The 72,089-nt window shown below is 35.9% G+C and overlaps 1 protein-coding gene across 1 annotated transcript; it reads right to left on the bottom strand.

Annotated features, from left to right (window-relative positions):
- Positions 1–22,652: 22,652 nt before the first annotated feature.
- LOC138334838 (leucine-rich repeat and fibronectin type-III domain-containing protein 2-like) lies at positions 22,653–31,427 on the bottom strand. The gene has a single exon (XM_069283604.1). The coding sequence runs from the start codon at positions 31,202–31,204 to the stop codon at positions 29,663–29,665; it is 1,542 nt and encodes a 513-aa protein (XP_069139705.1). The 5' UTR covers positions 31,205–31,427; the 3' UTR covers positions 22,653–29,662.
- Between the last annotated feature and the right edge of the window lie 40,662 nt (positions 31,428–72,089).

Below are 72,089 nucleotides of genomic sequence, written 5' to 3' on the forward strand. Positions count from 1 at the left end.
GCTCTTTATCGATAACATATTGCATGATATAACGGTAGGTCATGTGAACAAAACAAAACGCATACAGTAACACTGCTTGTGAACCATGTATGCTGACCCACGACCTTAACACAGATTTGATGGCCTATTTTTATCATGTTTTCTAGCTCATGTCGCTGATCGTGGTCTCCTCTCAAAATGCAGCCCAATTTATCTGCTTTATCATTTTAAATAATGCAGCTGAGAGGAATTGATGTATATTCTTATAATTTGACGATTATCTTAATCAAATAGTTTGGATTTTCTATGAATTCAAGTTAACTTTGCCAAGGTACAAATGTATGTTATAGTGAACAGTGGAAATATTTGACTAAATGGTAGCTCATGTTTATGTGATGAAAGAAGGAAGTAGACAACATTTTGTTATGAAATGGATGAACAATTTATAGAAGTTGAATATCTATGATTGCGTTCGAAGAGTGATATTGTAATAATTAACAATGACATTTAATTTTACTTAAGTCATGAAAAATTGTTTGTTTCCATTTTTTTTTCATTATAGGGATGTAAAAAATTAGTTGGGAACAATTGCCTTTGAGATTAACTGGTAGATAGACGTTGCGAAAAAGTGTTACTTCACGGAAGTTTGGTAAAGCCATCCAGGACATGTTCCTCATTCTTAGCGTTGAGACCAGTGATTGAAGTTTACCTCGGCCACGATAACCCGGGGATTAGTTTCACAGTTAGTAACAGAATACTTCCCTCGCTGACGAGCTAATATTGGTGTTTAGAATCCTATTAACCTCACTCATAATAACATCTGCTAATTTAGGACACAAACGTATGCAGTTTTATCCGACATGACTTCTGATGTATACCGCGCCTGTATAAGGACTCGATCTGTCAACTGTTTATAACGGAGTGGCTAAGGCAGTTTTATCCGACATGACTTCTGATGTATACCGCGCCTGTATTAGGACTCGATCTGTCAACTGTTTATAACGGAGGGCTAGGCATTTCCGCTGTCTAGACCGCGCCTGTATAGACTCGCTGTCACTGTTTATAACGGAGTGGCTAGCAGTTTTATCCGACATGACTTCTGATGTATACCGCGCCTGTATTAAGGACTCGATCTGTCAACTGTTTATAACGGAGTGGCTAAGGCAGTTTTATCCGACATGACTTCTGATGTATACCGCGCCTGTATAAGGACTCGATCTGTCAACTGTTTATAACGGAGTGGCTAAGGCAGTTTTATCCGACATGACTTCTGATGTATACCGCGCCTGTATTAGGACTCGATCTGTCAACTGTTTATAACGGAGTGGCTAAGGCGAAATTGAAAAGCGTAATGTATAGCTATTATAGCACGACCAAAATGCCATAATGCCATTTTAAACATGTTTTAGCGCAATTGTTCCATCTGGGCAAAACACATCGTGCACTTATGCACAAACCTCACGTTCTCTCATCAGCTATATGCTTTAAAGTGCAGGACAGCTACACGTACGAGATAAAGAACATCCGCGGGACCCATCATATTGTAACTCTTGACATGAATGAACCTGGAAGCACGTCTTGTTATAAGTCGGTAAGATATGCATGCCACTGGAGGATGGTAAAATGATCATATAGAGTCAGATAGTCGAGCAATGCACGCGCAAAGCCGACAATCTTGTTGGTATCTCCTGATTGGACAGATGTAACACCTCGCGCACCTGCCACAAAGGTACGGGGAACCAGATCAGTGTCATAATCTCTACATCGCCGGAATAGTCCAGCCCCTCTCGAATAGCCTGAACAGCACATCAATGAGATCTCCATCGACGCTGCTAATTAATCCAGGACCGCTTAGTCCTTTATCACAACCAGTATACCGATTTACAAATTGTTTGTAAGTAAAAACTCAAGAGATCGGATTAAAACATAGAGGTGATTTCAGCCATAACTGTTATCCTTGAGGTGAGAGCATAACTGTACAGTGTGTGAGAGTGCAAACTGCTCAGGCAATATATAATAGCAGACAAGAAACACTAGGGCCAGCGCTGGTGATATAAAATGACTGATGGTCCGATAATCCTTAAGAAAACGTCTAAAGTTTGGCGAAATTCCATTTGTTTTCTTTCATCCCGCGTTACTGCTGTTTTGAAGGTTCGTATGGGGATTTGTTAGTGCTGTATATTTTCCAACTGATGGCGTTTAGCTGAATGAGAGCGGTTAAAACATACATTCTTAGGACAAATAAATAAAAAGTTCAGTATTTTTCTTCTCCAGAAATCTCGTTACATTAAAATGATAAAAGTTAAGGTATCGATGGCGTTCCCTTTTTATTGCAACGAAAAATAACTTCGTCTTATGAAAATAAATGTTGCTACATTTTCTTTAAACAATTGCCATAATTCAATATTACTTATCATTACCTATTCAGCACCGATCATCAGCCAGCCTAGAAGTAACAGGATATATTTATTCCAATAACGATCCTATTGGGGAAGTATGTACATTTATACTGCGATGAATGCAGTCTAAATATAGAAGGATTCAAAACTAATCATGCTATATTCTGATATATCCAAGAATTTTGCTCTCGTGTTTAGTAATTGAGTAGTAATTATTGGCATTCAAAAAGGATGACCGATCCTAAGAATATATGTGTGATATATTAACTTGTCTGTGCAATAGAACACCTGTGTTTAACAGCCAATAGGGCTCACTGAGGAGATTTACTAACATCTTCTATGATTGCTGGAAAATCTACTGTACCAGAAGTCTGATTGCTGTGCTGTAGAACGAGCCCACAAAATAGCTTCCCAGCCCATGATGGGAGACATAGCTTTGTGTAATTGAATAAATAGTCCATTTCGTACGGATCTCGCCTGAATAAATCGCCCAATTTAGACATAATACGAAAATTGGTCTACCGAAAAAACTTTCCCATAGTTATAAGTCAGGGGTAATGTGTATATAGTGTGATGTCGACTGGTCGTGCGCGGAGACTCAATGTTACAAGGATGTGTCATTAGCACAGCGACACTAGCACACCCTATATCCGGTCTGGGACCTGTCCATCATGCAGCGCGGTGTAACCATCTTCCGGTCATCCGTCCAATCTTCCGGTAATTTGAAGAACTACAACCGTTTTATAGAATTCCGAAGAGGAAACTTCATTTCGGTGTGCGTTCAGTGGATTCATAAATCGCACATTTATGGTGTCAACTGTTTGGTAGTTAAGTGTAGTGCAATTAGTACTGGTAATATTAACAGTCTGTGTGTCTAGCTATCTACTATCCACGAAGTGTTTAATTCAAGCATTCATGTATTCTGTATTTGTGAATAGGTACTGCTTTAATTATTTCGTTTTATGAGTGTAACTTCATATTGTTTTGAGAAAACAACATAATTTTTGCTCACAAAGTGATCACGTCTAAATCGATACCTTCCCGTAAGGGAAATAACCCTATACTAAACAAAGTCAGAACATAAACTGCGATATAGTAATAAACAACGTACGGTTTATAGTATATTATTGTTCTATCAATTACTTTTCAACTGATGTATTGCGGTTAACGTTTTAAACGAATAAGATAAGCAATAACAACCATGAATTTAACGTATAGATATTTACTTCGGTATATTGGGTATATTGCCCATTCTTTGTGCTGGTTATATTAAGTATAGTGCCTATTCTTTGTGCTGGTTAGACTGAGTATATTGCCCATTCTTTGTGCTGGTTAGACTGAGTATAGTTCCTATTCTTTGTGCTGGTTATACTGAGTATAGTTCCTATTCTTTGTGCTGGTTATACTGAGTAAAGTGCCTATTCTTTATACTGGTTATACGTAGTATAGGGCCTATTCTTTGTGCTAGTTAGACTGAGTATAGGACCTATTCTTTATGCTGGTTAGACTGAGTATAGTGCCTATTCTTTGTGCTGGTTAGACTGAGTATAGTGTCTATACTTTGTGCTGGTTAGACTGAGTATAGTGTCTATTCTTTGTGCTGGTTAGAATGAGTATAGTATCTATTCTTTATGCTAGTTAGAATGAGTATAGGACCTATTCTTTATGCTGGTTAGACTGAGTATAGTGCCTATCTTTGTGCTGGTTAGACTGAGTATATTGCCCATTCTTTGTGCTGGTTATACTGAGTATAGTGCCTATTCTTTCACTGGTTTACAGTATTGCCTATTCTTTGTGCTAGTTAGACTGAGTATAGTGACCTATTCTTTGTGCTAGTTAGACTGAGTATAGTGACCTATTCTTTTTGCTGGTTAGACTGAGTATAGTGCCTATTCTTTGTGCTGGTTAGACTGAGTATAGTGCCTATTCTTTGTGCTAGTTAGACTGAGTATAGTGCCTATTCTTTGTGCTGGTTAGACTGAGTATAGTGCCTATTCTTGTGTGCTGTTAAGAGTATAGTCTATTCTTTGTGCTGGTTAGATGAGTATAGTGCCTATTCTTTGTGCTGGTTAGACTGAGTATAGTGCCTATTCTTTGTGCTGGTTAGACTGAGTATAGTGCTATTCTTTGTGCTGGTTAGACTGAGTATTGCCTATTCTTTGTGCTAGTTAGACTGAGTATAGTGCCTATTCTTTGTGCTGGTTAGACTGAGTATAGTGCCTATTCTTTGTGCTGGTTAGACTGAGTATAGTGCCTATTCTTTGTGCTGGTTAGACTGAGTATAGTGTCTATTCTTTGTGCTGGTTAGACTGAGTATAGTGCCTATTCTTTGTGCTGGTTAGACTGAGTATAGTGTCTATTCTTTGTGCTGGTTAGACTGAGTATAGTGCCTATTCTTTGTGCTGGTTAGACTGAGTATAGTGCCTATTCTTTGTGCTGGTTAGACTGAGTATAGTGCCTATTCTTTGTGCTGGTTAGACTGAGTATAGTGCCTATTCTTTGTGCTGGTTAGACTGAGTATAGTGCCTATTCTTTGTGCTGGTTAGACTGAGTATAGTGTCTATTCTTTGTGCTGGTTAGACTGAGTAAGTGCTATTTTTTGCTGTTAGACTGAGTATAGTGCCTATTCTTTGTGCTGGTTAGACTGAGTATAGTGCCTATTCTTTGTGCTGGTTAGACTGAGTATAGTGCCTATTCTTTGTGCTGGTTAACTGAGTATAGTGCCTATTCTTTGTGCTGGTTAGACTGAGTATAGTGCCTATCTTTGTGCTGTTAACTATAGTGCTTGTGCTGGTTGACTAGTTAGTGCTATTCTTTGTGCTGTTAGACTGAGTATAGTGTCTATTCTTTGTGCTGTTAACTGAGTTGTGCTATTCTTTGTGCTGGTTAGACTGAGTATAGTGTCTATTCTTTGTGCTGGTTAGACTGAGTATAGTGTCTATTCTTTTGCTGCTAGTTAGACTGTAGTACTGAGTGTCCTATTCTTTTGCTGTACTGTATGTGTATCTTTGTGGTTAGACTGAGTATAGTGTCTATTCTTTGTGCTGGTAGACTGAGTTAGGCTATCTGGTTAACTGAGTATAGTGCCTATTCTTTGTGCTAGTTAGACTGAGTATAGTGCCTATTTCTTTGTGCTGGTTAGACTGAGTATAGTGTCTATTCTTTGTGCTGGTTAGACTGAGTATAGTGCCTATTCTTTGTGCTGGTTAGACTGAGTATAGTGCCTATTCTTTGTGCTGGTTAACTGAGTATAGTAGTGCCTATTTTTTGTGCTAGTTAACTGAGTATAGTGTCTATTCTTGTGCTGGTTATACTGAGTATAGTGTCTATCTTTGTGCTGGTTAACTGAGTATAGTGTCTATTCTTTGTGCTGGTTAGTACTGAGTATAGTGCCTATTCTTTGTGCTGGTTAGACTGAGTATAGTGCCTATTCTTTGTGCTGTTAGACTGAGTATAGTGCTATTCTTTGTGCTGGTTATACTGAGTATAGTGTCTATTCTTTGTGCTGGTTAGACTGAGTATAGTGCCTATTCTTTGTGCTGGTTAGACTGAGTATAGTGTCTATTCTTTGTGCTGGTTATACTGAGTATAGTGCCTATTCTTGTGCTGGTTGACTGAGTATAGTGCTATTCTTGTGCTGTTAGACTGAGTATAGTGCCTATTCTTTGTGCTGGTTAACTGAGTATAGTGTCTATTCTTTGTGCTAGTTAGACTGAGTATAGTGTCTATTCTTTGTGCTGGTTAGACTGAGTATAGTGCCTATTCTTTGTGCTGGTTAGACTGAGTATAGTGTCTATTCTTTGTGCTGGTTAGACTGAGTATAGTGCTTACTGAGTATATGCTACTTTGTTTGGTATATAGTTGTCTGTGTCTATTCTTTGTGCTAGTTAGACTGAGTAAGTGCTATTCTTTGTGCTGTGACTGAGTATAGTGTCTATTCTTTGTGCTGTTAGACTGAGTATAGTGTCTATTCTTTGTGCTGGTTAGACTGAGTATAGTGTCTTATTCTTTGTGTAGTTACTGAGTTAGACTGAGTAAGTGTCTATTCTTTGTGCTAGTTAGACTGAGTAAAGTGTCTATTCTTTGTGCTAGTTAGACTGAGTAAAGTGTCTATTCTTTGTGCTGGTTAGACTGAGTATAGTTCTATTCTTTGTGCTGGTTAGACTAGTATAGTGTCTATTCTTTGTGCTGGTTAGACTAAGTATAGTGTATTCTTTGTGCTGTTAGACTGAGTATAGTGCCTATTCTTTGTGCTGGTTATACTGAGTATAGTGCCTATTCTTTGTGCTGGTTATACTGAGTAAAGTGCCTATTTTTGTGCTGGTTATACTGAGTAAAGTGCCTATTTTTTGTGCTGGTTAGACTGAGTAAAGTGCCTATTTTTGTGCTGTTGACTGAGTAAGTGCTATTTTTGTGCTGGTTAGACTGAGTATAGTGCCCATTCATTGTGCTGGTTAGACTAAGCCCATTCTTTTGCTGGTTGGAGCTTCAAATGCAACTCCAGTGTATGATAATTTCACTGCTTTGCTATTATTTCTGTTCAGCTACAGCGATAACAGTTTACAAGACGGATCCCCAGCGATCTGATGAACTCATGAACTCATTATGAACTTCATCTATATTTGTTTCAATGTGTAATTATAGATATGTTTTAACAACCCTTGATTACATATACAATTACCACGTCCTGTGACGAAGGTCGATAATCGCCTAGTGGTATGTACATGATGTACGTTATTTCCTACGAAATATGATTATATGATACCCAGTCCATGATATCACAACATCAACACAATGTACACGCTCTCTCTCCACATATATATCTGGTGGTGTGGTGTGATGCTTATCCTCTTCTCTTTCGAAATTGGATTTCGAACATAAAGATATATTTGGCGTCATCATTGAAGCAGACATTCTCAATCTTTCGAAGACGTTTTGAAATGATGCACACTTCATATCAATTCATTTTTTATTTATTTTGCTCGTATCTGATCAATTTTGTAGTTTTGGCAAGGTTTAAGTTAATGTTGTCCAGTTATTAACCATTTGCAAAACCTAAAGTTTCAGTTCAACTATATAATTGAACCCTGTATAACTATAATGTCATATATAACGTAGGTCAAATATATATCTGAAGTCACAGCATTAATAACACTCCATTTTAATGCCACTGTTTGGGGATAAACTGCTGATAAATACCGCGGATTAAATGTTGGCAAGCCTTTAAAGTTGCTAAACAACATGCGTACATTACAATCTCGTGCAGGAAGAATTCAAATACCAAAATAATACCGGCACATATTTGCTGGATTGTTCATATGACTATGTTAACGGACGGGGAACTCCCTTCACCGGTTCTCGCTCATTAATAACTTTCATTGCAACCCAAAATGCGGCCTGGTAAAGCCTGAATTTGTGTACTTCCAGAAATATTTTAACATTCTATCGTTTAATTTGATTGAAATCCTCATGTATTACAAACGTAATCTCCCTTTGGATCAAAACCGCATTTAGTGCTTTCATTAAATGTCATATTTCCATTATGAATTCCGATCTAGAAACTACATTTTTTTTGAATTACTAAAATTATTTTCTATTTTCTATTAGGAGGATTATTCGAATGGCGGAAATGGTGATGTGCAGCGGCGTCCCCTAGAGATTTTTACTAAGGGGAGATAATATCGTAATATTTTACTATAGACTCCCAGAGTGAGCTTCGTCATGATCGTGTGAAACGGATCACATAAGACAGTATGTAGTAGGTCTTATAGTTATATCTGTACTTAAAGAAGGAATGATATCATTTGAATAGAAAACCTAGCTTTTTTGATACTTTGATATTGATTCTCGCATTTAAGATATTAACAGAATATTAATATTTAATATTATCATTAAGTGTATTTAACATTATATATATTTAACCATAATTTGTAGTAGTAACTTCTTCAAAATATATTTTCATGTTTTCTCATGAACTAAAAAGAACGAAAAGATATGAAATTTCTTATTGATAACCAGTTTGACAAGTAATACTTTTTATACTCTACGATTTATCAAACATTTATTCGAGCAAGTCTAAAACTAAATGTCTGCTTAATACTGATAATTGGTGATATAACAAGTGGCATAGTCGAACGTTTTGAATATTTGATTTTCAAAATAATGCTCTGATTATTAAACCGTTAATTGCCCTATACATTCTGCTTTCGTTTTGAAGTTGAAACCATAAAATTGAAGAAAAAATACCATAGACGAGATAACAAAATAGAATGCCAAAGATAGGTGGAGTCTTAGACATCGTCCTTCGTGAACCATTCGTTCATTTCAGCTGATTTTATTGAGCAAAATTCAGAAAAATGTTTTACGAGGAAAAGTACAAATCGTATGATCTCTGATGAATGTTACTGTGTGTTCGCTTGATTACACAACTACCAGGCAGTCCAACTAACAGCAGGGAGCTAATGGGTATTGGTATAGCCATCTCCACATCTTATAAAACTACAGTAAAATACATTCGTTAAATACACATTTCTCTAATAAGATGTGCGGGGCAGGATGTCGTATATTGGAGATATCTAGATCTACTGACATTAAAATTCGTCCTAAATGACGCCAGCTAAGATTTATAAATACATTTCACTCGATAACAGAAATTGTTCATTGTCTAGTTTGGCCTGGTCTGAGCTTTTTTCTGACTCCTACTTAAATTTAATTCCGAGACGTAACAGGCAATGGTATCACTTTATTTGATGTTTCTGACTAAGGATTTGTGTGTGATGTACTGTACAACGATTCACAGTACGTATATAAGGCAGGGGTATGCAATAGTAATACCAGTAAAATTATACCACGTAAGTTAAAGCTTAGATCTAACCCTGATAAGATGATTTTAAATTCGTGTTCTTTATAATTATATTATATAAAAATGTGTCGCTAATGGTCACATCATGTTTAAGTGTTTTGGAATAACTCTAAATAGCTTAAGGATATGTATTCTCCTATCTTCATTATGAGAAAATCGTAAGATCCTGATGAGGCTTTGGTTTTGGTTTATCAAGCTTATCAACAGCCATGGTCATTTGAGGACGGGCTCCCCTATGTGCAATGTGTTTCCTTTGTGAATGACTGACCGTATGTTGGGAGGCTGCGGTATATTTTTGTGGTGTCTCCTTGTAATAGTGTGTTTCGGGAGACTGTGGTATATTTGTGTAATGCCTCCATGTAATAGTGTGTTTCGGGAGAATGCGGTATATTTGTGTTGTGTCTCCTTGTGACAATGTGCTTTGGGAGACTGCGGTTTATTTATTTGGTGTCTCCTTGTAATAGTGTGTTTTGGGAGACTGCGATACATTTTTGTAGTGTCTCTTTTTGATAGTGTCTTTCGGTAGGCTGCGGTATATTTGTGCGGTGTCTCCTTGTGATAGTGTGTTTCAGGAGACAGCGGTACATTAGTGTGGTGTCTCTTTTTTGTTAGTGTGTTTTGGGAGACTGCGGTATATTTGTGTGGTGTTTCCTTGTGATACTGTGTTTCGGGAGACTGCAGTATATTTGTGTGGTGTCTCTTTTTTGATAGTGTCTTTCGGTAGGCTGCGGTATATTTGTGCGGTGTCTCCTTTTGATAGTGTGTTTCGGGAGACTGCGGTATATTTGAGTGGTGTCTATTTGTAATAGTGTGTTTTGGCAGACTGCGGTATATTTGTGTGGTGTCTTCTTGTTAATGGTGTATTTCGGGAGACTGTGGTATGCTACTGTTGTGTCTCCTTGTGATAGTGTTTTTTAAGAGATTGTGGTATGTTGCTCATTGTGATAGTGTGTTTTGGAAGGCTGTGGTATGGTATGGTGTTGTGTCTCCTTGTGATAGTGTGTTTTTGTGAGGCTGCCATATGTTAGTGTTGTACCTCCTTGTGTCTCCTTGTGACAATGGAATTCTTCTCTTTTGATAGTGCTATTTCGCTGAATCATTGGGCCGAAATATATCATGACGTCGTCACGAGTGGTCATGTCACGATCTATACTGCGCGACTCGAGACCAAAACTAATAAAAATAGTTCCAATGCTAAATGATCAATTACATACATTTTCGCTTCGCTTCGAAAATGTGGTTCGATATTTACTGAGCATTTCTCGATCCTAATAGTCTTTTTCAAAGTCTTTCAATCACAGTTTTTCTTCCTCATGCACTATAGACTCTATAGAGCTGAAAATAATGATAGCGTTGTAAGCCCTCATCAATAAAATATTGACGTTTCAAAAAATCAACAACCTACCGCAGACTCCATTGTCATCCAAGATATCAACACAGATAACTTCCAAACATGGCTTCATCTATTAATATTTTACATCCGTTTACTTAGTAAATACATGTTAATGTTTCAAGGACGCTCACGGCACTGAAAACCATACTAAAAACATCCCACGGTTCTATAACCTATAATTTATCTTGAATCTAGCTTTCAAAAAGGAATATATTGAAATACAATATACCAACATAGAATAAGTGTATTAATTTCACGCCTGATTGAGTGGATGTACACAGCTAATTTATCTCAATATCATAATTATGTGTGAATGCTAGAAGGTGCGATATTTTGTGTACATTTCATTTAAGGAAAAACCGATGTGCACATATCACATGATACTTATTATCATGTGATTCTTGTTTTTTATGTTTAAAGTAGCAACCTGCAAATAAATGATTCATATTGTTTGAAATAGGTTTTAAAGGTCAGACGCCACATGTACAGTTCATGCAAGCGATCAACCCAGACTGGTATTAAGTCTTATTTTCTATACAGTATATCAAAGAAAACGATGGTGTTCTAAATTACATAGGTCTGTAAACTGTATATAAGGCTAATCTCATAGACAAGATTCCGTGTGTTACTATCCTGCAGACATCGTTTACGATATACATATATTATGCATTTAGTCTGGCTACCAACAGTACATATCCGGGTTAAAGCGCGCATGAAATATGACTTTTGAGCTCCTAGTTTATTGAATCACTTTAGATAACAATGACGACAAAATAACAACAAACGATTAATTCCAACTCTGTCATGTTTTTGAAGAAATCAATTACGTCTGTTTACAATGCAATAAGTGCGCACAAAGAGGAGTTTGTTTGGCTGTAGTACGGGTGCAATTGCGGACGGACACGAGATCTTAAATCTGTCGATGTCTTGGCGAGAGTGATAATATATTGGTAGTACGGGTCGTAAGACAGGAAGCCAAACAAGGAGAGCTTTGTTGCCAGTTAAATTGTTATATTGTTGTTGGTAATTGTCAATTAATCAGTGTCAAAGAGAAAAAATTAGTTTAAAGTACACACGTCTTCTTTTTGCGTTCGTCAAACTTGACGTCATAAGGAGTCCAATCGGGTACATGTTACTTCAAATCAGGATAATACAACTGTCTATTCTGGTTTGAAATGCAATTTGTTCTAGTTAATATAACAAATAAATATGGTTAATGTTTACGTCTAATTAAAATCACAATCATTAGTGATTTTTGTTACATATTGCAAGCTTTACTGGTCTCAGGTGTTTTAGCGCAGTCTTCCAATATCATTAATTACGATTTTACAACATCTTCACTAGTTGTACGTGCTACACATGTTAACATATAGACTGTTGTAACAAACGAAGAGAAATTATCTCTAAATACCATTAGGAATGCTTTGATAAGTAGTTCACTGGGTAACCTCTAGAATAATTTTATTTAAGTCACGTTATATTTCTTACATTCACAAAACTTTTTCATTTCCTGAACTATTCAGTAAAGATTAGCTAGATGGAAAAAAACAAGCTGACAGAATGTAAATATAAACCTAAACAATGTTTACGCCTTCATTCAGTAAGGATGCTCGACAGAACGGTTACTTAATAAGTTCCTCTGCACATCCTTAACACTGTTAACTAATTTATCTAATTTCCAAAAGAATGTGTAAATACAAAATCTACAATGTAGAAGTTGTGGTTGGGTTTTCATTGCCTGGATGCAAAAGAGAAATTTGTTTGATTTGTTGTATAACATTTTGGTTAATGCTGAAGATACATATTTCTACATAAAACGTGAAAATCAAACTACCCTTTGATGTGCACTGAAGATTGTAAACGCTTCTATTAACTTGACTAATTTAAATACCTCTCTATTCTGTACCAACCTCAGACTTAATATGTTTAATTCTTTATCTGCATTAAAGCTTCTTTTGAATATGACTGGCATGCAAACCTATTAACTTTCTGTTTTTGCTTCTAATATATTTGAGAAGAACAAATTAAGAAATAATTAACGCATGTGTTATTTTGAATGAACACGTGTTTCATATAGATATTTATGGTATGATGAAAAATCGTATGATCCTGATGTTACAATGTTGCATAGTCCATAAAAGATTTTTCTTGATTACGTTTCACAATTAATTGGAAAATATAAGTATACGCTTATTCTTTTATTTGTATCCATATTACTGAAGTAAACTAGCAGACATATATTCAACTCGTTAGTAGCATGCCAGCTCATAAATGCTTCCAGTATTCGCCAATCAAACGCATTTAGCAGCTTATTTCATGGATAATATAATATATATTGCAATAGTATACGATTCGTGAAAGACCTTCAAAATAATGCTTATCTTAATTAAACTACAGAAATAGTTCTTGGTGATAGCCATGTGTTGTTGCATATACAGATGGCAAAAAGCAATGCAAAATGTTTAAAGAGCTGAAAGAAAGGTTTTATGTACTTTTTAAGTAAATGATAGTATGCAATGCCCTCACTAGTTTCCTAAAATTGATAACACAAATATGGTAGCTTATTGAGAAATGTAAAAAAGTTTCCATTGTATTATTCTTCAAGCTCTGTATATTTTTCCAATATCAGCACAAACGAATATTAACCAGATGGTGTATAGTTTTCGGTTTTTCTAACAAAAACAAATAAAAAATTATAAAGGATCTAGAGACAAGTGGAAAGAAATAACATATGCCACTCAATATCTTTCCTGAAATTAATGAAAAGGGGAAAGAATAATATAGCTCTTCTACGAATTCCATTTTCACAGTTTATGATTTTCATTTCATTGTAACTTCATTGATAAACATCCTGTAGCAGTTGAATATCCTCGCAATCGAATACGCAAAATTAACCTTGTGGTTAACCCTCAACGGAAGGTTACGTTATTGTAGATGTCTTTGAATAGCTTTCTAATATTGACTTCCTGAGTTACCATCTTTATAGGACTATTTAGACTGGTTAGGAGCAGATTATATACTTTCCGCATTGGACATATATGTATTCGGAGGCAGCCATTTAACGTCATGTACATCTATTGATCATTTGTTAAGTTTGTTATCTTCATAGTTTTCTAGGGAAAAATAGTTTGCAGGGAAATAACTTTGCGGTGATCCCTTGTTGGCTCGGAGGAAAATAATTATATTCTTAATGTGGTTGAATGACATTGTATTAAGTTTTAACAAGATTACGTTCTGAGTTCAGCTCCCAAGGGAAGAATTTGTAATTGCTTTCTTTTGATTCATTGGACGAAATAAAAGACAATTTGATGCTTTGTTGTACAAGTTTATCTTCGCAATGCAAATAAGAACAAAATAGATTTATTTCCTCTTGTCGAGATTCTATATTATCAGTTCCATGACATGGTGTACCCAAAGGAGATCTTACCAGTTGTGACTGAGGAGGTGGTCCTGAGCAGCAATGATGATATCTACATTCTCTCCAGCAAAGGACAAGGCAAGGCGCGTGGATCCCTGCTGTTGCCTAGCAACCTGCGACGAAGCCATTCTTTGTTTTCTCTTTTTACATTGGTGCCTTGGAAACTCTATCCTTTATGATGAAATTAACTACCAATATTATGGAATGATGAACCTACAAGGTACCAGAACTCAATTATATTTTGAAAATGATCTTTCCGCGTTGGCTCGTGTATTGATTGGGATCGGTAACCTACACTGATAGCGCCCGCCATTTCGACAATATTTACGTTCATGCCATTCCAATAGACGTCTAATATAACACAAAACACGGACGATACCGACAAGCCACACACAAAACAAATGTACATCCGTCCACTACAGCAAATTAAACATTAGGCAATGGTGGTTTAATAAGATTGAATTGCAAAATGCTGAAATAAAACATATATTTTAATGGACCTGATTCGGAGTTATTCGATTCAGATTTAATTACTAAGTTGATAATGGAGTTGGTTTTTATCTTAGAGTCCTCTCTAGGATTTTAATCCCGTGTTTAGTTTAAAGTTATATGTGCTGCCAAAAATAATTTATTTACATCAATAGTGAAGTGAAAAGAGTATATACGGTGAGACCACGAAGCCAAATTTTGGTCTACAATTTCATTATATATTTTTACAATGTTTTTAGTCATTATAAAGTAACTTCTGCAGGTATGTTTTCATTTAAATTTATTTAAGGCATAAAAACAACAATTTTTCAGTACAAATTTCTGTGTTATAACTAAAGTTTAAAAGTCATCTGAAGCCATTTGAATGGTTTTTACAGCTTTATTCATTAAACCTTATGGTTTTTAATAAATCAATGATGAAACAATAGCATGTCAAAATTATCGCCCAGTTACGGCGCATATAACTTTAAAACTCTATTACATTGCGATGCATTTTGGCCATGGTATTGGCAAAATTCGAGAGAAGTATTAAATAGCGATGAACAAAGTAAGTCATTAACTATTTGTGTTATGTGAAACTATGGAAATACTGTTATTTCTGTGCTGTGTTAATTTCTGTTTATTGGCCTTTTTAGACCAATGAAACATAAATGATAACACAGCACATATATATAAAAAGAATCAGTAACAAAGAAGGTGAAGGCCGTTTTTGAAACTTCCTAATTATGGCGTCAATATTCTGTTTTTATCGAGTATTTGTTTACTTGTCAGACCAACCCTTACCAATTCCGACCATGTTTATGTTGGTCTATGAAATAAACAAATAAAGATATGTTTATTCAATACAGATGCCCATTTTTCCAATAACTACGTAATACGATATGTCACGTTAGTATTCAAACTCTGTCAATAATTCTAAAATACAAAATACAATCATTCAATGTGTTCATTTGCGTGCCATGGATCGTCCATTCAAACGTTACATCAGCGTGTCAGCTTTTACTTTCGTGAGGTGCACACTTAATAACTCGGAGTATATCACACACAGAATGTCAACTGACACAAAGACAGTCTTACCAAGGATTTACGGTCACGCCGTGGAGACACAAAGACGAACTGCAAGTATGTATGTATTTAGTCCGTCGAGTGGAAACACCTAATTCAACTGTCAATCTGTGGTCGGTAATGGAACATGTAATGATATGAAGTGGTTTTGTATAAAAACACATACAAACCAGTGTGTTAGACCACAGCCGTCCCTCCTCTCGCTCCCCCGTGAACATGTACCATTCATAAGCCAGTGTAATAATGTATGTGGTTTAGGGAACGACATCAAAGAGAGCTGGAATTTTATGTCTCTCAAGTCTTCATAAAACTTCATCATTGGGTATTAGAAGTGGAATCAAGCGATACACAGGATAGACATCTGAATAGGGATTTCTTTGGATGTTTTATTTAATCCTCGTGTATCCATGTGATGACTGATCTAATATATACAAATCAGTGTGTCTATCTACGTCATGAACGTAATCTGGGAGATAAGCAGGAGTAGAATATATATTCAGATATACCACTGGGGTTATGGGAACAGGTCAGCCCGCCCCCTCCCCCGGAGTTACTCAAAATCACATTTGTATACACAGAAAATAAATATATATTTAATGAGCTTTAAAGACCTTGTCTATGATATCATCGAACTAGTTTTTATGTCAGGCTCCATATGGTAAGACTAAATGGCTCTTTGATGACAGTACATAGCTATATAGTTCGCCTTCAAGTCTGTTTTTCTGCCATTTACTCTGCAATAAAATATTAACAATTGTCGAACATGACATGAGGTCTTTCGGCAAAATCATATGTAATGTGCTAGCATGCTAACCATTGAATAATAATGTCATTTTTACTAAAACGCAGGAGGAATTTGATCTTCAAGAACAAATAGTGCAATGTTGCAGGATCCACTATATTTACATGTCAGAGATTATATCAATCCGCTAAACCGCTAAGTAATCTCTGACCAAGTGTTTTGACTTCTTGTGAAGTTGTCGTTATCGATAATGAGAAATAGATTTCCTTTAACATGAACACTGGTTTATTTCTTTATCATTGAATACAAGTGGAGCATTGTATATAGTATGATACCGGCCATTATGGAGAACTAACATGAAAGCCTGCCAATTCAAATCCAAAACAATGAGCGGAAATCCAGTCATTCATGTAAAAAAGAAACCGATTGGTGGTGTGGTGATGCGGAAATGCTTCGAAGCTATCAAGTATTCCGGCATCTGGCGAGGTATGGTCTGGTCCATTCTTCCTGTGGGTCAATGAAAAAGTCCCTGAGGGTCGCTAACAATCCCCACAGGGTGTCATATCGGTACAAAACATGCAAGGTTCAGTGCACGGTCGAGAGACCAGTACGGACTATCTCGTTAATACCGCGCTATTGCTTGGATTAACTCCCTTGTCAGTTAATGAGCACCACCATTTTAAGTGTCGGGATATATTGATAACGAAATGATTAAAAATAGTCATTCAGTAGAGTAATCTGACAGTGATTACCTTTGATTCATTCGTATGATAACGTTATTTTGTTGTGCTATATCGCCTTATTGTAAAATATATATTTAAAATTTGATGATTGTGCAATTATGTTTTAGGATACTTGTGGTTTTTTTCCTCTGTCACACATTTGTTAGAAAATAAAAATATAAAATCGCACGTGTTCACAATATTAACAATAGACTGTTCTATAAGAGAATGGCCAGTTGTTCCTTCGCGTGTCCACATGAAGTGATATTGGTCATTGGTGTTCTCCGGTCGAGTGAACAAGTTCCCTCCTTTGTAGACTCGCCCAAGTAGACAGATTTCTATAATAACGATGTATATTAACGGTCCTTCGTACCACACACATCGCTTCTGTTGCTATGCTTACATGGTCTGGTCGATTAAAGTTTATTCGATACAATTGGTGCAATAATGATATGTTATGGAAAAGACGGGTATAAAAAGGACAGCGGGCCTTGTTTGTATATCCACGCTCCATAAATTACTTAATGTCGTTTAATAATCCGATGATACTGTTGATGTGAAATAATCAGGTATAATAGTACCTGGAGGCTTTACCTGTAGTACCTGGGGACTGTAAAACAACAGTACATACAGTTAGACTCATCGATGACAGTAAACTCATATTGATTAAACTATCACATCAAAATTACTTTATTGAAGGAGCTATTCACTCACAAGATCCCTTAATGTTTGTTTGTTCTGAGTTCATCACTTGATTAGATATCTTTAAAAATAGATCTAATGCAAATTGGTCCCCCTAAATGTTGACATGTTCGTCGTTCAACACGACAGAAGTTGGATCCCGTTGTCAGTTAACCTTTTGACAGCACAGTTCCGGAAAATCACGTATAGAATATGCATTCGATAACATCTGTCCTAGCCAGCTTATATTTTATATCATTATAAATTATTTATAAATCAATAATGATGTAGTGTTTCCACGAATTGATTGGCATCAATAACTGTTCGGTACATACATGTGTGTGTGTGTTCCTGTTCAAGTGACGAAGGCCTCAATCATAAACATGAGTACAATAGTACTTACTACCAATTATTCTGAAACCATACAACTCTGTCATAAAATGAAGCCAGGCAAGGTTAGGGAATACTTAAGCCATTTCCTTAATACGGAGTATAATTAATAAAATTTATAAACCACAGTAAAAACATTGGCAATACATATATATGCAATATATAATATGTACTTATCCGACTTTTTTCAGTTTAGGCCAACCGGTACCAGTAGATAAAGATATATATGCGCTAAAGAACGATTGTGCGTCTAACACATGCACACTTATTAAAAAAAACATTAATGGAAACGCGAAGCGTAACGTCAAGTGGGTGAACCCATTCAAGAGCACAAACATCTCGAGTAGCAACATCTATGTAAATGAAATACGGTTTTAAAATGTGTCTCTACAAAATTAATGGCTCCATTGGCATAAAGGTTCTCTTTTTGGTCTAAGAGAGCATTATCGGATACCTTCGTGCAGAACTCAACAATACCATTGTTTCAGGTTGCACTTAATCCCGTTGACTTGTAGCTATTTTTGCTATCTGAAATATGTTTCTTGCCTATTATAAGTACAGCGTTTTAACATTAGATAGAACTGGGAGATGTTGTTTTGAGTGACAACCGTACAGAACTTCACAGAATCGGAATGATTCATTTACAATAAATAGCTTTAGACATATCTCTGAGCCGAGACTTTAAGTCGCCTTGACGTTTGTTCTCATACATCAAATATGGGGAAAACCTCGAGGAAAAGACGGCCAACGAATAAGCTTCAAAGAAGCAATTACTGTAAGTGTTTTCACTTTTAATAAGGGATAAGAGAAGGAATTACAAGGAATTAAAATGTGTAATTACTATGACAACTCTATCAATTATGTCGAATGCTGTATAACGCAATGGATTTATAATTAGCTTGTTGGAGTTATCGGACGTCAACACTTCAAATATGTTTGTAGATGCACTGAGGCCATGGGACACGTGCAAGGCTTAGAGTAGTTATTGTTTGACAATGGAGAGGTACAATGTACTTCAGATCAGAAATCGTATATTGCAAACCATTTTATTTTTCGTGAGATAAAACATTTCGCGTGATATCTCGAAAGCGAATAAAAATGTTAGGCGAATAATTGTACATATGAATGCAGTACTGAAAAGTCCTTGGTCGCGAATTCTTGTTTCGCGAACACGCCAGTTAAACACATCGAAGACATGCAAAATGTAGCGGTTTGTAGTGGTATCTGCTTTCGATGTTTAGCTCCAATGTGTATTTGCTGATCACCGTGTATTATTTATGTTGGCACAAGTTTTGAGGACGGCCCAAAACATGTTTGTACATCAATGTACCTTGTAAACATATAATTAGCTTAGAAACCTCCATCCTCTTATTTATATATGGTTCTCTGTTCATGATGGTCAATACTGCTGATTAGGATATCTGGTATACTAGATAGTAAAGCGATGAAGATAAGGCCATATGCATATTAAAATCAAATTTCCCTGAATCATCTTACAAAATTAATCATTATGTAATAAAGCAGCTGTGTCCTACACATAATGTATCTGTCTGACTATTGTTATATATCTATCCATCAATTTTGATACATGGTCATATTTAACATTAATGATCGAGTGAAAACTAAAAACCTGTAGTTTGACGATCACTGACCCATGTAATTTGTTATTAATTTAACAAAATAACACTCGCCTTATACAGTTTCTGTTGTTGACTTGGGTCGAGGGCAACAGATGATTTGTTGGACCCGAAAGACGATCTTCGCGAGTTATTATTATTTACTTACTATACTATACTATTGAAAGTTTTTGTAAATTCAGTATTTGAATTCGCCAAAAGACATTCTTCGCGAACTTGATTTGATACTTAAATTAATAGCCACGAAAGACCATTGGTTTGCTGTAACCTTAGACGAAACTCTTACCGAGAAAGTGTTATGTATTTATATATAATCAAAATAACTGTAAAATATTTCTCCAACAAGCTATGGATTAGTCATTTCTAATTTCTATACCTGTACCAATCGTGTGGGCTGTATTAGGCTCATTAATTAGGCGTAGCTATCTCTAAAGCTACGGTAGGCATAGCACAACAACCAATGATGACGAAACATTGAGGGGATATCTCACACGATTAACGTTCCCTCTCGTGTGGGAATAGTTTGTTCTTTTCGAAATGCGTTTTTTGCCTAATCACAACAAACACCGAAGCCTCGGTTAAAGAGAATCCTATAAATTGACCTAGATTTACATAGAAATACATTATCTTAGGCACTGCCAGCGATATACGAACATAATTGATTAGAGAACGTACGCTTTATGTAGCGATATACTGTTACTAAACCGAAGCACTTTGCATCAATTCAAGCAGCTTTTTATCCGTTTTTATGTAATGACGAGCACATGTAGCCTGGTACGATATCGGCAACAGATGGAATTACGATGAAATCGTGTATATATACATACTGAATTAAGGTTTACGGCAGAAAATGTCTCGATGAAGCCGCAGCGCAATATCTCAAAGGACCTCCACGCAGATATTCGCGTTTCCTCTGGGTTTGTTCGGAGGCGAAAAGCAAAAAATGTAAACATCACAAGGGGTTTTGATAGCTGCTTTACAAATGGAGCGTTATTAATTTACTGCAATTTAAATAAACACTATGCATATTGTTAAACCATCTGTTGATAATAGAGATAAACTAAGGCAGAGCCCGTCTCTGTTCACTCATGCGGATGTATCAAAACACCAGGATTCCGAGGATTTCTGAGTCTATGGAGACGTGTGTACGTAACATTGCGCCTGACCCACAGCGCAGTTGCAGTGATTGAGATGTATTTTCTATCCTCTGGTTGATGTGTAGGGGATGGGAGAGTTCGATTGATGATTAATATGTACGCAGTGAGGTGAATTATACAGGTAATAGGGTACATCTAGTATATCTTCTGATTGATCATAACGTTTATATCTCAATGTACTGTATCTTCTTTAATGTGTGAGGAGCTTTCGCCAGCTATAGACGTCATAAGGAGGTGTCAATAATTCTCAATCTCTCAGAATATAATCCAAACATTTTATCACATTTATAATAACATGGGAGTTTCGAGATTGCAAAATGACTTGATTTTAGTACGATTAATACCACCTACCAGATGACGTCATAATTTTGAGAAATTATATTATATCACAAACGTACAAATGTCGGATTAATTCAATCTCTCAGATCTGTTCATTGCAGTTCCATGAATTGAATGAGGAGCGAATTGAACACGGTGAGAGATTGGGAGTAATCCTACTCAAAACACATCACTTCACTACCTGGGAACTGTCATATTGGGACTTTGTAGCTTAGAGTCGTTAATTTACGACTTACCTGTCGGTTTACAGGTGAAATGAGATATGAATGTGTGCGGTCAGTACTATATAAGGATATAGTGCCCTAGCTGTCCAAATGGTCAGTATGGGTGAATAGCGACCTAAATGTGTGGGGTCATAACTGTACAAGTGAAGAACCACTAAACTAATCATTTCACTTTACTCCGCGTCTGTCAGTTTACTGCCCATAAATGACACTCAACTACTCACCATCTGTATTGTAGGTACATTGACTGATACACCGGGCTGTTTCATATAAGCCGCATCGACATGCAAGCTTTTCACTATCACGTTCAAAATGTGTAAGATTACTTAGGTGAGAAAATTAAAACGAGAATCACCCCGCTTTCAGAAAATGAGAAGACGCCATTGAAAACTACTTTTTGAATAAAAATTAGCATATATGCGATTAATCATAGAATTTGGGGTAAAATAATTTGAAATAAGTGTGTTGTCCCGAAACCACTTTTTCACAGTTTTCATTCAGAACACATTTTTGCACAAATCATATATATATATAACACTAACTTATCACAGATGGAAACACCTTACTCATTCAGTTGGGTCGAACCCTCTAGTACTTTTAATTAATACCTGTGGTGGCAGTTTAAAGTCAGGTCGGTCCGAGATAAGTGAAGTCCATTGTGTAAACATTTATATATATATAATATAGATATAAAAAAAAACATGTGGACATTAATCACATCAGGCGGAGAGGTCAGTTAAAAAGACATGTACATATTCTTACACATAAATGTCATCTCTATCTGTATTCTATCTTTACGTGTGTCAGCACTAATATCTTTTCTACTTTTTTTGCCAAAATAATTGTCATGTTTTTATCACATCAATCAGTAACATGGTAACATTTCCCCTATTTTACTGATTCCATTAATTTAGATGGCCTATCCGACTAGTTCTCATGAATAAACATCTACTATTTAAGTTTTTTTATGACTTTGAATGCTATATCATGGTCGTCTTTTCCATTTAAAATTGCCGATAAATGTATATTCCTTAATATTTTGATATCAGTACTGAAATTTGCTTTGTAACTAAAATCATAAAAAGAGGAAATGTTGCAAATTAACAGTGTCCTTTGATAATGTGGATATAAAGCCTAGTGATATGTTACAGATCGCCGGTAAGTGACAGATATAGCCTGTAGATCGAAGAAGATGGATGACAGAGGGTTCGCAGCCTACTTATTATGCCAGTGCATATTGTGTATTCACAATTGTTTTGTTATCCCGCGTCTGGTCCATGCTTTAGATACTCTGTGGGTCTGTTCGGCATACTGTGGTCAGACCGTAGTCCCTAAGGAGACCATGACGATAGACCCGGCCGGCGTCAGGTGGTATCGACTGTTGCTGTATAACTTTGTAGTTGAACTCTTTCCAAGATGGAGATGGAATTACGGAGAAGACTCAAACTCTCTAAGGCTTCGTGCTACTTCAGGGCGGCCCATCAATCATATCATTGTTTATGTATGTGATATAAAAATACTTCCCAGACGGGTCCATAAATTTGATTCTTTCTACAAACATCACGGCATCGTATCATTTTTACCTCAATATATCACGACGTCTCTCGGACAAACATGTCTGCAGGTTTTTAATGTTGCGTCATACAAATACCATTTTATTACAATTGATCCTATCTGAAAAAGCGTGCATTAATGATGCAGTTTTATGGAGGTGTGTAGGAATATTGTGTAATAAACAGTAAAGCCTCTGTACAGAGGGACAACACCTGGTGAATGGTATTTAAATCTATTGAATAGAGAATGACATTGTTAACAAAATAGCTTGAGTGAGACAAAAATCAAAAAGGAAATGTCGTGATATAAGCATATGAAGAAATTTGTGTGATAGATTGATGAATGGTATAATCGATACTGGATAAAACAATTAATATGACTGTGCTACCTGTACTCCCAGAGGAGCATTAAACATGGGCGATAACTCAAGGACATGTGAGATGATAGTGGCCATGAAAGACAGTATTTTTGATTATTTATTCAAGAAACAACATTAAATAATGTAATTTCCAAATTTTGACATATTGAAAAATGTAAAAATATAGAGATGTATAGATGTATAATTTGCTCTCATTCATTATTTAAAATAAAACAAAGAATAATCTGAAAGTTTTTTCATACTTTATTTACTTTTGTCATTGCCAACTCTTCCATCTTAACGTCTCAATTTCACATGACATTGGTATAAACACAAAAATAAATTACAACTGTATATATATTTATATTTATGTAATAAAGTGTGATCCTCTCTCTCACTGGCAGTATAACAATGCTTTCTCACACCACCGTACCCCCTCTCTCTCCCATTCACACACTCCTGGTACACACAGCAGCCTAGGTGATTGCCCTTGATGACATCTCTGACATTTACCGCCATTTAGGTTTGCTGCTATCAATTACAAGTACTCAATTTCATATTTTCTATCTTTGTGAGCGGAATTTGTTGGGTGTGAGATCCTATCATGGAGACTTCATCTTAAATTGTTTTATTATCATATGAAATTCCCTTTGAAGTCTGCCATGATAATGGGAAAGTACTTGAAAAAGATGCGTTTCAAATACAGTATCATACGACACATCTTTAAACCGATAGGTACTAAATCTTCTAAACGAAATTGAAATTTATCTGTAAAAAATATGTTCTTTCAGTTGGATATGTAGTACTAGTTAAACATCTATTTCGATACTCCAGTCATTCCAACTGATCACATTAGGTAAACGTTTGGTTATCTAAATAAAGGAACTCATGGTTTGTCGCAACTGTATGACATGTTCATTTGTGTTGTAATAAAAAAAAAGCTAGGAAATAAGTCTATAACCCGAAGTTGATCATGTTCACGATGACAACATTGTGTATTTCAGCTTATATGTTTATATATGGAAATGCACATTTTGAAGACATTTGTAAAAAATATTTTTGCTTTAATGCAAATGCATTAATTGTATCTAGAAAGTCAGATACTTTTAAAATTTCTGCTTCAAACTGTCAAAATTTTGTATGTTTTCAATCTAAAACCACATTATGATAATCAACAGAAAACTATATGAAAGGTTGTGAAAAGTCCATGTACTTTGTTCGTTAGGTGTCACTGAGATTGACAGGCTTTGAAAGTGAGAAGTTGACATTTCAATACAATTATATCCTGTGTTATCACTGGGCCAGTTTAGCCATAGTCACGAGGACAGGTTTGATCGATAAAGTTAATTTTTATGGAGAAAACCCGACACGCTATGGCTCTCGGATAACTTGCCACCTACGGCTTACCCAGGGGATTTGTGTTAAATAGGCTTTATAAGTATCATGCGAAGTATTGATGGATGAGCAAATCCAACTCATAACTTAGTTTTGCTTCTGTAAGCCATAAACACCTAGCCGAGGTTTGTTACCAGCTTAGCATGATTGAATATACACACATTAGTACAAAGTAGGTAGGGACGTAGATATTTTCCACCATAAATATACCATTGATTGAACGAGGAATGTAACCTCTAACGTAAATACACATGGATGCACTTCTCAAACACGACAAATGTTGGAGAACATTCACGCTTCGATGGTTTATGTGTTTATTAAAATACGAATACACGACGCGAAATTCAATTTTTGTCCTATTATCTTGATATTAAAATGTGCAAAAAGCAAAAAGTATTGGTTACTTCCGAATATTAAATCAGTTCTCGAAGTCGATGTATTAACCATCATAAAATAATTATAGATGCAAATTAAAACCTGGACTGTATCACGGCTTGTGAATCAATAATGCACCTCTCCTGTATCTTGAGGGTATGCTTTACTAGTGCTAGATTGCATCGGAAATAATGGGAATGAAATTGATTGCATAAAAGATAAAACAAAATATGGAGTGTCGGTTTTATCCACATTTAAAAGTGTGTCATACTAATAATGATCTATTTTTCATCCCTAAAACCTTATACATCTGCAGCTGTTTCGCCTGTTATCAATTCCTGAGTTTGAAAAGTAATAAAAGTTAATGTAGTTATTAATTATTTAATTAAAACTTATAAGATTTTTATGGAGAAAAACAATTTTAAATAAAATTTTAATTTTCCCGAAAGAGGTAATGGATTTCATTGTGATAAATAACATTGAAATATTAAAATCGATTTTATGATAAGATTTGTTCTTAATTTCATACAGACTTTGTCGATTCAAGGTATTGTAAACGTCATTTTATCCAATTTTAATGTTACTATCTAGATGCTGGACCATAATAAATATATTACATGTAGCGCCACAGAAAGAGATAAAATACTGCATAAAAAACATACAAATATCTCTTATATAAACATGTTAATAATGTATGATATAATCTTATGATTAAAGATAAAACTACACATTATCATATTCTATTTTTGTTAAATCCTGAACCGCTGGAAACTACTCAGAAATGTAAATATTTAGGAAGAACTTGTCAGAGATAGTGACCACAATCCAAAGCTGTGGATTAACAATAGCAATACCCATCGCCTCGCATATCCATTAACTTTCTACGTCGAAACATCCCCGTCGAAAACTGTCAGATTTTACTTTTATCATTTGAAACAGGAATAAGGGATGATGTAAGCGATTTTCACGGTATTCTTTGACAGTTTGTAGCTACTTATGATAACCATCGGACCAGTATTGTGGAGCATGTGCCACAAACACAGGCGCCATTTTTTGTGATTATTGTATCTACCATTCCCATCTTGATCACAGATAATTCTATAATAACTATGACTATCGCCTGATACAGTGTAAGATGGTTTCCTTGGTAATCAGGTGAATCTAGTGTCCGGTACCCGCGGCATATTGATATAAGATTGACATACGGACGGTATACCATCATGTGTATACGACATCATTCGCACTGAGGCGATCAAGATGTCTGAAGAAGCCATTTCCGGTAATTCATTATCTGTCATTAATAATTAGCGAATTGACGGGTTTATACTCCGGACATTAACCTCTTATGATGTTATCATATCAAATCTGATTACTTAAATACACTACCTAATATTCACTTTTGTAGCAGACAATATCAGTGTTATAATCATATTGAAGTAGGTACATTCCTAAATGCGGATCTAAAGTTGTTGGTAGAAATGACATGACATAGACTGTAAAATAATTTTCCATTGCATTATCAGATCGAGAGTTTTCTTCTATTAAGACCCTGCAGTATTATCCCACTAAAATGCCCGTCAGTGAAGAATAAATCCACAGATGACCATAGAATCACTAAGTTGCATGTAAGTTTTATTATATCACAGACCCGTCCGTACTATCCCAATAACAAAACTAGGAACAGTAGCCATTTTATATGAAGTAGCCGCCATGAATAAGAAATCAGCTGATTGATATAAAATGACGCGCGGTAGATGTTGGTAAGTGGATTAAACAACCGACCGGGACGTTATATCTCGTGTTAATTAAACATCAGTATGTTTACCTCACGTTCTAATACCGCCGACTATTTATACGATCACACGTTTACAGTCAATATGGTGTTTTTCAGTGTTAAATACCACGGCTTTAGGTCCGGGGTTACAAGTATAATGTACAAACATCACAGGCCCGTAAAACCACCTGTGAGTAGTACTAACTATTGAGATAAACAAACTTCCACCTCAGTATACTGTGTATCCTTCTAGCGGATTGCCATTGTCAAAATACATTAGCATTTTATAACTTGATGGTTACAAAATAAAAAAAAGAAATACCAGGTATATTAACAAATAACATGGAAATACCAGATAAGCATTGAAATACCGGTGAATATGCGATTTTGCTGATGTCTTTTTTTTTTATAAAATCGTAATGTATTCAAACCGAAATTGCACGGCTTTGAGGCCATTATTGTTTACTATCAGTTTGAAAATAAATATTCATGAAACATTTTCTTTTCTTAATGTGTCTTTACATTCTTATGGTACTGTGCCAGTTGTGATACAAATGAAAATAGTTAACATAAGAATACAATGTTATTCACCTAAATGGTACAACTTTACACGGAGTAGAACAGCAGATGTAAGGGAAATGAACGGAGCATTTTTTGAGTGGCATTAACGACAGCTTGAAAATTACACACTTATGTTAAATGTATATAGTTACATCTGCGAGTTAGCAGAAGGCAAACATAACACCAAGTACTGAATAAATAAGTCAGAATTATGCATTTAAATGTTCAGCCTGTTAGGTCGTATTGTGTTTCGTCTCAGACAGAAGTATAAAGTTTCAGGTAAGCAATTTTGCTACAAATTGCAACAGGTACGTTTCATAAAGTATGGTATTTACATCAGAAGAGTAAATGACATTCACTAAATTCACACCTACTTAGCGCGGACACTGATAATTTGGTTTACACCGCTACAGGTGAGCGAATAAGACTTAAATAGCCTGTGGATACTTGACAAGGTCAAAATGTCGAGGAACGCTAGTTTTCTCGCAGGGTTAAATATGTAGATGTAATATCATACAGTTTTAAGTGTCAACGTTGAGTCGCTTGACAAATCAAAAATCGTCGCTGGAGGGTGACAATATCAAGGGTACTTAGAGCTTGTAAGATGTGAGAATTCGAGGACAGGAGGCAGATGGTGGACTATTATAGAATCAGCAGGGCATGAAAATGGAGATAAGAAGACATCTTTGATCCTATCTCAAATATGTAACATCTCCATATATATGGTTTCAAGTGGTCGACAATAGGCAGAGACACTAGACATAAACAAACTACGTTATTAATATATGTCTCTTAGGAATACTCATCCATGGGTGGCTTGGCGTTTAAACTGTTATATATATAGTATATCATAGTTAATGCTAATTCATAATATCATTTCAAATAATTTTTCATAATTAATAGAAATTACATCTCAGAGTGACGGATGTTTAAAGTAATATGTAGGATATTATATGGAAGATCTATACATTTCTTATTAAATTATAAATAATCCATGAAAATATATGAAATATCAGAGAGCATTATCTTGTTATCTTTAAAATAATTTTGCGCCAAAGTAATACTTACAAGTAACCGAAAACTGAAAGAGGATATATTGTTAAACAATTTCAGAGATTACATAGAAAATTAATCATTCAGAATAAATTTTGAATGTGATTGTATATATCATTAAAATTCAACATTTTGTTTTACCTAAAACGTTTCATTTCAAATTCATGAATCCAATAAAAATGAGAGACTTACATTGAAATACGTAATAATAAAGTATTATTCTGAATGTGTCTTCTTCAGCTCTAAATTACCAAATAAAACACTTTCTTACATTTTAGAATTTGTCACGGCAGCCATTTTTTGTTCAGATTCTGGTGTAAATAACCGAGGTTTGAGAACATTTTGAAATATGTCGCAGCTGCAAAAAAGAACATCCATCATACACACGATATAAATGTCTCCACTGACCACTTATATGTCACACTGTCAACATCTCACAGAAATTGACCTTTGACACGGTCCCTGACATTTGACTAGAGACCCTTATACACTATGACAAATAATGGAAGAGACATATGTCCACAAAGATAAACATCCAGTACCATTTGTGGACATTCTGTAATCACAATGTGAACACGGAGTTTTAGTCCCACACTATCCACAAATCACGATGATAAGATAAGAATATCCATTTTGTATTTCTTCGTTTTTTTCCAATTCCAGAAAACAACAGAAATATTCTACCATTCTTAAACGTCTCAGTGACAATATAGTCTTTACATTATTTAACGAAGTTGAACACACATAAGACTTCCATGTTGTTTTTCATCCTCTCGCTGATATTCCTTTTCTAGTAGCACATATAACGTCGTTTAAAACGAAAAAATACACAAAGAAAGCTGTACAATATCCTGGTAAATACGGAATATGATCCCTCTAAATCACTAGACGATCTCTGGAAATGTATGAATGAATGTAAATAATGAAGTTTAGAAGAGAAAATATGCACATAAATGATTTTGTTTACATCTTTGATAGCAGTCTCACATTCAACTCTTTTATTAGAGATTACCGTTCCTCTTACAATGTCGAGAGTTTTCCTCACAGTTTCTGAAAAATATCACACTTGTCAGAAACAATTTTGATTTTCAATAATCATACTGTGCAGTGATTGTTTTGTAGCATTTTCACGTTCTCGTTCCGCACGTCCGTCACAAGGTGTTTGTTGTTTGCTCGCGATTCGTTTACGCCGTTTTGGTCTCTGTAGAAAAATCTCTCTTGATGACGATGAAATAAATGAAAGATGACGATGCAAGCCAACAAAGTCAAGAGAAATGTTCCGACGACTGCACCGACGATATCCAGGATTGAAAACACAACTTCCGTTTCCGGTTCGTTCGAGGATACTTGACTTATCCCGGATGATTGTCCCGCATTGATCACTATCTGTTCCTTGTTTTTCGTAATCCCTTTGGTAGCGTTTGGTTCGAGTCGGGACTGATGTGTTTGTTTATGATGCGGTGTGTGTATTTCCGGGGTAGGTTTTGGATCTATGATCCCAGGATCTTGTACAAACTCCTCCGAATATGATGGTGGCCAACGGACGCTCAATGTAAATGTTACGTTACCAGCTGGGTTTTTAGCTATACACTGATATTTGACATTTTCTTCCGACGTCGGATCAGACAAGTACAACACCCCTTCGTTTTCATCAGGAGTTTCGTCAATGTCCTTGTTGTTTTTGATTTCTTTAGGAAGGTAAACCTCCTGTGTTTTATCCGGTTTTACCCAGATTATGGTAGGGACAGGATCACCACTGGCTAGACAGGTCAGCTTACCCAAGGATTCAACAAAAATAACGTCCACTGTTTTAAACACTGGTAATTGGCACCTGAAATCTTGTTCTATGAGGGTGTTTAGACTCCTACCTCTAAGTCTGGGTGGTGTGAGACAAGAAGGTGGATCAACCCCCGCGAACATTGTATCATGTGATACATAGAAATTGTATAACCACTTTATTTCACAGTTACAGTGTAAAGGGTTGTTTCCCAACCGCACATAACTCAAAGTGTTAAATAAAGTTTTCCATTCCTTTTTAAAATATTCAAGTTTATTTCCATCGAGCCATAAAGATTTTAAAGTACCGTTCAATGGTTTGATGTGGTCTATTGTGATGTCTGCTATGGCACAGTTGTGTATGTACAGTCCCATCGCCTCCAGTCCCCGGAAAGCATTGGTAGCCAGTACCATTCCAGGGTTGTCGTTCAGGAATAAATGGTCCAAATGAAGACCCTGGAATGTATTATCGTATATTATCTTCAGTCGATTTTTACTGATGTCGAGCCATTTTAGTCTTTTTAAGTCTAGGAAAGTGTCCACTTCTATGTATTCTATCCCACATTCTATCAGAAACAGTTGTTCCAGTGATGTTAAGTACGTAAAATTACTCCTGCTCAGATTTGGATTCTGAAAGTTGTTCTCATTCAGATATAGGTGTGTAGTTTCGTTAGATATTCCACTAGGGATGAAAGGAAGATTTTTCCGTGAACAATGAACATATCGAGACACGGCTGGACAGAAACAAACTCCCGGACATCCAAAAGTCGCAACTACATTGACAAATCCAAAAAGGAGCAACGTCCATTTAGTTCCTGGGCGAAAGGCAAGCCAGCGCTTCACCCTGTTTTCATCAACCATGATGGCTCCTGAGTATACCCTGTATCATGTCCACGAAGTCGTGTCCACGAAAAGTTAGTGGGGATTGGATACATCCTTCATCACACTACAGTACGACACCTTCCACGCTCTGCCGCTGTAAACATAAGAATGAAGCATTCACAGCCGTGTGTGTGTGTACTATCGCTAGCCAGCACCGCCCCCTGTCGGCGTTGTGTGCAATGAGCCGTCGCACCGTGAGGAACTCTACACGCTAGTGTGTACTAATGGCTATACGGAATGAGAGGTATCCTCTCATACCTAGATATGCTTATGTCACTCACCACTGTCAGATATACTCCCAATACAGGGGTAGACTCTAGGTAAACCTGATATAAAGTCTAACCAAATCTATTGTATTACTGTTTGTTTTACCAGTTAGATAGACGTGGACGCTACGCCCCTCTCATCAGTCGGCTCCCATTATTATACCACTTTCATAAGTGTCTTTTAGTGTAGCGTAACAGCTGCAGAAGTGTGCATAGTCCATATACTTGTCTTGTCCCATAACACTAGGTGGAGAAAACATGCTTTCATTTTTCCTAATCTTCAATCAGTCAGATTATTGTGATGATGATGGAGCCCTGTTTTCCTCTTGTAATAATCCCTTTATATTGTACAGATTACGTAACATGCAAGTTATCGGTATCAGCTCCGAAGCATAAATAATACCATGATTCATTCTTGTTTTTATTATGAATTGATATCTTCTTTTGATAACGTATCGCAACTCAACTACTCCTACACAAATTATGTATTTTTGGTCTAAAATTTACAAAATGTCTCTGTATATGATTAATTTATGTTTTATTTCTGCGTCTAATTTAATTTCAACGTTGATGAATGTGTCTCTCTCAATATTTTATGTGCTAAGACCGTGTTTTCTCTGTATCTTAGGTAGACTTTATAGACAGATTTGACTTATACGATTCCTTTATTTTCATTTGAAGCATTTCACTTATCGCGTGTAAATAGTCGTTGCATTAGACATAGGATGAATCAAGTATCTATTTTACTGTAAGTCCAAGATTACTCATCATCATAGCCATGTCATGACACCACGTGGTATCATAGACCCTTTGAAACATCAATTAGATTGGTTTTATAATTGATGAGGTCATGGATTCAGCTACTATGTAAATAAAGTCCGAACTGACACCGCCTCTTTGTTTTCATCCAATAACGATTTACTATATGTTAGATATGTGTCTTGTGATAATATAGTTTTAATAGATCAATACAAAAGTTCCCTGTCTGTCGTAGTCATCATACAGGTCTATACAAACACCTGCCTATTAATGTCATATACATGTAATTACATATCGCGACAGTAGACAATGGTGTAGCAGACTACAAAGTGAACGGATCAATAGTTTAACACATATCAGCACATACTTAAACACATGTGTTACGTATATTATGTAAATGTCTATGTAGTAATGATTTTAATTACGATAACATACCAATGGCTATTTCCAATTTTCTAAAAATAACAATGATTAACAGTTTTGAAATGTAGGGTAATGGTTTAAAATTCCCGAAGTCAATAATTATGCGGTATGATGCCATATAAGCCTGATCTATCATTCATAATGTTCGTAAATAATTCATCTATAAGTCAAAGCTTCTTATAGAAAGAGATCCGGTTTCCATGGAGACCTATGACACATCGTAGCTATGGAAATACGCGCATTTTACAGTAATGCGAGACAAAATTTACCATCAATATTAAATTGATCTGTGACACGTTTGAAAGCCTTGTGTACATATTTCTAGCATCAAACGTCTATTTTAGCTTTATATTTACTAAGCATACATTTGATAAGAAAGAACGCCAAGACTAAAATATATAGCTCCACACGAAACAAAACCTCAACACATATTATATTGCCCCTACAATGTTTACTCGCGATTATTTTTCAAACGTTTTCATCAAGTAACATCTACTTTCTGTTGTAGAGTAAGGATACAGTGATGTACTCAAATATATTTATTTACAATCGTCTATCTGATGTTCCCTCATGAAAAGTTCTACTGTTGCTCTATTACCATAATCGTATGTTAAGCATTCCTTTGCTATTTTAGTCAAAGGGATATTTTCCTTTGTGGTACTTCCTGCCAAATTATTATGTAGCATAGTGCAAATCATTGTCTATACAGCATACATCTGACTTCATATTTAGCTTTTGTTGAGATACATTTGCGCGAATGATAAGGATTTTTTTCGGGACGCAATTAATTATTTCAATTTTTTTTATCTTGAATAAAAATTAGAATCTCGTACCTTTCAATGGTGGTAATGGTGTAAAGTAAGTAACTTTTGTAACTGAAGAAAAATGCTAATTCTTCTGCTCCTGTTATTCATACCATTCATCGGTGTTGGATCATCTTTAAGAAAAGATGTATTAAATGAGTTTTATTTATGAAAGTACATCAGAAATTGTTTTTTTAACTCTCCAAAACAGACTATTAAATTACATAGTTGTAGCTCCATAATTTAAGATAGCAATTTCCTAGTTATCGCATCAAAGACATGGAAGTGCTGTGTCTTTTTCTAATAAATACAATTGAAATTGTTTTCCAAAGATAAAAACGACACGGAAGTGCAATTCACTGTGTTTTACAGTCTACCACAATTGAAATGTATACCATGCCTCAAGGTTTCACCATCATTAGTTCTCTAAACTCTCATGAGTCAAATGGAGGAAATGTTGATGAAGTGACATACACTTTCGTGAAGTAAGGAAACGATTTAACAGATACGTCTTCACAATTCAATAAACTTTACTTATTCGTTTCTTTACATCATTATCTTGTCTTTAATCACAATCCGCTTTGTATACGGCGTCCTTCATGGAATGCGTCAGTGGCAAGTGTATATGGATTAGTACCGCAGAGGTAAATAATAAAGCAGAAATAGACACGAGAAAGCAAGATCCTCATTTGTTTTTAAAACACTTGATTTATAAAAAGGGCTACAAATAGCTCATGATAATGAATGGAATGCGAAAGGAAGGAACGGAAAGCAAAAACATAACCCTTTAATTTTGACCCACATGACCAACAACATAAATGGAAACTTTTATAGCTCATGAAAACGAATGGAAAGCGAAAGGAAAGGAAAATTGAAAAACCTTAAGTTTTGACCCACAACAAAAATAAAGAATTTGAATTCACAGAATTGGTTTATTCCTATTGGTATATGGGCATGATGTATGCGTTTTGGCATGGAAGTTTGCATCCTGTCCTAATTTGTCTTTATCGTGCATGCCATTCATATGGTATTCAGAGCAGAACGCCTTACAGATTCTATCTTCATCAGCGTGACGGTATTGTACAGCCAGTGAACCGTGACCTTTGATGATAGTAATGGGCACATAGACCAGATATGTTAGAATTCAATACCTTTTAACAGTTGTTGTCTTTGTCTGGGCTTTTAACAGACACACATGTTCTTTGGAAATAATAACAATACAACAGAAATCATCGACAATCCACTAGCTGCTGCATTCGGGAAAATTGGATCAAAACACAACAAAAGATTATAGATAGCCAGCAGACGCGCTAAAGAAATTGGGATTGATACAAGACAACAGGATTTGAGACAATCTGCAAATACCAGATCCATACAAACAAAGACTGTATAAAATAGTATAGTTTAATGAGGATTTATGAACAGCTCAGTTGCAGATATGTTTGATTTCTCAATATAATCCGAGCTGCTCCGCGATGTCTGTTCGCCATTATTGGCGGGGACAGGGGGTTAATAGTGGGTCGTCTTCCCAACCATCAGTTACTGTCATGCTAAATACATGTGTTCCGCTGATAGAGCATGCACCACACGTGCAACTGCGCGTGAGAAAAGAAAATGGAAATCCATTTATTGAGATAACTATTTATTCATGCACTTGCGTTCATCTTATTTTTAAATTATTATTCGCTTTGATATTAAATATCATCTATTGTAATATTGGTTCTGATGAAGGGATAAAGAGATATTTTTTTCCAGTAGTGTAGTGTAGTTTGTGAATACGAATTGAACGATAAATGATTGTTCAGGAGAGTAAGTGAAGTTCGTTGTATGTGACTTTGTTCATAATAGATGATCAAAACATGATTCTGTCAATACATAGACATGTGGGGTTTGAGTTGTTGATGTCATCAGGTAGCGTAATGAATTTATTATCATACAATAGTCTATATCATAACTATCAACCAATCAGGGCTTTTTTGTCTTTTTATTATTGTTTATTTATTTATTTATTTATTTTGATCTGCGGCCTTTCAGTAATTGTCTTGCTTACCTCAATGTTTTGGGAAACTATGGGTGGTCTATGTCATTTCTGTATCATATAATCCGGGACTCTTGTTATATTTATAGCGCAACCTCACTGAACAATGCTACTTAGTATCACCGTGAAAGACACTGGAAACACAATGGAAATAAATGATGAACCAGTCGCGGATGTTTATATCTAACTTTGGTATGTCAGTATGCCTTTTAAGTTTTAAAATGGCGCTTTTTGCTCCAGTACAGCTCGGATTCTAGGGTTCATTCCCCTATTGGCATTATTTTTTGGGGATTTATGTCACTGTTTACTTGTATGTCAGTCACCGTGTTTTGTCTATTAGCGATTATAAAACAAAGAATATGTAACCATTCATAGCAATTTAACAAAAGGCAAACCTAATCCCGTTTAATGGTAATTTCTCCTGAGTATAAAATATACAGGAACCATTACCCTAATATAACGTCTTATTGTATTGATACCTACGAATTAGTAAGAAAACTATTCCCTATCCCTACCAAGCCCTGAATGGCAATGTTCTCTCTTCTGTTATCGACTATTTACAATACTAACTGTCCCATAGAGATCCGTTCATCACGATTACCCAATCTCCAGAGGATGCATTGAAACAATACAAGTGCACAGTTCTCCTCTATGAAATTACCTCCAATACGGCAGTACGTCTCCCAACGGATTCACAACAGGATTTAATCAGACATTGTGTATCAGGAACACGCCCTCCAGTTTCTCGTGTTCTAGCTAAGAATGCTTAATGTTGTGTTGTTACCAACATTGCGTGTTACATAAGGTTTCCTCAGAAAACTGTCAGTTTACGTAATCAGCTCCAGGTTCGACTAAATTTCAATAAAATACAAAAACTTTGTATTATTTCCATGGCCTGTCAACCCCGGTAGAGACTCTATTGAATTAGGAACATGCATAGAAACCGTATATGTTGCAGTAACTTGTTTACGTGAACACGAGTATCCACTAGTTGAATTGCCATTTTACAAACAGATTGATATTTCCTATTTTCAAGGCACAACGAGCGAAAACGTAATATTAAAATTCTACAAAGTCTGGATTATCCGTAAGAATAAAATCTCTAATTCAAAGTCGAATCCGCAGTATTGTAAAGTGAAGGTGAGAAATTCGTCATATTACAGAAAACACCTGTGGATCTATAGGTACTATAAGTACCACCAAAGGTGCCGCGCGTCCAGATAAAAACGACTCAGACAATATTGTTAGCTTCATTGTATATAACGTAAATTAGAAGTATACTAACCAGCCATGGACAGAGTGAGGTCGGGAAGTTAATCTGTTTAAGACGTTACCACACGCGAGAATAATGAACTCCTCTATATGTGTAAGTAAAGGGTACTTAAGTCTGACCGTTCTAAATATTTATGGTCAAATCTAATCGAAAGTTTAATCCCATTGACGGACTTGAAATAGACTGTGGGTAAGCAAGGTCGATCGTCGGTATGTTTTGATTTGGTTCAGACAATGAGTAATATGCACATAGCATAAGACTTACAATGAATTAATATGTAAAATAGACATAGAGATTAAATGGGATTCTGGTATGGTCAACTTATATGTACATGTAGAAATGTGCACATAAAATAGTTTGTCCGTTAATTTCATTTGTCGTGTTTATTTTCATAATGATTTTATCATGTATTTGTTTTTAAGATATGTATCGTAAAAGCGAAAAAATGCAACATTCAACCATTTTTATATATGTTTAATATTTTTGAAGCAACAGTAACGTGCACAAAATTCGAAAACAAAAAAATGTTACCAAGTTCATAAGGAGGAATATATTATTTTCCTGCTTGATATTTACTTTCATGGAAGTTTTGCTATTGTTATATGGCATTTTTCTCAGGTACTTTTGCCAACAGGTCCTGTCTTTTAATCACGTCTATCAGTGAGAACCTGATTTGGCCGGACGGTGGACACTTGAGTCTAAGTTATGAGACGTCCCGGAGCTGTGTGCTTGTTGTGACGGGGTAATTGTGTCCTATGATGTGTCAAAGTAAAGTGTTGATGGTCAGTGCTTTGTGTTATAATGAGCTGACCATTGAGATGTCCACACCTGCCGGACCCTCCTCTGTACGTGATACACTGACCGCGGATTGTTGATATCTTTGTTAACTCCTGAGACACCCTTGGTGACACCAGATACACGGTATCAGCTATAATGGTCAGACATGCCAGGACTGACACTGACCTAAAGTAGTGTATTTATACCAGATCAGATGCTGAACCTAGCAATCTCAAGCAGCATATTTACGTATCTAACTTAGTTTTAATTTCACATATTAGGTTGGACCGAAGTATGAGAAAACGAGACCAAATATACAAATATATGAACCAATCTGCGGAACTGAATATTTAGATGTCTTAGAAATCCAACAATTCCTATGTTTGAAATTTCACTAGTATGCGTTATAGATTTTTGTGCAAATATTTGTTTATATTTGTTTTAGTTTTTCAACTCCAATCATTATTAGATGGATAGTTTATTATTTAAGTATATATGCCCAATATTTGCACCCATGATAGAAACTATTACAAATTCAAAGAGATATACAAACACACGGGAAATCTCGGGTGTTATTCTGGTGAACGTATTGACCCGACAGTAACAGTATGTTACGTTTTGACTTACTTGACTCTATGTTATAACATTGACTTAAAGCCTGATTGGCTTAGGAAGGAACACTTAGACATGAACGCCACTTGATCTCTCTAATCACAGTGTTTATGATCTACTTCACTCAATAAAACGTGCACAAGTACTAATGACCTTGGATTGCGAACAATTCTCGTCCTTTGATCTTACAGTTCTAAATGTTTGAATAGGCTATATGATAAGTCTGTATTGATTAGGTTGGACGTCGGTCTATTTACAGGAGTTGTAATGGTACAAATATACAAGCAGAATTGATTTGATCTTTCTGTTTATAATGAAAATCAATTTAACAAGGTCTCGAGGGATTATAACTTTACCTCAAATGTATTAACAAATAAAATGACATAATATTTGATTTCAAGTACTTATTTTAGCATTTTCTAAAATCGTTCAAATATTTGATCAAACCCTGTAGAGAAGACTGACTGACGCTAACTGTTTTGTTCATTCATTTGTATTTCCTGAGGTAATAAATCAAATAGAATTATCATAATTAGTCATCATGCTGTTTTGTTACCATCAATTCTTAATTCAATGTTTGGTTTGGCGGGTTTAACGTATTAACAACCAGATCATACCAGGTGCCCCTTATTAGATTCAAATTTTGGAGGATTTCTGGCAATATGTCAGGATTTCTAAAACATTCCGCAACCGCGACCCCAAAATCAAATAATTAATTTAAGGCATTACAAGTATGCAAAAGTAACTTTTTTTCAAACGAAAGCCTACAATAAGTACGTGAATTAATCAAATGAAAATACATCAAACATAATCAGCTTTATATGATCAATTTTACGGAATCAGTCGTAACAAAGCTCTAAAGTACAAAGGTAGCTTTAAAGCACCCCTCTTTAAGCAATAAGTGGTAATTGGTCCCTGTTACATGCTTGTACCCTGTTAAAACTTTTGTCTTTAATTGGCTGCTAAATACAAGATTCAACTTCCGCTATAGTTATTTCTATTGTGTGAAAAACGTAATTTAAGGCACACCAAACTACCTCTAAATCTACCAACAAGCTGCATCCCATGTTTCGTGTTTGAGGTAATTAGACAGCATTTGTTCATAGGAGCTACAAACAAAAATTATCTTTTTGGATTACTCTAAAAGTTTCATCCTCTTAGGACGATTTTAGATGAAATATTCGGTTAATGAATTCCCTTTGGAATGAAATTGTCTAAATCCCCAGCACTCAGAATTACATTAATACATGTTTACGTCAGGTGTGACTATACTTAAAACTGAAATAACATCAATAAAATATCAGCGTTAACACTCACGTTCAATTTCATTTCACAATCTTAAGCAGCAAGCAACTGTCATAAGTTCTTTAATTTTTATTTTACTGTCAAAAGTAGAAACAGATTTTTTTTCTATCATAATGTTTTGACACACTTGCATACATTAATTTTGTATTTTTCCAGAAGAACAGTATTGCCAACCTCTGATGAAATTATCGGGTGATAATTCTTGAAAACAAAAGCGAAAGGGTTAAAACAACGATCTTGTTCCATGTGTTTGACATTCTTCCATGCATTTGTGTTTACTCCAAAGAAATGGTAGTTTAAATGTTTGTTATCAAATCGTTTTGTTCATGCACTCTAGTGTATGTAATTTCATGAGATAAAATTAAGAATTAATATCTAGATGGTTAAAGATGAATCAATGGCTACAATTACTTGCATTTTGGCTTGTTTGATTGCGCTACTGGTCCTCGACTCGAAATTATTTTTAATCTTGTGATAAACCACAGAAAAGTAAAACGGAATCATCATTTTCAATTACGATATTTGAATATTTGTCAAATCTTTGGTGGTTATGTATTTAGATTTTGATTAATTCAATGCGGACAAATGAATCGTAGTGACTTCATCAAGGTGAAGAATGTATATTGAGTCACCCGTACTGTTATGTACAACTGTGCGGATTAGTTTTTTCATTGGGTGTGACTCAGACGATGACGAGTTCAGGTAGATGACAATGACCTTAACCTTACCTGACTGACCAATCACAATGCTGCATTGTCCATAGCGCGGTCCTGGTAACTCATACAGAGTGACATTTCCTATCCAACATGGTTTATATTTCATTGACATTATTATTGGGATATGACACTTTAGTATATTATGACGTTTTCTATAATGAGATCATCTCACAGTGACACAATCATGAAGCTGAACATGGTGGTTTTTTTTTCTAATTTTGATAGGAAAGTAGATAGTATTTCTTTCTTAGATGTTATGTGCAGTCATAAAGAAATTCTATATAGCTTGTTAGATTACCTAAAGGTTATTATACAATAGTCACAAAGATATCTTTAAATAAATAGACTGTACCAGGCAGATGAATATTCTGGATCTAGAAAACGAAAGGTAAATCGAATCTCAAATTATATGGTAATTTGAAAAGAGTTTGATGATGATGTTTGATGTTTTAAACTCTATGCTTTTCAGTGAATGTTTTAATTTACAATTAAAATGTAGTAGATGTACCTGTGTTGTACCAACAAGTAAGACAGCACTACATCCTTCATAGCTGCAATGACGTAGCTCTGAAAGACGGACGGAAAATCTGACAGATGGCAGTCGTCAGAGCTACGATTCCGTCCCGTTGACCGTAGTACTAGTGTTGTAAAACATACAGCGGTGAAAATGTTGCATTTCACGTGTGTCGTACTCTTTTGTAATTAAATTCAATAATATCAACCATTTTAAATATAAAATTATTATTTATTTACCTACCTCCATATTTAAATTATGTTTTAAAGCACTTTTGAATGGCTCACATCTACGACACGGCTCACTTGGCCGCCATTATGCTTCTCGTTAGAAAGTCATGCGCTCCAAATATGGCAACTGGTACCATATATGGAATGACCCACAAATTTTCACTACGAAAGAAATATAATGTCACAAAGTTTTTAACATGCACTTTAAACATTCTTTTTCGCTAAATTCTAAATAATACTTACATTTGTTCAGTTCCACCATGTTTATTCTTAGTTTGTTGGCTTTTTAAAACTTTTAAACATATTTTACCTGTTGAGTGTTTCATTTTGTCACGGTTTCCGGTAAATCAAACATGGCGGCGTATTTGAACAGAAGTATACATGTGCTGTGTTTGCCTTGGATTTTACCACTAATAGTTGATGAAACATTATAATCGAAAGGTTTGTGAATTGAATATTGATTATAATTGTCAGAACAATACAGTTACATAAGGATATTACCCGAAAAAATATTTTTATCAGTCTGAAAGTGCGCATGTGGATCACAGCGGGGCTTGCAACACTAGCGGCAACGGGGTGGAATTCATACCCTGCCGGGAACCGGAGTGGAGGCAGGGTATGATTATTCGTTCTACATCCTTTTCACAACGTCCAGTGTAGTTTCCAAGCATGGTATACGCCTTCGAGACTACGAGAATGTTAAAAAAAATATTTCAATGTATTTGACCTGCTTTATTAACGCCCGACAACGTTTTTAAAAAAGTAAAGTGATGACCATATTGAGTGATACCAGGTATAGATTTCAAGTTTTAACGTCATATTAACAGCAAGTGTCATGTAAGGCAGGCTGTTCTCCCGGGTTATGTGTACATTGTGTTGCTGTGTGTAGATACCTGTTTGATTTTAGAGGCTGCGGTATATCCGTGTTGTGTCTCCGTGATGTAGACAAGGACTTCAACCAAAACGCACGGCAAAAATCAAACGGGTACGGATTGCACAAACGCATGGTAAATATTTTCAAATAATATTAAATGAAATATGCATTAGAGTTAAATATAAGCTTGGTGCATCATAAAGCTGATGCTGATCTGATTAAAACACACTGAAAGATGAACACACAGAAAGTCGAAATAGGCAGAATTATCAAAACAGTTTTGTAAAATACATTAACAAACGAAGACATGCATTTACTAAGGAAATACAAGGTTGCGTAGATCAGAAGATATCTAAGTGTAAAAGAGTTTGCATTAAGTGTAGTAAATAACAAATCATGTAATGCACAACGAAAATTATAAGCTTAAAAACGCTGCACTTCTCAGAGTAAGATAAAGAAAAGCTAGACTATATCATAAATATTACATAACACTGTTTTATTTTAGGTATTATAAATGGAATTTTAGTTTTTAACTGTGTGTATCTAGCTTCTGGCATAAGCTGCATGCTAAAATAGATTCTTCAGGAACATATAAGTGCAATTATAATGCTACTCCGATATCAAACGAATGTAACGTGAACTAAATAAAAGTTATCTTCTAAATCCAAAAAAAGATTATCAATAATACATTTGCATTATCTACCATTAAAGCTATGATATGATGGCAGTGACTCACATCAGTGTCAAATGATTCATCTCTATCAGAACATGAAAACCAGGCCACACATTTATAAAATTGGCGCATGCATTACGTTACAATTGCAGAGCTCGCAGTCCTATAAATCGTGGAGCTGGTGCAGCGATTTGGGAACGAACTACCGGACAGAACAATGGGATTACAGCATTATGTGTCAGGCCCTGGTAACTACCCATTGTTTGGTGCGGCCCTTCCGCATATAACGTGTGGGGTTATCTCTCAGAATTAACATGTTATATCGCTGTCGTTAATACACTGAATTAGTTTTTTTACGAATGTTGTGCATTTTTTCTCACTGTAAAAGTTGTAATGATGTGTAATTATAAACTTTGACTAGTTCATTACGGTACTGAGCCTAATGACCGCTCGGGTTTCCTAAATCACATTTTTGTCGTTCACCATCTGCTATTATGAAATTACGTGGAGAAATTACGCACGTTTCTAGTGTAAACTGGAAACGACACTACTGGTAGGATTTCAGAAGTTGTCATTATCGTAATGAAGGAATTAAAATGAAGTAACCGGCTTATTAGCTATCCTCATTTTAAGACGACCACAAATTATTTTCAAAGAGATTGCACTTTAAAATAGTTTGAGTACATACGTAATACACGACATTTTTTGTGGATTAAAAGTCAATAGAAGTATTTGTTCAATAGTGTTACGTCTGGATATGACAACGATTATGACTGAGGAAAAAAAATTAGGATGAACTCAATTGTCCGACAAATGACAAAATAGGAACTAAACAAAAGATATACTTGTAGCCGTTTTTAGCTTTGCATGTAACAGAACAAGTGATATGCATCTCAGCTCAAAGGTTTTCTCTATCTTTAAAAGTTTTTACATTGTACATCTCTTTACTTTTCAAGATATCTACCGAGGTTTCTGAGCAAAATTGAAACACACAAACAGTTTTTCCATGGCTGTGCAATAGTTATCTGCATATACGCATACACTAACTTATGTAACGGATAGTCAGATTGAGAAGGTAGGGACAATTAAATATTTCATTTTTGTCAATATCGTCACTGCAATTCAATATAATAGTAACTCGATGACGATAAAACTTTCTTATTTCGTTCACTGATACTCAATCTGGAACCAGTTGCTCCAATACTGCAGACGTTACGTTGGCTTTCTATCTATTTAGCACTTTGATTTGTGCTGTGGCTGGTGAGAGGTCTGGACTGCAGTCTCTCGACCTGTCAGGTTATGACGAAACTTATAGATAAAGTTCTATCTCAAAACATCTCAGCCCGATAAAAACGCCGTAAATGTGTGTCTAGAAGTGATGTAGTCGGCTTATGTCGAAATGTGTCGTTTTAACATGTAAAGTAATAGTGCTGTCACGGCAGTTATCTACATCAGTCGTAAACAGTGTCTGTCCTAACCTCATATCTAAACCGTCACTCAGGAACAAGGTGAGATATTCTTATGGATTCATATTATGAAAAATATATAATGTATGATTCCACTAAGGAGATGAATATATTCCTGCGTATTGCAAAAAGTGCCTTCTTAAAATGACATCAGGGAAAGGCAATAAAGTTTCACAGATTCTACGTGAAATAGCGAACTTCTGAATCATCTCAAAAGAATTCTTAAGGGGTGCTTACTTTAACCAAACGGCTTTTAATATTCAACATCTGACTGGAAAACGGTTTTAATTATTTTTTATTTTGTAGAGTATCAGACGGTATTACATTACTACATGTATTATCAATCCCTTGACAATTAAAAATATATATTAATTAAATGTTAATTTCAATAACGCAGGTCTATCATAATTTCCGGCGTTATGCCAATTTCCGCGTAGCTGTTGGCTACCATTACGCCACTCGTCTAAACAGCGAAACGACAAATTTGGATTTACAACGAAAACTTGGCATTTGTTTGACGGTGTAATTTGATTTAAGGTCATTCATACAAATATCATAATGTTATGATTGCTATTAATGGATTTTCAATTTTTGCTTCCGAAACCTAGTAGATCCTAAAAATAACACAAGCCAAGTATAACATTCTTACCAATATATTGTCGCATGAATATTGTTTGTGTGGTACGTATGAAAAAGTGGAAAGTTGTGGTTCTTATACAATATGATAGTAACAGTAAAAGAAAATATAATTACAATATTTTTATTTAATGGTAGAGAATTAGGTTGTTTTGATTACTGTTGTGATCAACGTATGTTGTCAAATTACAGCAAAGTATAGTTGAGAAAGTTTCTAATCTTAATTTCCTATGTGAAAGCATGACAAGAAAATAGAAGTTCAGAGAAAAAAAAACAACGAGAAAAAACTATCGATAATGAATTTTGTGAGGGGTTCTTTGCTTTCATTGAATAAATAGAGCCTCGAGGAGAACTTTTTTTCGGATTTTGTTATTTCCAACAATGGGAAGTTAGTAATCGAATCATACCATTTAATGGGTCTAGGAAAATCAATGTAGAGCGTGAGGCCGGGGGGATCATATCGACAGGCGCAGAAAATGGGAACATCCGCGGCTTTAGGGCGCAATAAAGTCAGGTGTTGTAATGTAATAGTATATAAGCCACTCTAATCCGTTTAAGTACCAGGCTACAATGTTAATTAAGGAAAATATATATCATACATAAAACGTTATTGTTGGAACGTCAAACTTAGTAAACAGCAATACAGATGGAACTAAATTGAAAAAAAAACGTGTTATTAGGTAACGGTCTCTAAACTGTCCTGCACGTGTATTGCATGCCAGAAAAGTATTAATCAGTTTGCCACTCGCTGTGTTTACACCAATCATTCACTGTTTCTGTCAATTCGCCAGGCGCTTTATCTTAATAACATTTCACATGCACATTTCAAACAAAATAAAATAAATGGCGTGTGTATCAGGCCTGTGTGACAATGAATCTTGAGAAACCGTATAAACATTTGCCGTGACGTCTAAGTGACAGTAATCACTTCCTTGTGAGAGGCTTTTGTATGTTAGCACATTAAGAAGTATGAGCAAAGGAAAGACGCTGAAGCTGCATGTTTCCTATCCCGACATGCATGTTTACCATGGAGACGTGAGTGACACCCGGGTGTAGATCTGTCCCGTTACATCAGTCCGGTAGTCTGATGAATGTTTGCTGTGTGCCTCTGCTACCTACTCTTATAAACAGATGAGTTTTCCACATTTACAAAGGATTACGTCTCTTCTCTGTGAAGATGTTATGTCATAACACACTATGTCATGTTGAAGAATCTGGACAGTCATCTCTCAGAACAATAACCTAACAGCATATCACGCCTATCGTTCCCAGTCATCATGGCGGCACGGTCCAAAAATACCACAGAAACTGAAATATGGTCAAACGCATTCACAGAAAAAAGGCAAAAGGTGTTGTCAAGGTCTTGCCAAGGCGTCAACATACCGACATATGTTGTAAGCGCTAATGTAGCAGCTCCGGATGTTATCGGGGGCTAATTAAATAAAAAGCGTTACCTAATAAACGTCATGTCATTATCTTGCAAGATTATAAAAACTAAGACAGCCTGAACAGGTATATTGCCAGTTCAAAACGTATTCCGTTTTTAACCATTACAAATCGCAGTCACCGCTGATTATATTGCATCCCACGACAGCAAACCGAGATAGGGCATCCACGTTTACAATGATAAACCAATACAGACGTTCATCAGGTATCCGTAGTAAATTATCAAATACATTAAATAACCATCAAACATCTGTTTCTGATACAACGGACCGATTGTGTGGTATGGCAGTAGTGAAACAGGAGCAGCTGAGAGACGGACTTGGCGACATTTTAGCTCGGAGGGTTTCAGCGGAGCTGGGCGCTGGCGCCTCTTAATGTTAAACTGTCGATATGTGTTTATAGCATGGGTAAGAAATATCATCTACCAGTCCAATAACGCGCATGTAATACATATGTCGGGACATGTTATAATTATACTCCGTAATCGCTCCTGTCACAGCGGGGTAGGGGGAGACATTATTAGTTGAATATACCGGGAATCCTCTCCGATAGAGGGAGCCCCCACTCCTTATTCTGGGAGCTCCCTGTCTAGACAGTCAAGGTTTATAAACACATAATATCCATTTAGCGTAATCTCATTCATAATTCACGAAAATTAAATATATCTAAGAGAATTACTTACGGAATTCCGTGATTTTGTGTTAGATTTCTCCGTGTTATCTTTGTAGATGCACAGCGGTAGGCGTAGAACAAGTGAATGAATATGATAAATGTCTGTATTACATATAGTCATGTGATATAGTTTTAATTCGCTGTACGAAACAGAGAGGGTATAATGGTTAATTACAGAGAATGTGGCCACAAATACAGGAATTACATTGCGTGTCGCCCCCTTAATCACCACCAGGGCCGAAACCACTACACACCAGAAGTACCAGTAGTAATAAGGTAAGTCGCGTCCCGAGACTAAAAGAGTATATCTACATTTTTAATTACCACACACAGATAGATAACAGTAATCAGTTTAGGTTAACTCCTGGCGTCACAGCCTCTACATCCCTAGCATCAGGCATATTTTACTTTTTCAGGAACCCAAACCACATGAATATTTCCGAGATAAGAAACATATTTTATAATTTGGTCTAAATTGATGTTAACTAAACTTAATAATTATAATCATCCAAAACAATCCCCTACTTTAAAATGCGTTTTCACTCATAAAATATTCGTTAATTTGGTAGTTGCTGAAAGATCCTATGCACTTCTATTTCGTATTAGAAATATTTTTAAACGCAAAATAAAAATATTTATTTGATATTATTTCCATTTTTATTCCTTTAATCTCTACATTGCCCAAAGTTATTTTGTCAAATCATTCCGAGGAGAAAATGCATTTGCTTATCAGTAGCATAACTCCATGGTACGACCCGGTAGAATATGTTGCTCTTTAAAACCACAAAATTCACAATTGTGAGACTAAACTAATATAATGACCCACATAAAATTTTGATTCATACAGCTAGCTGAATATTTTGGCATCAGAAAATGATCTTAAATTGACACAATTTTGACGTCTCTCTTTCTTGTGGCATTGCTATGACTTCCATGCTATGTCAAATATGGAATGCATGTACCTGACTAGAGATCAATGAATGATATCAAAAGACTAGTTGATAAATGCACTAACAATTCTCATTGAATTGATGTAAAGTGATACATTCGCATCAAATAAAAAATATAAAAGAAAAAAAAAGTTATTTCACCCTTCTGCTCAAGCAATGTAAAACATAAAGCATAAAAACTGCAGACTTATGGCACTTTAATGTTGATTGGTATTTTTGATCTGCGTGAATGCAGACTATATTTAAACTTTGTCATTATTAATAATGTATATGTCTGTCTTTAACGTATTTTTCGTCTTTTTATCGCTTTTAAGTTTTGTTGTCCATACACTCTTCTAAATGTTTCTTGTGCACATTTGTACTTTAGTAAAATATGTCTATATGTAGTTTATACCTCAAACCGTGCCTGGCAAGTGTGTCTGGAAAACTCATAGATCGCCAGTACTGGCGGAAAGCGTAAGTATAGAAAAACCAACTACAGCCTTCGTTCTCCGTAACTAAATACAAAAAGGAACATGCAATAGCTTTCATACACTGAAAGGATTGATTTTGTAAACCTATCGTTTGACGTGATGTTCGGAAGCCCTCGTGACCGATAGTATAAACAAGAAAAGGGCGATGATAGTGTTGATGGAAAGCCTCGTTATCGATTAGGAAACCATCCCCTTCTCGACAGATCTATAACCAGGTCGGTACGGAGGCGGGAAACAGGAAACGTATGGTCTTTTGTTGGCACCAAAGTACACCTTGCAGTTTCATTTATTCTGCGGAAAAGATTCTATATAGATATCCAATACATTAACGAGATAAATCAACTTATCGTGCGGAATCGCATTTCTATTTATTTTGAAATGTAAATTATCTGAGTTTGTATATTTAACACACGATGTAAATTCCCGATAATATGAATGAAGACAGGATATAGGCCGGGATCTAGGGGGGTCCACGTGCACCCCCCCCCCCCCCAAAAAAAAAACTTAACGAACCAATGTTTTTCTGAAGCCTTATGACCCACTGATAACGAAATCGAGAGGTAACATTGTATAAACTGGGATGAACTTCCGGTTATGACGTCATAAAGATGGCCGCCATCTCGAATTTTACTAAAGATTGAAAAATAGTCATAACATTGACATTTTTCAACCGAAGAAGACAAATGAGGCATCAAAATGACCACAATAGAACAACAAATACATATCAGGACCATATAATCCAATATATGTAGTTATTTCTACACAGGAAATGAAAAAATCGGATTTTAAGCTCAAAAATGGTCATTTTTAAGCAAATTTTTCATATTTGGCTTGACGCAGCAAAAATGTTTGCCAACAGCAAACTATTATTTCTAATCAGTTATTTGACCTCTTATCAATCAGTAAAAACAACACCAACAAAAAAAAACAATGTTAACATTGTATAAGCTCCGGTTATGACGTCATCAAGATGGCCGCTATCTCGAATTTCACGGAAAAGATAAAAATAGTCATAGACATTTTTCAACCAAAGTAGACAAATGAGGTTTCAAAATTACCACAATCGAACAACAAATACATATTAGGGACCAAATAATCCTATATAATATAAAAAGTGATGTGTAACCAGTAAAAAAAAAAATAAGATTTTAAGCTCAAAAATGGTAATATTTTAGCAAATTTTTCATATTTGGCTTGACGCATCTATAATTATTTTCCAACAAGAAACTATTTTTCGTAATCAGTTATTTGACCTCTTATCAATTAGTAAAAAACAACAACAAAAACATATAGAAATTCAAAAGAGAATTATTGTTATACCATCATTTGGTTTACAAAACATACCGGGTGCGTATACAGGGTATATGATTGCTGTTTTTCCAAATCGTTGACACTACAGTTTCCGGATGTCTTAGAAATTCCTGAAGATAACATTGGCAATTGACGATTCATATCTTAACACATTTAAATTTTAAGTTGTCTTAATATCTAAGTGGGACTTGACAATTTCCTAACATAATCCATTTTCATGTTCGAAAGTAGACTAGTAGCGTCACAAAATGAATTTTTACAGCACACCGCCAACTAATATAGTATCAAATTAAAACTGAAGAAAGCGTTTGTTTCCGTTAATACCACGACACTTTCCGAAAATCGTTTCTTTTAGAAATAACGCATCCACTGTTAACTTTATTTTTCTGTGTATAATGTAAGGAAATGTCAGATGGTTACTGCAGTATCACATATTTCTTTCAATAGTTCTTAATGATAAGCATTATCGTTGTGTGTGCTTTCTCGCCAAAGTGTCGATGAGCTGATGTGACATCACATTACCGGTTTACCATCGTGGTTCTAACTTGTCAACCGTCCATGGCCAGAGGTAACATCAAGAACATCGGGTTCACGGATGTGGGAGCTCATCTTGTTTTCAACCTAGTGATTCACATATCGTATATGATGTTCCAGACCTCTCCGGTAGGATGGAAAAGACACCAGAGCCACATTCTGCGAAGGGTTGAAGCACAATTCCTCATTCTTGTGAACCTTCAGTGACCATAGATGGCACAGGTGAATTCTTTGAGGTCATAAATGAGGTCTACAGTGAAGTTCCTCTTTTTGCCAAGTCTGGAGAGCACTGTAGAAAACTTTTTTCTGGAGAGTCTTCAATGGTGTATCCACGCATACACCAGATGCGACGCAACAAGGTTGATGAATGGTGCTTGAATCATTCCACCATTCGAAGAATCTGGATCTGGTGTGATTTCCTGAGAAGTCTGAAACAGCATATACGATGTGTTAGAATCTGAGGAAGATCCCACATCCCAAACCTGTTGTTCCTGATATAAACTCTGGCCATGGATGGGTCATGAAAGATGACAGGCTAGAACACTACTGGTAATGTAGTGTCACATCAGCTCATCGACATCGAAGACGACGCTCTGGCTTTCGACGAATTGGATACCGATATGTCGATTACCCTGATTCGGACTGTATGTAACAGCTACCAGACATGCCGAGTCACGTCAGAGGATAGTGCAGTGAGGCGGGAAAGCACGCACAATGATAATGGTTATAATTGAGAACCAGTGAAAGAAATATGTGACATTGTAGTAACCATCTGATATTTTGCTTATACTATGCATAGGGAATAAACGAAACTGTGACTTGTCCTACCTAGATATTCTGTCAACTTTACATTCATGTTTCCTACTTATAAATCGCCAATAATCAAATTTATTTAAGAACTTATAATACACCAGGAAACTGTTTACGAATAATAGTTTGCTGTTGGTAAACATTTTTGCTGCGTCAAGCCAAGTATGAAAAATTTGCTAAAAAGTTATTGACTATTTTTCAGTCTTTAGTGAAATTCGAGATGGCGGCCATCTTGATGACGTCATAACCGGAAGTTCATCCCAGCATATACAATGTTACCTCTCGATTTCGTTATCAGTGGGTCATAAGGCTTCAGAAAAACATTGGTTCGTTAAGTTGTGGGGGGGAGGTGCACGTGGACCCCCCTAGATCCCGGCCTAATACCTATTCCTCGAAATGCTGCATTCTAAAACCAGAAAACTAATCTAAGTGTAAAGACACGAAGAAAAGTGAAGAGTTTAAAAAATTTGGGACTTACTCTCAGATATTGCGAAGACCAAGACTACATCTGTATATCACTGCTGTTCTACCTTCTGTGTTGAATTTTTAGGCGTATCTTTAAAGCACATTCCTGCATGTCATCGACTATGTTAACACATGACAACCAAAACAAAGGAAACTGCAATACATAGTATGCAAAAATAACCTTCGGAAGTGTTAACATACTTATTTTCAATAAGATACAAAAAACAAAAGACTAATAAATAAGATATTAGAATATTATTGACGCGGTACTATGGGTTTCCCTGAGGTTGGGCACACGTGATGGAACACCATTAAATGTCAGCTTAAACTCTAAACCAATCTGACATTTATAGGGCCAAGTATAACACATCCTCGGCCCTGGTTTTTTTATATCTTTTATAGTTTCGTCAATTAAAAATTGGCTCGGCATCAGGAAAGACGTCGATGTTTTTTGTACATTAGTTTATCATATCGAACTTAACGCCTCCCCTTATCTACCTATTTTCACTTTTCTTTATCAGTGAACTTAATTTATCCTACAGCTATCGATCTGAAAAAAACCCATGATTTCCTCATCTTCCAGTTGCACGCAGTACATATGACATTTGAGAAGAGTGCAATTTTTAATTGTATAAAGGAATACGCATCATTTCAGAAATTAGCAAAAAATTGTGTCCATAAATCCCTACATTAAGAGAAAATCGTTCTTTAGTTTTAGATGCAAAAATAATCTTAGTCCCTAGACATGATATACCTACTGTAGATGACTTCCAGGATAGGGACCCTAGATTCGGCATCCTTACAATTGTCCTCATGCAAGAAGTGTCTTGAAGACATATTTATACACTATACATTCAAGTCATTCACCCAATGCAGTGATCCAATTTCTGTGAATCAAACTACTGTAAGTAACTTCTTTTTGGTCAGCTACCTCCCTTCATGACGTTCTTGAAGACTTTTAAAGTATTACAAGACTTAGAAGTACTCTTTGGTCAGCATTCATGCAATCAATCAAAGCATTCTGCAATCTTTACAAATTTTTGGCATGGTAACATACTAAATATTTAATGATAGTCAGTACAAACGCCTTGGTCGAGGAAAATTCACAAATAATATTCTAAACAATTCAATGTGGCAAATTTAAACTATTTATATATAATTCAAACTTTGTGTCCTCGGAATTTTTTTTAGAGGTCCCGATGCCGATTTCTCGGACCAAACAGCGCTGAATGAAGATTACATTTTCTTCTTCTGTATCATAATTATGGTAAAAAAAAGATATTGATAAAATATTTGTATTTAATGTTTTTATTTTTGTCTAGGTCTATTGTCTCTTGTTTCGTCATTATATGCTAGGAGATGGCTTATATAATTTGTAATAACTTTTGCCGGATCCTTTTGTATTTTAGATTGACAATAATATATGTTCAAACTAACTATATAAACAAATGTTTACTTCGAGGAATCTGGGCCTGGTTAATAAAACATTCACAATGATTTGTTTTAAATGCTTAACTTTCATGTTCCCACTTTGTTTTGGAAGGCTTTTCAGGCATTACTGATATCCCCATTATAACCAACGAAATATCTTGAGTTTTAGACCTAGTAATGATTGCCAAACAAAAACTAAAGTTTAGACATTTCAGTTCAAAAACGCTGATATGAAAACCAGACACATCAAAACACATTTGTACAGTTTGGTTCGTTACAAACTTTGGCCCGTAAAGCTCTCATGTCTACAGTCGTCCATTAAAACACATGAAGCGTTATTCCGTGCATGTCGCGTGCTTCAGAAGAAACTCCATGTTAAATTTGCTGAGAGTAAGAGTCGGTGGAGTGTGTTACAAAGTACATATATATATATATATATACAGACGTTTGATGTCTAAGGGACCTTGGTGGACCACGTAAGTACCTCACCTAGTGCTATTTAGGTATGGAATGTGGAAAATCAATCTTCTGATACATCTGGTCTTACTCTGGTATAAAGGAGATCAACACATCGCCATTGGAGAAGTATTATGCATCAAGCAAGGCGAGTTAGAAAAAAAAAACATATAAATGATGTTATTTCGCTGTTTCTCATAAAAATCATTTATATTTTTATTATGGAGACATTTTTTGTGTTTCTCGTCTAAAATAGAAATAAATATCTCGTTTACAGAAATTTTGATTAATGTATAAAATACATGTGTTAGCTGTCTTAGTATGTATGAGAGAGACTACCTAATTTGTGACATACGGCGTGAGTGATTGGTTTATCATTTTCCCCCACACACGCAGCAGGCTAGAGAAAACAAAACTCGCTTTATCACAGACGATGTCAGAAATATCCCAGTAGTTTGGTGTTAATAGTTTATTTCACATCAGAACACAGATCAATGCTGTGGTGAGATCTAAAGTATCATCGCAACACAGAGATAACCATTATGTATATATGAAGTTTATTTACTAATATCTTGATGAAAATACCGAATACCTAAACATTCTCATGTCATTTGTGAAGCTGCTCGAATAGTTCCGTTTATTTAGTTTTTTGTATGTTTTCTGTATTTATTTTATTTGATATTGCGATCAAATAACATCCTTATAAATTCGAGTGAACATCCTTATAAATTCGAGTTATTTGACATGTACACTTTGACATATAGATATATGTCTTTAGTATCTGTTATCAACCAGATTTTGTATAGTTGTATAAACGTGATAATTGCAACTTGCGTCGAAATACGATATCAGTCTTTGTCAACATTTTCCAATGTTTGGATATTTCGAAAGTAGTGTGAATGGAGAAGAACACGAAGAAGAAGAAGAAGAAGGAGAAACAAAAAAGGCGGAAACTTCGATAAAGTGATGTCGATGCTTCTAGCAATGCAGTCTTCTCTCTCCTGTACAATACCGTTAACTTCACCAAGCTAGTCATTACGTCACAAAAAGGATAAATCAAACCACATGGGGCAATATATCACCAATACCTATCATTATAAAAACTACATGTTTTAAGTCGGTCTTTCTCACCTCAGGAGAAACCATTTTTAAAAACAGACGGCCATCATTTTGAGACATGCAGCTTCGTGTCACGTGCTATTACCAGGGCCCATCTACAGAGTACAACAGTCGGTTCTAAAGTCGACTCCTTGAAGCAAACCTGTCAGAAAACGATCGATTTTTGAATGTTTTCTTCGCCATATCGCACTTTGTCCATTTCAATTGTCTTTAGAGAAGAACAATTTCCATCTCGTCTGCTTAATTAGGCTTCCAAACACAGTTAAGATGATATATCTCCCTAACTCCTGTCACTTCGAGGAGTGGAGCTCACGGCACTCAATCGTCGAAGAAGATGTCTACTATTAGGGCTGAGCGTGGTATCGAAGTTATGTAACTCTTAGTGACAAAGTATGGGGACCGTTTACATCACAACTGACTTTGATCTCCAAAGCATACGTTTCATACACTCATAAGAGAGAAACTCTTCAACGGGCATTATGTCAAGAACCTGAAGTGTTCAGGATTTCGTTTAACTAGCTTTTATTGTTTCGCGGCAAAGAAAGATTAATGTGTCTTAAGCCATCCATCACGACTGCACCCCTAATACCTGGTTACAGACAGCAGGTGTGAAAAAAGCTATTTGTAGTGGTACGCCGAATCATTATAAAGACATGCAGAGAATTACTCGAATTGAGCGGCTGTTACAAAGTGGCATTAGGAACGATGTAGGAGGCGCTAGATATTGAACATATGAGAATCGTTACTCGATATTGCTTGTCAGTAGCATGGTAAACAATACCATACATACCACCGGAAGAAATATATATATAGATGGTCGCGAAATATACATGGGTGTCGATTGCAGATTTAGTAGAGCACATGATCCTCCAGGAGACACAAAATGACGCCATGTTTCCGCTTTTCCAACGCTTCAACTTCCATTGTGCGTATTCAGTTCTGTGCGCTTTATGCCTTCTATTCGTGTTTGTTATCTACTTGAGAGAAACTTACTTTCGTGTGTGATGAGAAAAACAGATTATGAATTTAAAATGAAATGAAATCTCAGTGACGTTAAATAGGATTCAGTAATTTCTTTTTAAGATCTCTTTGTGTATCACAATATGCCATGTTTGGATGGATGAGTTTTAATAATAATTTTTGAATAATATATTTTTTTTTCTAATACATTGTAAATATGATTCGAGTTTTGTATTTTAGAATAGTAATAAACACTCGTGTACTGTTAAATCATTCATTTAACTTGGGCTAAATTTTGGTAAATATTCCATTTGTCATTGAGGATTAAATTAAAAATTGATACGTACTACAACCCAGAACAGATAATAGTTTTGATAACGCCAAAACGTATTAGAGATATCACGTGCGCAGTGCATAGTCTTACAATGTAGACATAGGTTTATTCTTACGAAAAAAAAACAATAAAAAGTGTGATTTAATTAGATTTTATTAATTAACAAACAATCATCTGAAATCGAACTTTAGACGCATTGTTTTATATCCTCTATAAAAATACATTAATTTATCTCTATGAACTTTATGAAGTTGACGGTCAAGCATTCATTGGCTGTAATATGGATGTAATGAACGTGATAATTATATCGTCAGACAATCATCAGTACATTGTACTATATGACCCTACACTCGACTGTCTGTTGTATCTCAGACATATACACCATCATTACAACTATAAGACCCTATCTAGTCTGATATGTAATAACGATTCTGGGTGTTATTTACTGTAAGGACCTGCCAAAAACTAGGCCGACGTCTACATAAGACGACGCAGAATGTCGTAGCCAAGACAGAAATCAATGAGATAGTTTGTGTATCAGTTATAATAGAAAATTGCTCCGGGGAGGTAACGAGCTGGAAATATGATGTGAGATTACCAATTTTCTTCCACAAGATTGAGACAGCCGAAATGTCTGATCTGGTATTGACATGTTGGCTGATAAACTCCAATGGAGAGACAACTAATCGAATGTGTGTATGATAAGTTGTATTAATACATAACGCATAAAGACATGCATAGGGGGGAATCTAGAAAACACTGTTGGTGATTACACCATAATCTTACAGACGAATGGCTTAACGTTTGTGTTTTACATCACATTAACAGGTACACGTAGCCTTACAGGCTCAATATACGTAACTATTCAGGGTTTTTTTTTGTAATCACAAAAATATACAATGATCGAACATTGTACCAATGACCTGGAATAAACATGAATGACGTGTATTTTGACAATATTCCGTGCAGGTTAACATATAATAACGAACGGTCAAACATCGTCTAACCGTACCTGCCATTATAGTATCGAGGGCATTAACTTTACGGTAAAAAAGGTTTATAATTTTTAACCAGAGTTTTTTAACGGGCTCTACATATCAGTGACGTATATCTACCCTTAGAGAGAAATAATTGATACTATAATACATATAATAAACTGTTAATTAGAAATTCATGCCAGGTCCCTGTGTATAGGCCTAAACATTTTCTACAGCCGCTAACATATTTGTTTCTGTTTTTCTCTTGCGATTGTTTGTTTGTTTGTTTGATTGATTAATTAACGTCCTATTAACAGCTACGGTCATGTAAGGACGGCCTTCCATGTATGCTGTGTGTTGCGTGTATGTTGTGCGAGGTGCTAGTTTTGGGAGACTGCGGTATATTCATGTAGTGTCTTATTGTATAGTGGAACTGTTGCCCTTTTTATAGTGCTATATCACTGAAGTATGCCGCGGAAGACACCAAGCAAAACACCCCACCCGGTTACATTATACTGACAACGGCCGAACCAGTCGTCCCACTCCCTGTATGCTGAGCGCTAAGCAGGAGCAGAAACTTCCACTTTTATAGACTTTGGTCTGTCTCGGCCAGGGGACAGAACCATGAGCCTACTGCGAAGTCGATAGGGTCACGACAATTACCGAAGCATTTCTTATATAGGCCTATGGCCTATATCGATTGGGTCACGTGATATTTTCAAGATATCGAGAGTTTTCCGTGAACTTCTTCGTATCGTTTCGGTTAGCATTTATTGTTAGCCTCATTAATTGTTTTTATTTTATTTTATATTTTTTTTCGAATCCTCACAGTTGGTCTCGGCAACATCTTACCTAGCTTTAGTCAACATTTTATGCAGACAGAACGTGAAATATATCTTGTTAATGTTTGTGATTACAAAAAAAAATTGAAAAATTACGTTTATTGTGCCTTTAATGTTTACGACAAATAGCTTGGGTATATATACTTGCAATCCGAATCTTAATCATCTTACACCGCCGACGAATTGTATTTTTTCTATTACAAGAGCAGACGTATTAGTATTTTTCTTACTTTATATCATTACCACCATTGAAAAGATTGAACTTCTTATTATGATTCAAGATAAAAATATAAAAAATAATTAATAGCGTCCCGAAAACATTCCATGGTACTATGCTCTTATTGTGTATGCACCAAAAGCAAGATAAATGATTGTATATGCATTTTTGTTCTTGTTAGACATATACATACACACTATGATACATCAGCTATTGCTCAAATGATGAGTAGTGTTTGTACTTTGTCGGCGGTGTAGCATCTTTAATACACCTTAAAGTCGATAAAATAGGTAGTTTCTACTCCTGCGTAGCGCTGGCACAAAAAAGTGTGACGACTGGTTTACCCGTTGTAATGTGGCCTGGTGTGTGTCATGTGTTGTTCCTGTCTTGGTAATGTGACCGTGTGTGTGTCATGTGTTGTTCCTGTGTTTGTAATGTGGCCGGGTGTGTGTCATGTGTTGTTCCTGTCTTTGTAATATCGCGTGCGCAGTGCATAGTCTTACAATGTAGACATAGGTTTATTGTAACGAAAAAAACCCCATAAAAAGTGTGATTTAATTAGATTTTATTAATTAACAAACAATCATCTGAAATCGAACTTTAGACGCATTGTTTTATATCCTCTATAAAAATACATTAATTTATCTCTCTATGAACTTTATGAAGTTGACGGACAAGCATTCATTGGCTGTAATATGGATATAATGAACGTGATAATTATATCGTCAGACAATCATCAGTACATTGTACTATATGACCCTACACTCGACTGTCTGTGTGCCATGTGTTGTTCCTGTCTTTGTAATGTGACCGGGTGTGTGTCATATGTTGTACCTGTCTTTGTAATGTGACCGGGTGGGTGACATGTGTTGTTCCTGTCTTTGTAATGTGACCGGATGGGTGACATGTGTTGTTCCTGTCTTTGTAATGTGGCCGGGTGTGTGTCATGTGTTGTACCTGTCTTTGTAATGTGACCGGGTGGGTGACATGTGTTGTTCCTGTCTTTGTAATGTGACCGGGTGGGTGACATGTGTTGTTCCTGTCTTTGTAATGTGACCGGGTGTGTGTCATATGTTGTACCTGTCTTTGTAATGTGACCGGGTGGGTGACATGTGTTGTTCCTGTCTTTGTAATGTGACCGGGTGGGTGACATGTGTTGTTCCTGTCTTTGTAATGTGGCCGGGTGTGTGTCATGTGTTGTACCTGTCTTTGTAATGTGACCGGGTGTGTGTCATGTGTTGTTCCTGTCTTTGTAATGTGACCGGGTGTGTGTCATATGTTGTACCTGTCTTTGTAATGTGGCCGGGTGGGTGACATGTGTTGTTCCTGTCTTTGTAATGTGACCGTGTGTGTGTCATGTGTTGTTCCTGTCTTTGTAATGTGGCCTGGTGTGTGTCATGTGTTGTTCCTGTCTTTGTAATGTGGCCTGGTGGGTGACATGTGTTGTTCCTGTCTTTGTAATGTGGCCGGGTGTGTGTCATGTGTTGTTCCTGTCTTTGTAATGTGGCCGGGTGTGTGTCATATGTTGTTCCTGTCTTGGTAATGTGACCGTGTGTGTGTCATGTGTTGTTCCTGTCTTTGTAATGTGACCGTGTGTGTGCCATGTGTTGTTCCTGTCTTTGTAATGTGACCGGGTGTGTGTCATATGTTGTACCTGTCTTTGTAATGTGGCCGGGTGGGTGACATGTGTTGTTCCTGTCTTTGTAATGTGGCCGGGTGTGTGTCATGTGTTGTTCCTGTCTTTGTAATGTGGCCGGGTGTGTGTCATGTGTTGTTCCTGTCTTTGTAATGTGGCCGGGTGTGTGTCATGTGTTGTTCCTGTCTTTGTAATGTGGCCGGATGGGTGGAATGAGTTGTTCCTGTCTTTGACGGCAAGTTTTAGTGTGGCCGGGTGTGTGTCATGTGTTGTTCCTGTCTTTGTAATGTGGCCGGGTGTGTGTCATGTGTTGTTCCTGTCTTTGTAATGTGGCCGAATGGGTGGAATGAGTTGTTCCTGTCTTTGTAATGTGGCCGGGTGTGTGTCATGTGTTTTTCCTGTCTTTGTAAAGTGGCCGGGTGTGTGTCATATGTTGTTCCTGTCTTTGTAATGTGGCCGAATGGGTGGAATGAGTTGTTCCTGTCTTTGTAATGTGACCGGGTGTGTGTCATATGTTGTACCTGTCTTTGTAATGTGGCCGGGTGGGTGACATGTGTTGTTCCTGTCTTTGTAATGTGGCCGGGTGTGTGTCATGTGTTGTTCCTGTCTTTGTAATGTGGCCGGGTGTGTGTCATGTGTTGTTCCTGTCTTTGTAATGTGGCCGGGTGTGTGTCATGTGTTGTTCCTGTCTTTGTAATGTGGCCGGATGGGTGGAATGAGTTGTTCCTGTCTTTGACGGCAAGTTTTAGTGCGATACCACTATAATAGGGCGAACATGCCATGATTAAAAACAGACACATTACTAATATACAGCAGCCTCCTAAGACATACTGCACATTCCTTCAATGTCACTGGTTGTTATTCGGATTATACCCAAACCTAACTGATCTCCGCTGATTTTTTTAACTAATCCAAAAATTAGCCAACAATGTCCGGTTTAGCAGCAACTAATGCATTATGTTTTAGAATCTCAACAAAAATAATGGCGCTAGCTTTCAGACATTATGAGTTTAAAATCATAGAAAATTCTCAATGGCTCTACAACTAAAACATATCTATTTTCGTATTGTGTAAGAAACCATGGAAAGAACCTGATTTGCGTCAGGAGACAATCACTTGCAGTTAGTACATGTAACATTAAAATACACAGAGAACTAAAAGTTACAATGTGTTTACAAGACACCCTTAGAATGTATTTGATGAATATGATTTAAGTTCACGACAACGCATGCCTTAAGCATTGGTTAAATCCCTGCAGTCGAACATTATTATCACTTAATTCTAGTAGGGAACATTTTTGCTTATCCATATAAAAAATGTTTGTAAGCTCATTTGTGATTGGTTAAGTATAAAATAAAGATTGTGTCATGATCATATTGGGCCTGGCTTATACATCTATCCCATGTTTATGAAACGTTCCTAAACACAAACTATCTTGGTTTACATTTACTCAAAATACCAGAACTGCTGTTCTAAGATTCATGCAAATCCGACAGGGCTTTCCAGACCAAAAGATATAAGACTTAAGTCAAGTTATAAAGTACACACAAACCTACGATTTATGGATGTTATCGGGTTTGTCGTCTCGTCATTGTTTCACAAATAGACAGGGAGATGGATGTATTCCAAACGTAAGAGAATTTCACTTTTTCTCAAACTCTACATAAAACGCGTTTGCAATGTTCAAAAACGCTCTGGGTTTTTCAGTCATAGAACACGTATACAAATTTCGGGATTTTACGTTAGGCTTTGTCTTCAAACTGCGACATAACAAACGTATTCTTGTATAACTTCAACTATACAAAATGGCTACTGTTTGTCCCAGCTTATCGGCAGAACCATTCCTCAACCAGGGCTATTTAGGGGCCGAGTTGATCCATAAGTTTGTTTTCTTTCTGCTTTGTGGTATTTACATGAGAAGGATCTAGGTGAAAGGTTTTGTCATTAATGAATGATAGTGTACTCCAGTAGTGACTGTAAAGATGACGTAGATGCTATGTCTTTACGTGGAGGTAAAATTAAACACACTAATACATATAACGGCGCCCCTAAAGGGGTGTCTCGACATCCTACCACAAGTCATCCATCTTTGGGCCGTGAGTTCGAATTCCATGTAGGGCAGCTGCCAGATACTGACGTTGGTCGGTGGTGTTTCTACGAATACTTCGGCTACTCAACAAACCTGGCACGTTCTTACATGACCATGGCTGTTAATAGGACGTTAAACAAAAAGATCTTTGATTTTGATCAGGGTCAGGGTATAACAAAAATAGATACGGTATATAAATTGCTTTTGATAAAACATGAAGAATAAAATATTAACCAAGACAAAATCCTATTCTGTAACAAATTGAATAACTTAATCATTCTTGACACAAATTCCTATAGTGTTTTTTGTTTATACAACATGTTGGATCATTTACTGCTTAGAAATCCACAAAAACGATGTTTCTATCCGATTTTGAAATTACTGAACTACATTAACCCCTCACTGCTAACCCCACAAGTCAAATTGAAATGTATTGGACCTATACCACGTTTAAAAGAACACATTTTTTGTTACGTTAGATTCGTTTTGAATTTACGACTCCTCTCGGAGACCGTCTTCTTGGTACACGTGCGATAGGCGTACGTTTAACCTCAAGCATGTGGAATTTATCCAGTACCCATATAGAACTGGCTTGGTGAAAGGGTGTACTTTTCTCAGATACATAAACTTTACATATGTTATGTACTTTAGGAACGAGAACTTTATGGAAGTGACGAACAAAATGTTGACGTGCAGTTTACTATGTAGCATGTAAATGTACATGTAATAATCAAGTGATAATTGCCTTAAAGCAACATTTTACCACCGCGTTGAAGAAATCACTAGTTTAAAGACGCTCCATCGCCGACAGAGCATAAATGATCTTCATCATTTGAACAATAATTGGTGTTTAATCGTATATGTATATGTAAAATTAACACAAAAAATATATAAAATAATTTATTTTGCTTTTGGTGCATGCGTAATCAGTATTTCATTCCATATAGGATATAGTGACACGGAATGGAATTAATCATTTTTTATATAATTTAACTTAAAGTAAAATTAGAAGCTCAAAATTTCAATGGTGGTAATGGTGTAAAGTAAGTCACTTTTGTAAAAATACCTAATCGTTTGCTCCAGTTTTTAATAGTGAAAAAATACTATTTGTCAGCGGTGGAGCATCTTTAAATAAAGGATACTTAATGATTTAGAGTAGACAAGTCCGTGTTTTGGACCGCCAGCAGAATGTCTTCAAACTTCGGTTTGATGGCAAATAGTAGAAAATATGCAATAACTATGTTGGGATTTTAGATAAAAGGAATCTAACCCGTAACAACTTTGATTATTTTGATTTTGTTTCTGCATGGATATTATTTTTTCGAAAGAATTTTCCCTAACTGAATTCTAGAAACATACGTGTATTGTATTGTACATCTGACTAGATATTACTTATTCCTAAAGAGGATTTTCCTTCCTTAGCTATCTCTTTTCTATGCCACTAATTTTGCCTCGTAGGGACGTTGTTTTTTATACTCTGGCTGAGACAACCTTAGTAGTTTAAGATGGTAGTTTCTGACTTTCTTCCTAAGCTTAGCGCTCAGCTGTTATGGGATGGAACGATTCTTTTCCCCACTATAATGATAACATACGAGTAACGTTATTTGGTGCCTTTGACAGTATGATTTAATGAGAAAACACTATACAATAGGAAAGAATTCTTTACTCACTATATCTTGTAGTCTCCAAAGGCAAAATCAACACGCGCAGCTTGCCAAATACACATGAGCTGTCTTTTAATGACCCTACCTGTTGACATGACATCTTGCAATATTCAGGAAAATAACTAAAACAAGTGACAGTGGTTGCTTATCCAATCAAGAGTAAACAGTTAAGACAATAATAAATTGTTAATTTGTGAGTTTGTACGTTGTTTCCAGTTAGATGCCCACAGGTTGCAGTACATTTGACCTTTGTGGTTCCTGTGGAGAGGCGGATGTGATGGATTGGATCACCGCTTACCTCTGACACGGTCGGTCGTTACCCATAAGTCTTCCACCTAATACAATTCTCGCGCTGTAGCAGGATCAAACTAAATAGCTGTTAGTCTGAGTGATAGGACATGCACACTTTCTTGCACAGACGGCCAAGCTCTTTTACCAGGAAAAGTCCACCGAATACAATGCACTTTTGTACTTTATAGCACTTTAAATTTTCTTATACGGGGCATGTTTGTGGAGGTCAAAGTTCGCGGTTCAAGTATTTTGTGAATTACATAGTACTAGTGTTATTTTAATATTATAATATGTCAACAGATTTATAAAGATTTCGCTAGTGTCATTTTTTTGGTTCTCAGTTATAACGCAAATAAAGCGAAAATACAGCACCCCACTAAATTTTACTTCTGTGCAGTATTAGATTGGTTGATTAATTCGTCCAACTTTTTATTTATAATAAGAGGTCCATATGGACTAACGGTCACCTGAGTTCGGATACAGAATAAAAAATGAGCCGCTAAGCGTGGCATTATCCCCCGCGCCCTGCAGTTGGTATAAGAACATCAATACATCAAAGTAACACTTATTTCAAGAATAACTTTAAATGTATGCGAATATTGTAAAACTGAAGAAAAATAACAGCAGGTAACAAAAAGAAACAGTAATTTGGTATTTTTGACGGAGTTTCCATGGTAACAGGAAAAAATCCAAAAATAAAAGGTCCGCAATAGTAAAATTCACGACTAGGGCAATTGTCTGATATATACAGAAAACAAAGACATGTAAGCACTATATTTTGGCCTATCAGGATTTTGAAGTCAGTCAGTGATTTTATCAATTTAACATTAATCTATGAAGAGGATTTGATTCCATTTCATCTGTTACATTTCCTATGAAAATAGACCAATTAATGCTCATAAATGTGTTTTCCATATATAAAATATAGTAAATTTGACCCCCTCCCCAGGGGGAAATCTGAGACCCAAGGGCAATGAAATTCACAAATTTTGGAGAGTGCTTTATGACCTTTCAATTAAATTGAGAGTATTTGGTTTCAACACTCTGTGAATTCAGAAGAAGATTTGTGAAATTGTAGCCATTTTGACCCCTCCCATAGCCCCCTGGGAGTTGGGACCATATAATTCACAATTTTGATTGGCCTTATGCTTTAGAAGGTTAGTGAAAAAATTCATTGAATTTGCTCTAGCAGTTCGGGAACAGAAGTCGAAAATGTAAATTGTTTACGGATACACGACGCCCGATGACGGACAAAAGGCGATTAGAAAAGGTTACTTGAGACTTCGTCTCAGTTGACTTAAAATAACAAATAAATAAATGAATCAATTTGAAATATATTTTGTTTTTTGTATCTGTGATTAGTGTATACGAGTTCTTTGTTCCGATTTCCAAACGACAATTATTATTATTGTCTGTCTGCTAATCTTCTGATAATAATACAAATTGATTTTATTGTCAAAAAGCTTCAGAAATTATGATGAAAGAAACGCTTGGTAATACACATTACAGTGTGAAAGTTAAATAAGAGCATAGTTTGCATTCGTACTGTTGATAACGACGTATTATATCTTGCCATGCGCCCAATCATGAAAACGATCATGTTAAAAGATAGCTGAATAGCATTTTTGTTAAATATATATGGGATTACTGAAATCACATAGCAATTGAATATACAGTCCATTTCAAAATCTTTACTTTATCTCCAAATAACAAATTTTATTAAATTTGGGGGGAAACTGGAACCAATGGAAACAATGCATGTAATATTGAAAATCGTATATATTATATTCACTGCTATGAGATCATATATTATCTGGAATAAATGCCTTCTCCACGTTTTGGTCGCGCCTCCATCAGGTGATCCATTGTCAGACATGTAGTTCTGGAGTGTGCTGGAGATACCGTATTTAAGTAGGCCGCCTGATAGATAGCCCTCTAACCAGCCTATTGTAACCCTATTATTGCTATTGTACAAACAGATATGATATATACATCAGCCATTGCAATATTTTCAAAAAGGTCAGCCGTTCCATAACTCAGTTTCTAAATCACCGGCATCATGCAACCTGACAATGATGTACGGGCAGGCTAGCATTCATATGTATGTATACGCGGAAGAAGCCATTGTTACCAGGCAATATCGCCCTAGTCAGGCAAGGCTTCGTGCTTGAGCGGAAACTAAATTTTATGTGCTAAATATTCATGTCGCAGCTTTCATGTTCATCCATTTCTATCTTGGCTGCAACCTTTAGGTAGGCTTAATGATCTATTTGTCAAGCGCTGGCAGGTCTTCAGCGAGAAGCCGTAGTGGTACCGCACAGGGGCAATTTGGTGGGCTGGAACATGCAATTGTTAAAATGGCTAAATAGATATTACTGAAGTATATTACTGAACAACAATTTCCGGTAACTAAAAGGTTAAAAATATAAATACATGTTAGGGGCTTTAAACGTCTTGATACCACTTCAAATAATTAGATACTATTTTACTATTTCACAAAAAAATAGTGTATATTGCGATACACAACAAGTTCTTTTGTGATTTTTTTAACATTGATTTACGCAAGATTCCCAGAACACATGGGATGGGTCTCCGACAATGTATAGGATCAAGTGTCAGGCACATGTTGATGGAACGAATTACAAATCCACCGGTCAATCTATGTTTGGAAGCTATCATGAATCTAGTTAAAGCCAGAAAGTGGACGTTGCAAATATTGCATTATTATGAACGAGCCGCGTGGAGGTTTATATTCTCCATTATAATAACTTTGTTGATTTTGATTGGCAAACTATCAACAACGCTCACGAACGAACAGTTCTATAATTACAATAACGTATTCAGTATTCTGAAACGCATTACTGCATAAACAGACAAGGGTCAAGTGTGGAACAGTCAGCTTGATGGTAAAAGGTATCTACTTTCGCTGTTCAACACTTTCGTTGTAATGGGATATCCTTGTATATTTCCAGTGCATATCGGAGATCCCCATTTTGTATCAACCCAGCCTTCCTGAAACATCGACAGGCGAGTGCTGCCGGAGACACCCGACTGAGTAGCCAGCACGCTGTTCGTGTCATTGCATATCACGAAGAAATCACAGAGATGCCTGCTTTATCAGCTTAAGATACACATCGCTTGACCATCTCACAGAGTCAACTGACCACTGATTTGTCCAAGGACATCCATGTGCGGTCAGCTTCCTTCTCACAAGTAATTACAAATGTGGGATAGACAATCGAAACATAATGGACATCAACAAGTCAAAACATTTATTTCAGTGTATTATGTAACGTCATTGTACCCAAATTGATACCAATACACGTAGATTTCTCTGATATGACATTTGTTGTTTGGTATGCTTCACTTTTTTCTGTTTTGTTTTCAAGAAGAGCATACAAACTTTATTTTTATGCTTTGTTTTTTCTTATTACAGTGCTTATTTTTATTGTTAGAATGATTTATATCATGTCTCGAAATTTCTAGTTTTGTCACATGATGTGTACCCAAATTGATACCCAGCAAGAAAAAATGTATACAATTAAGAAAAATCAATTTATATAGATTTTTGTGATTTTACTTTATAAAGGGGACATTGTTGCATTTATTATAACAAGTTATACTGAATACAGTTATGCATTTTACTGTAAAAATTGTACAAGTGTTTTCACAACAGTACCTGTGCTAATTTGGTACTCTGTAACACCACGTAATGACTTGTGTTATATTTCAATGATTTAAATTCAGTTTTCTGTGGCATTCACATAAGCTTATATAGTTCCAATGTGGTGTGTATGTCAAAAGACCCCTATCAATTATTTTTAATGATTGTAAAAAATTTCAATGTAAAAAAACTACAAACATAATTATGAATCAATCAAGTTACAAAATACTTGAATCTAGTAACAGTTTTAGTAAAAATTAAGATGGAGAAATAACGCTATACAAAGAGCAATTTGCACGTGACTAAATAAAAAAATAATGTGTGGCAACTATATTTTATCTATTTCTGTTAAGTGCTTATATCTTAAATTTCATTATTTAAGAAAATTTTCTTTGAGAAGGCCTTACGCTTTGAAAAAACCACTATTATAGTACAACTAGTAATTGTCGCACGGCCACATTTCTAGGGATTAACACGTTTCAGACAGAGTTATCAATTTCAAAGTTAACAACAAAAATAGTTACATAAAACGAAGTGTAATTATCAATAAATGATAAAATCTTTGGTATCACCTCTGAGAAATGAGGTAAACTTTAACAGCACAAATGCTTTAGGTATTTTTTCAATCAGGGTATCAATTTGAGTACAATGACGTTAGACATAATGTGTATGTGTAGTAAACCGCAAGAAACAAATTCGGTCAGCTGCTTATGGTTGTATTTGATCCAATTAAAGTCTTTCTGTGATAACTGTGATAAGTGTCTTCTTAGTGATGAGCAAACTAATCTTAGCCCTGATATGTAAATGCAGACAGCAGATACCAAAGTTCACGTGCCATTCCTCCGCCAAACCACGTCCAGTCTGACATGTTCAACATTACCACCGACATGCATGTAGAGTATATCTAATCAGAGTCAGTCAAGATCGATCCGGCCACTTACAGGTCACGTTAGGACAGTCACTACGGACGCTGGTCTACACAGATGACCGGAGATGACCTGCGATGTGGACTTAGGCGAGTCATTGATGAATCGATCAGCATCATGCTGGCCTGACGTTTGTTGTGTGTAACAAGGTTAATATAACACCACCATAAACAAATCCGATTACTGACTAATTTCGAATGTCTTTCTCGGGATCGCAGAGTTGGGACAAGTAAGCGTCGGTAGTCACTTCTACAATCTAGATTAATAACTTTGGATCGAATAAAATTTTATATTCATAAAACGTTCCTGAGATTTGGTATGGAATTTCAATCTAAATATTGAAGCCCTGTTTAGATAATTAAAAAACCTTTTGGTACTTTGTCACTTCTTGTCCCTGATAAAATATGTTGTTTTTTCTATGTCATGCGTTATAAACTAAATGTCCCAACAAACATTCACGTGGATTTTAGATATTTTCGTTTCAACTACATGCAATATTACTGTGTATTACAAATATTGAAATTATTATGTGATAGTTCCTTGTTCAAATTGGAATTCGGCGTTGTTTTCAAAGAACATGAGTTTGTTATAACAATTATATCCAGTCAGTAATAGTTACTAGTCTGGTAGGCAGCTAGTCTGTACTGTCACAATATTGACTTTGCTTGCCCACAAAACAGTTAGCGCATGAGCTGTAATACACTTAGGAATACAGAGCCGTAGGGCACCTTCCGGACTTAATGCTGGAATACAAAGAGTTCAGGGAACTTGTTCTAAAATAGAGCAAGGTGTTAATTAATTTTTGAAGTAGCTCACTGTGTGAATTTGTGATGAGGCGTCCCTATTACCTCTGCCTCAGAATCTGGCAAAGTCTCGCGGTATTGGCACGAGCCGCCACGGAAAGAAGGCACGTTCTAATTGATCAAATCCCGGGCAACGATTGGCTAATTGGTTCGATGGCTGTAAATCGAGGTAATCCTTGCAAACTTGGTATTAATTGGAACAGTTGGGCCATAAAATTCCTATCGATCGACGTCGTTCTCACCGAGTAGTGGCGACCTTAGTGACCTTGCACCCTTCATTCTCTGTACCTGCTGCTAGGCAAAGAAACATTCATGAGAAAGGATAATAAAAATACGAGGATTTCGTAAGTTATTACATTAAACTTGTATTGATGTGCTAATGTGAAAAAACAGGATTACAACACATGAAGCCATCTCTTTTCCATATTTCAACGACTATAACCCGTGTGAATGTCCAAACACATAAAAGAAATGTTAACAAGTAGCTCGGGTTTGTTAACCAAACAGTTGTGGCCTCTGTCAATATTTACATGAGATTGGCATATCTCTGTGTGAATAAATGGTCATACAGTCTGTCAGACTCAGACAAAATATTCACTTTTCCTTCATTTTCTTATAAATCTTAACATTATACTGGAATCCGTTTGTCTGTATGTCTGTCTATAGACACAACATTGTCCAGCGATCCTCCTAAACTACTTCACGGATTTTGATGAAATCTTTAACACAGGACCCTGACATAAAGGGGAGTTGAGTAAATTATATAGGGTTTTGCAGTGTCCGTTATTGATGGAGTTATTGCTAAATTTGTGCATCTGGGGTGTTAGTTGTCCACTCAGTTCTAAAACAAGCATTTAAATTCAAAGGAAATATTCAGTCATATTTTTATTTTTCCTTTGTGAAAAGTTATTTTCCTGGCAACTAGTCGATGCTGTATATGTTTTCGAAGAATTGTAATTGCGCTAATAATCTCTATCTCAACTGAAACACAGTACACATCATTAGAACCAAGGTTGCACAAAAAATAGGCACATGCAAATCATTCGACTACAAAGAATAAGCCATCGACAGTGAAGAATGGAGTTAGTGTTTTTAAATTTTGGAATATGTTGTAAGGTAACGATGTAGAGGGATTGAACGTTTCATTATGCCAATTCATATTGACTAAGCACGTCTGTGAGTGGCTTTCCGAGCGAAGAGATTACTATCCCGGAATACACGTAAAGCGGTTCAATAATTTTACTGATTGCTTGTTTGAATAGTCGGAAATAGTCTCTCCATATACCCGATACACAAAATGACGGTAATTAGTGAACATCAATTCTTGGCTGATTTTAGCAGGATAATATGTTAAATAAACGTCTGGTCCTTATATCGAGTATTTAAGGATTGGGGTATGGACACGGCTCGCGCGCGTTTGTCTTCTCTGTAATGCGATGACCTCCATTATACACTGACCAGACAAACCGTCTTATTTATGTCCCAGCAGACTTATTCGCATATTAAGTGATTTCCAACAGGAGGCGGAAGTGTGCATAAAATATAGAGAAATGACACCGGCCGGACTCTCCAAGACAATGTTTCTGTGCTTGTTATCCATCAAAAATCGCTCTACAGACGTAATTCATCATGCGGTATATATTTAAAGAAGATGAATAAAGTATACCAGCTTTGTCTGATAATAAATAACGAATACATTTTGCATTTGAAACGACAAGTAATATTTATTCTATTAGTTGTCATTAGTTAGTTATTTTCTTATCTAATAAGACCACATTCATTATGTATTAAGAATGTATCAACATTGTCTTCCGTATCAGAAATGTGATGATTACCTAGTTACACTAATACATAAGATTCGTGAAATACCGATACTCAAATATATCCGACTTAAAATTGAACCTGCAGCTCATATAACACACATCGTCACATACACCTTAGTACCTTAATTAAAATCAGTCAAACCAATGTTACGAATGAGACTATGAAGTAAGCCAAAGCCACAGATCTGTAAAAGGTTAATTGTTTGCTTATTCAACTGCTAAATTATCGAAGTATTTCTTACAGATTGTTTGTATACATGTTGATCGTTTCCAATCCAAACGCATTAAATATAAAAGACAGGTAATGTCGTACTTTAAATTTACTTTTCATTACAACTAAAGGTGTAACACAGTGTTTCTCACGCGGATCCCGCTGGCACTTCTGTCAAGACCCGAATTTTAAGCAATAATAAAAAATTACAGTATGACGCCTGTGTAATTGTTTTATTTTGTGTGATTGAGATACTTCGGTATATGACTTATGGACAGATAGAAGCTGTGTTTGACAAGTGAGATACGAGTGTCATGTACAAGCAGTACCCGACAGAACAACGGTGTGACTGTGTTCTTTAGAGAGTATATCAACATACGGTTCAGTGTGGCAGTGCCAAGCACAATATCAATATAATGTTGTTTGTTACTAGTGATATATGTTACAGTATTTCAATGTTTATTTTCTATTGTCATATTTACTCTGGAACTATTTCTTCCTCGTTGTTCCTAGAAATGTTGTCATTTACTGAAAAGACAATGCAGGTAATCTACTTAATTTGCCCCAGTTCTTTTCCTTAATAATTTTATCGATTTTGGCTTTGATTTTCTTTGTTTTTAAATATTTTGAAGACTACTTCTGCTAATGTATACAAGTCGCATCGCATCATCGAATAACAACGAAGTCCCTGGGTATAGGAAATTTGTTTTGAAATAGCATATATGCTATTACTTAGTCTTGACTGTATTTGGAAAAAAAAAAAAAAAAAAAAAAACATTGGCACGGATATAACAAACAAACGTAGTTTTCCAAATTATTAGTCAAATAAGCGCATGCGCCGGAGAAATAAAAGATCTGTTGCACCAGTTATCGCCTTGGCTTCCATAGAACAGTGTAATTTCGCAAATGTTACGTATACACACATAACTATATATCTAGTTTTTTACGACTGTACAAATACTAAAACCTTGAATATTGATCCAACGGTATCCAAAGGCAGAACCTACTCCCAATAAAACATGAAGTTGTAAATTTCAGGAAAATAAAAAACCCAGCATAAAGTCTTTTCTAATCAGTGTAATAGAAATCACGTTGACACTTAACAACCACAGATGTCGTTAAGTCTTCCGACAGACACCGTTATTGTCCGGGCCTGCTCATTAAACACATTAGGTAAATGCCAATTAATGGTGTCCTATACAGTCCCCTCTTTGGACCCCCTTGCTATCACTTTACATGTGTTCCTCAATATTTCGTATAGGAATACTCTGGTCCCTACTGGATGCTTTGATAATATTTTTACATCAAGTTTAGCCTCATCCCAAGGCGTTCCTCTTTCCGGTACGCTACAATAACCTTCTGATTGAGGTTTCTGGTATAACCCATTTTACTTTA

This window comes from Argopecten irradians, chromosome 11 (genome assembly GCF_041381155.1).
Source record: "Argopecten irradians isolate NY chromosome 11, Ai_NY, whole genome shotgun sequence".
NCBI classification, from domain to species: Eukaryota; Metazoa; Mollusca; class Bivalvia; order Pectinida; family Pectinidae; genus Argopecten; species Argopecten irradians.

Excerpts from the sequence above, each read along its gene's own strand:
- LOC138334838 (XM_069283604.1), bottom strand. The coding sequence starts at position 31,204 with ATGGTTGATGAAAACAGGGTGAAGCGCTGGCTTGCCTTTCGCCCAGGA.